Source organism: Lolium perenne, chromosome 6 (assembly GCF_019359855.2).
Source record: "Lolium perenne isolate Kyuss_39 chromosome 6, Kyuss_2.0, whole genome shotgun sequence".
Classification (NCBI taxonomy): domain Eukaryota; kingdom Viridiplantae; phylum Streptophyta; class Magnoliopsida; order Poales; family Poaceae; genus Lolium; species Lolium perenne.
This window is the reverse complement of record NC_067249.2, coordinates 67,414,924-67,485,557: the sequence shown is the minus strand read 5'-3', so window position 1 is coordinate 67,485,557 and position 70,634 is coordinate 67,414,924. Positions and strand designations below refer to the sequence as shown.

Genomic DNA, 70,634 nt, shown 5'->3' with positions numbered 1-70,634 from the left:
GCGCAATGGGGGATTTTTGCAGAGGAGAGCAGAGGTGCGGCGCAAGCGAAAGGATGAACGGAGGAAGAAGATGACCTTATATAGAGAATTGGCGAAACGACGCACCGTTGGATGGAATAATTGTGAGATGGATGCTCTACACGTGGCTAAGGGGTAAAAGTGTATTTTGACTATGAAAGAACGGAACAGGCGCTACAGTGCGTGCGCCAGGAAAAGCGGAGGACGTGTGTCCCCCACTTGCACGACGTGTCAAATTGATGAGGGTTTTGGGCCTGCAAGACAGAGAGAGAGCAGTGCTCGCGTCTTCCCGATACAATGATCGTGGCTATCGTCAGTAATGATGTCACCTTGCCAAGAGAAAATCTCGGTTGTGAAGAGTAATGAAATTGGCGGCAGTAAAAGACTACTGATTATCTCGAGAGCCTTTGATCAAATACAAAGTTTTTGATCAAATCCTCGGGAGCTACTTTGGAAAAAAGAAAAACTCGAGTATGACAAAATAGAAATGGCGAGAGCCTATGATCAAAAGCAAGCATTTGTTCATAGCCTCGGGGGCTACTCCCATCGGGAGCGCTGGTCGCGCACCCGATAGATATGAAAAGTTCGAGAAAGAATGACAATATAGCGACATAAGGCGTTAAAGTATTGAGCCTACAACCAAGCACAAGTCCTTGGCTGTAGCCTCGGGGGCTACTCCCATCGGGAACGTTGTTCACGTGCCCGATGAATTTATAAAAAGAAGTGAGCATATTTCGAGTTATACAAATAACTCTACATATACTCCCATCGGGAAGGCAAGATAAGTCATCCGTTGACTCAATAAAATGTGCTATTCCAACAGCCGAAAAAGCACTCGACAATATATTCTCAGAGCGCCAAAGTTGCGAATAATCTCTGAATGTCGTAAAACTTTGCGAAGGTAAGACCCCAGATCCGTTCTGAGCGGTGTGGCACCGTCTCTGACGTCGGTTTGCTACTTTTTTCCGTATCAACAGATACGAAGAAAAATCCTAACGGACGCATTAGGTACCCGATAAAACATGACTGGGACTCGATAGATGGTAAGACCTTAAGCGGCACCTGTCGAGTTAACACCAGTATCCCGAGATCATGTCCAGGGACGTGATCTTGAAGTAGGTTTTTGCGGATTGCCACTAGAGCAGTTAACTAGTACCTGATCCGTCAGATGAACTAGCCCCAACTACCATTATCCATGTACAATATATAATTGCATATCCAAAGATATGTGATAAGCTTGGCAAAGTTATTGAATGATTATAAAGTTGGAGATTTTCTCTGATTCTTCGATTCAAGCAAAATCTCGGGGGCTACTGACATAGGCATCCCCAATGGGCCTGCCAAAGATGGTACCCGGGGTTTACTGAAGGCCCACGACTCGATTAATATGAAGTTTGGAAGCCCAAGTTAGTACTAAGGAAAGCTAGAGTTGTATTAGGAAATACATACTTGTAATATTACGGGACAGGTTAGAAACCCTCCCGGACTCTGTAACTTGTGTATTACGAATCCCTCGGCTCCGCCTCCTATATAAGGGGGAGTCGAGGGACAAAGAAGGCATCGATTCATTGTTTCACGCAACCCTAGTTTTTATAATCGTCGAGTACTTTTCGGCTGAAACCTTCGAGATCTACTTGCCCTCTACTTCCGACTAAAACCCTAGTCTACAATCTGTACGCATTGATAAGTTAATACCTTGTCAGTTTGTTGCCGGGGCACCACATAGTGGATCCTGGCACCTTGCATGGTGTGAGGGAACAAGGATAATAAGGTGAGCATTTGTACTTCGGTGAGTGGTGTGCCCCCACATCTGGAGGTGATGTCTTCGTGTCGCTTGGTGCGGATTGTGCAACCACACCTCAAGGTGAGACCATTGTGGCGTTTTCAGAGAACCCGGTGATCAGGGGGATACGTGAGCACCCCCTAACTACTCGACACATGTCTAACGACATCCAATAATCCTTTAACACCCTCCAAAACGAATGAAGACAGGGCGTGCTGAGCGTGTCCACCTGGGTCCACCACTCATACATCAAAAAGACCACGAGACCACTTTGCTTTGACCAACATTAACCCGCAAGGAAATCCCCTCCTTCGCTTAACTTGGTTAGAGCAGAGTGGTAGATTAGTTGGTGTCGGCGCAACTCCACCGCTGGTGAGCAACCTCCGCCTCTGGATGCAGCAGATGCATGCAGCCCCGCCGGCCAAGGCTAGCGGCAGCGCCATCTACATGCATCCCCGCGTGTCCGTCTTTTCGCCCTCCTACATCGCTGCCCGTCGTACGTCAATCAGAGGACAAGGGATCTCGTCCGCCGCACCTTGTCGACGGCCTTCGACCACGAGTTGTGTTCGTCGCCACGGAATCAGAAATGCGCGACAAGGCGTCCGTGATTTGAGAACAATTGGGATTAATTTTACCAGTTCTCCAGCTTCTACACTGCTGCGTTGCCGCCGTCCCCTAGGCCGACACCAGCAAAATGACGGGGAGGAGTTGGCCGTGGCTCTGCAGGGGGGATGAGCGGGGCGGAGCGGCCAGATGCGGCAGACGGAATGGGCGCTGCTGCTTGGCGACGAGCCCCTGCGGTTGCTGCTATCCAACCAACAAGCAGAGCCGGATTAAGCGAGGTCGGACGCGGTGGTACTGGTCCAAGACATGGACGATGATGCGGACGATGGCGGGAAGCGCAGCAAGTCGCCTTCCCCGCAGCCGCACACGCCCGACATCACCGAGGGCAACGGCTCCAGCCACCACGTCTCCTCCGGTGACCACCAGCAGCAGGGCTTCGAGAGCAATCTCATCGGCGAGATTGGCCGGGACCTCTCCATGAACTGCCTCCTCGGCCTCTCCAGGTCCGACTACAGCAGGGCTCCGGGGTCGCCCCCTCGCCCGCACTCGATGCAGGAGGAGCAGAGGCGTGATACATCTCCAACGTATCTATAATTTCTTATGTTCCATGCTAGTTTTATGCCAATTGCTACATGTTTTATATACAATTTATATCATTTTTATGCATTTTCCGGCACTAACCTATTAACAAGATATTCTCGGAAAAGCTAGTTTTTGTTTTCTGCTATTTCTGGTTTCAGAAAAGCTAGTTTACAAATATTCTCGGAATTGCGAGAAACAAAAGGCCACGTCCCTATTTTCCAGGAGCTTCACGGAGTCCGAAGGAGAGACGAAGGGGGGCCACGAGCTGGCCACACCATAGGGGGACGCGGCCCCACCCCTGGCCGCGCCGCCATAAGGGGTGGGCCCCTCGGGACTCCACCGACATCCGCCCTTCGCCTATACATTCTCCCAGAATCGAAACCCTAGAGGAGTCGACGATATTCCACGAAGAGTTCCGTAGCCGCCGCCATCGCGAAGACAAGTTTCGGGGGACAAAATCTCTGTTCCGGCACGCCGCCAGGACGGGGAATTGCCCCCGGAGGCATCTCCATCGACTCCATCGCCATCTTCATCGCCGTTGCTGTCTCCCATGATGAGGAGGGAGTAGTTCTCCCCCGAGGCTGAGGGCTCTACCGGTAGCTATGTGGTTCATCTCTCTCTCCCATGGTGTGATCTTTATGTGATCATGAGCTTTGTATCACTATTAATCTATGTGCTACTCTAGTGATGTTATTAAAGTAGTTTATTCCTCCTCCATGATGTAAAGTTGACAGTGTGTGCATCATGTAGTACTTGGCGTAGGTTATGATTGTAATCTCTTGTAGATTATGAAGTTAACTATTACTATGATAGTATCGATGTGATCTATTCCCCCTTTCATAGCTATTGGTGACAGTGTGTATGCTATGTTAGTACTCGGTCTAAATTGCAACAGTCTATTATGCACTCTAGAGGTTACTTTAATATGAACTCCGGATTCACTCTCAACGGTGTGATGGTGACAGTGTGCGCATCGTGTGTGATTCCTTTATGACGTTGTGGAGCTTGTTTACTCCGGCTTGAGGTGTGCTTTTGTAGCCCTACACAATGAATGGTGTTTTTTATCCAACAAGAGAGTGTTAGAGAGTAGCATTTATTTATTCAGTTATGTGATCATTGTTGAGAATGTCCACTAGTGAAAGTATGATCCCTAGGCCTTGTTTCTAAGCATTGAAACACCGTTTCCAACAAGTTCTGCTACATATTTGCTTGCTGCCATTTTTATTTCAGATCGCAATTACTACTTATAATCATTCATATTACTTGTATTTCACTATCTCTTCGCCGAACTAGTGCACCTATACATCTGACAAGTGTATTAGGTGTGTTGGGGACACAAGAGACTTCTTGTATCTTAATTGCAGGGTTGCTTGAGAGGGATATCTTTGACCTCTACCTCCCTGAGTTCGATAAACCTTGGGTGATTCATTTGAGGGAAACTTGCTGCTGTTCTACAAACCTCTGCTCTTGGAGGCCCAACACTGTCTACATGAATAGAAGCGTGCGTAGACATCAAGCTATTTTTTGGCGCCGTTGCCGGGGAGGTAAGGTAAAAGGTATTCACATCCTCCGACTACTAAGCTATTTCCTAGCATTGTTACCGGTGTGTGAGTGCTCGAAGTTATTTCCTTTAGATTCTGCAATTGCATCTTTTTGTTTCTTGTTTTTAGTTTCACTAGTTAGGCTTAATGGAAAACAACAAAAAATAGAGATCTTTATGAAATTTATATTGAATTAGGACATGATGTGTTTGAAGAGAGAATTAAAAAACCCATGGAACTTTGTTTGCAAAATAGTTGTAGCAATGTTATTAGCATGAACTCTTTGAACACTATTATTGCTAATGCTATGGAAGAATTTAAGCTTGGGGAAGCTGGTTGTGATATTTTTAGTCCCCCAAGTTTTGAGGAGAAAGTTTTCTTTGATGATACTTTGCCTCCCATTTATGATGATTAGTGGTATTTTGGTGCCACCTACTATGGAGGATAAAGTTTATTATGATTATACCATGCCTGCAATTTATGATGATTACAATCATGGTTGTGATAGTTTTACTCCCACTATTACTAATAAAATTGATTATGCTTATGTGGAGAGTAATGATACTTTTATGCATGTGAATGAGAATGCTTTATGTGATAGTTATATTGTTGAGTTTGTTCATGATGCTATTGGAAATTATTATGAGAGAGGAAAATATGGTTGTAGAAATTTTCATGGTACTAAAACACCTCTCTACATGCTGAAAATTTTGAAGTTACTCGTGTTTTATCTTCCTGTGCTTGTCACTTTGTTCTTCATGAATTTATTTTTGTACAAGATTCCTATGCATATGAAGCGGGTTAGGCTTAAATTTGTTTTGAATTTGCTTTTTGATGCTCTCTTTTGCTTCAACTCTTATTTCTTGCGAGAGCATCATTAAAATTACTGAGCCCATCTTAATGGCTATAAAGAAAGCACTTCTTGGGAGATGACCCATGTTTTTTATTTTGCTACTGTTTTGTTGTGTCTTGGAAGTTGTTACTACTGTATCAACCTCTCCTTATCATGTTTATTTCGTTGTTGTGCCAAGTAAAGTCTTTGATAGTAAGGTTGATACTAGATTTGGATTTCTGCGCAGAAACAGATTTCTAGCTGTCACGAATTTGAGTAGATCTCTCTGTAGGAAACTCTAAAAATCTGCGAAAATTTATGAGTAATCCTCAGATATGTACGCAACTTTCATTCAATTTGAGCTTTTTCATCTGAGCATGTTAAGTGCCTCGAAAAAATTCGTCTTTACGGACTGTTCTGTTTTGACAGATTCTTCCTTTTATTTCGCATTGCCTCTTTTACTGTGTTTGAGTGGATTTCTTTGCTCCATTAAATTTCAGTAACCTTGGGGAATGTCCAGAAGTGTTGGGAATGATTGTGTCCTTGCTGAACATGTGAATTTTTAATTATGCACTAACCCTCTAATGAGATTGCTTTGAGTCTGGTGTGAAGGAAGTTTTCAAGGATCAAGAGAGGAGGATGATATAATAAGATCAAGAAGAGTGAAAAGTCTAAGCTTGGGGATGCCCCCGTGGTTCATACCTGCATATTTCAAGAAGACTCAAGCATCTAAGCTTGGGGATGCCAAAGGCATCCCCTTCTTCATCAACAACCTATCAAGTCACCTCTAGTGAAACTATATTTATATTCCGTCACATCTTATGTGCTTTACTTGGAGCGTCTGTGTGTTTTATTTTCGTTTTGTTATTTTCATTCTCTGAATAAATTCAGATCCTAGCAATCCATGTGTGGGAGAGAGACACGCTTCGCTTTTTCATTTGAACACTTGTGTTCTTCGTTTTACTTTTAATGTTCATGGCAAAAGTTAAAAGCTACTGCATTTATTGCTATTTGGTTGGAAACAGAAAATGCTTCATGTGGTAATTGGTATATTGTCTTGAATAATTTGATACTTGGCAATTGTTTTGACCTCTCAAGTAGATCATGTTTAAGCTCTTGCATCATGTAGTTTAAACCTATTAGTGGAGAACCACCGTAGAGCTTGTTGAAATTTGGTTTGCATGATTGGTCTCTCTAAGGTCTAGATATTTTTCTGGTAAAAGTGTTTGAGAAACAAGGAAGACAGTGTAGAGTCTTATAATGCTTGCAGTATGTTCTTATGTAAGTTTTGCTGTACCGGTTCATACTTGTGTTTGCTTCAAACAACCTTGCTAGCCAAAGCCTTGTACTGAGAGCGAATGCTTCTCGTGCATCCAAAACCTTGAGCCAAAACCTATGCCATGTGTGTCCACCATAACTACCTACTATGTGGTATTTTTCTGCCATTCCAAGTAAATACTTCATGTGCTACCTTTAAACAATTCAAAAGTTATTATCTCTTATTTGTGTCAAAGTTTTATAGCTCATGAGGAAGTATGTGGTGTTTTATCTTTCAATCTTGTTGGGCACACTTTCACCAATGGACTAGTGGCTTCATCCGCTTATCCAATAATTTTGCAAAAAGAGCTAGCAACGGGGTTCCCAGCCCCAATTAATTAACTTTCATTAATAATTCTCTTCACATGTTTTGCCCTGATTCATCAGTAAGCAACTTAATTTTGCAAATAGACACTTGATACGTCTCCGACGTATCGATAATTTCTTATGTTCCATGCCACATTATTGATGATATCTACATGTTTTATGCATATTTTATGTCATATTTATGCGTTTTCCGGAACTAACCTATTGACGGGATGCCGAAGGGCCAGTTGCTGTTTTCTGCTATTTTTGGTTTCAGAAATCCTAGTAAGGAAATATTCTCGGAATCGGACGAAATCAACACCCAGCATCTTAGAAATACATGAAGCTTCCAGAACACCCGGGAAGGACCAGAGGTGGGCCACAGGGGCCCCAGGAGGGTGGCTGGCGCGGCCCAAGCCCTGGCCGCGCCGCCATACCCCCTCACCGCCTCGTCGCCCCTCCGACTCCGCCTCTTCGCCTATATAAAGGTCCTCGACCTAAAACCTCGATACGAAAAAGCCACAGTACGAGAAACCATCCAGAGCCGCCGCCATCGCGAAGCCAAGATCTGGGGGACAGGAGTCGCTGTTCCGGCACGCCGCCGGGACGGGGAAGTGCCCCCGGAAGGCTTCTCCATCGACACCGCTGCCATCTCCACCGCCATCTTCATCACCGCTGTTGTCTCCCATGAGGAGGGAGTAGTTCTCCATCGAGGCTCGGGGCTGTACCGGTAGCTATGTGGTTAATCTCTTCCCTATGTACTTCAATACAATAATCTCATGAGCTGCCTTACATGATTGAGATTCATATGATGATGCTTGTAATCTAGATGTCATTATGCTAGTCAAGTGGATTTTACTTATGTGATCTCCGGAGACTCCTTGTCCCACGTGTGTAAAGGTGACAGTGTGTGCACCGTGTGGGTCTCTTAGGCTATATTTCACAGAATACTTATTCGCTGTTATGAATGGCATAGTGAAGTGCTTATTTATATCTCTTTATGATTGCAATGTGTTTTGTATCACAATTTATCTGTGTGCTACTCTAGTGATGTTATTAAAGTAGTTTATTGCTCCTGCACGGTGTAATGGTGACAGTGTGTGCATCGTGTTAGTACTTGGCGTAGGCTATGATTGTGATCTCTTGTAGATTATGAAGTTAACTATTGCTATGATAGTATTGATGTGATCTATGCCTCCTTTCGTAGCGTGAAGGTGACAATGTGCATGCTATGTTAGTACTTGGTATGGTTATGTTGATCTGTCATGCACTCTAAGGTTATTTAAATATGAACATCGAATATTGTGGAGCTTGTTAACTCCGGCATTGAGGGTTCGTGTAATCCTACACAGTTAGTGGTGTTCATCATCCAACAAGAGGGTGTAGAGTCTAGCATCTATCTATTTATTTATGTGATCAATGTTGAGAGTGTCCACTAGTGAAAGTATGATCCCTAGGCCTTGTTCCTTGTGACGCCCCAAAACCGGTACCATGAGGATCCCAGCGAATCCGCCGAAATCCGCACGATATCGATTTTAGGAGACGCACCACCAAGCGCCTCGTACACGCCGAAGCATGCACGCGATGCGGGTGGAATCAATCACGAGCGGTAACATTACAACATGATTACAATAGAGCCGACAAGAAACATATATATTACAACAACGACTCCAACGAGTCAAGATACAATATACAATACAAAGATCCAAATCATATAGAAGATCAAATACATCCGAGTACGGACAAGATACAAATTGGACTAAGAGTCCTGAAGATAACCAGTGGCGTCCATAACCCTGCCCAGGCCAAGCCGGAAGGGTAACCTTGCTAGCGTCGTCTTCATCGTACCGATCTTCATACCTGCCCGGTTATATCCCGTAGAAGCAGCAATAAGTACGGGTTCGTACTTAACAAGACTTCAAGACGTATAAGCATTCGTCAACCAGTCGTCCTTTGTACTTGAGGCACGCAGGGGACTTAGAGGACGCAAGAGGAACGTCATAGGCAATATGGTGGGGTTAAGCGGCAGCGCGCAAGCACTAAAAACCTATAGAGACACTTTACAACATTCGTCTAAACAGAAAAGGTGAGAGAGCGCGTAAACTAACAGTTCTATACTCTGCAAACATAACACAGCCGATGCGTTCCCCCCTCGCAAGGAGGTACTTACAAGGGCACTCACACGGTTGACAAGTTTTACCCAGGTTTTATTGAAGTGATGCTGACTTACTACGCAAGTTATTAGTATTGAAACAACAGGTGTAAGTTGTCTATGGTCGAGTCATACAGCTCCAAGTCGTCCATAACCGCGGACGCGGCTTATCGATAAGATTTAACCCTGCAGGGGTGCCCAAATGTGCCCACACGCACGATCAACCCACTTGCGACAGGTGGATATAACGACTCGCACTCTCCTTCACGACAACAATGTCCAGGAAGCCACCTAACCAAGTTGAACCCGTATCGAAGTCCGGCCGTATCTCCGAAACAGACCTAGCTATTGCGTGCACGGCTTCCGAGGGTCAAAACACACACAGGGGCGAATGACCCGCTTCAGCATGCGATAAACGCTCAGGCCGCAAACCTATACGTGCATACCAGAAACAAGGGATACAAGGCTCACTGGGCTTCCCAAAATAAATAAGTAACATGCTGGCATGCACGCAAACAACAAATGGTAAAACATTACGAAACTAGTTGTGGCCACTGGACAAAGCTGTAAATTCCGGCAGTGGTCGAGGGGAGACCCAGAAGCATACCCACGTGTGGTTAGAGCGCTCAGTCTCGGAACAGATAACAGGAACTCGGGGTCCTAAGATATTTAGGAAACACAAGTGAGCCGTCACAAAACGATCAGCTGACCCACCGATGCCTCCGCTTAACAATTATTAACAAGTAACCATGATACCCTCAACAGATATATCCATAAACCATGTGTCATGAACTTCCAACAAATAACCCGATAAGATAACGGTAACGAGATAAGACAGCACTAGCATGCACTACGACTCGCAAGGCAGACCCGATACCAAACAATAGCCGTAGGTGGTTGGTGGAGGCAATATAGGCTGCTTGAGGTAACAAGTGGAAGGGACACGTGACAAGAACGCAACTTAAGGATGGCATGAGGGAGAAGGCAAAATAAAATAGGTAAGCGACTTCTGCAGGGGCAGGAGTATAAGGGAAATGCTTGCCTGTTATAGCTTGCCGAGGGACATCCGGAGAACTTGTCGTATCTCACAACACCACTTCGTGATCCTATCCGGGAAGAAGCAAAGCGCTACAACAACCAACGGATGCACATCTTACTACTACGGCAAAAGAATCAGCATGATCATGATGATATGCATGGCATGGCAATCATGATGCGATGCAACTTATCCAATTTAAGCGGGATCGGAAACCCCGGACAAACAATTATTAGGTTCGCGTTATTTTTCTACCGGCAATATTAAATGTTGATTAGCATGGCAAGACATGACATGGGTGCGCTACTTCAAAATTAAACGGAGAGGGGAAAACCTAGTCGGTGTTCCGAAATACTCCGCATATATGTAAGGTGAATATGCATAACTATCAACGCGTGACATGATGCGAGATGCAAACAGGCATACGAATGGCATATTCATTATCCTTGCATTTTTCTGATCAAAATTCATATACAACACTTTTAATTTCGAGTTACCAATTAAAAGTTATTAACAGGATAGTTTTTATTAGTTAAAATAGAGAAACAGGATTTATTTTAATTAGAAAAGGACCCGAAAACAAAATCCGGCCAGAGGAGGACCCCGGGTTGGTTTGTTTAAGGGCCAGGGGGTTTTCAAGAAAAGAATCAGGGGGAGGGCTGCGGGTTGAGAGAGGAAAAGAAGCAGGGGGCCGGATGCAAAGATGGTTTGGATCTGGATCTGGTGGGGATTCTCACCGGGTGGTTACCTAGCCGCAGAGGATGACGCGTGGGGCCCGAGCGATGACTGGGACGCTGAGCTGGCGAAGCATCCAAGCACGCCCACGAAGTGCTCGACGCGGGCGGTGCCGTGCGCGTTCCGAGGGAGGCGGTGACCGCGGCGAAGAGCGCAGCGCGGCGTCTGGGGGCGTTCCAGGAAGCGAAGAAGGGGGCGCCGGGTTCGCCTCGACGGCGCGGGTCAGGGGGAGGCGACGCCGGGGGAGGTCGTCGGAAGGCGGCCGTCGTCGGACATCTGCGGGCGAGCGGCGTCGGTACAAGGTGAGGAGTAGAAAACAGGAAGCAAAGGGGCCAACGACGGTGTCCAGGTGATGCGCCTGGTTACCTGGGAGCTCGACGTGTGGTCACCGGCGCCGGAGGAGGTCGAGGGCGGCCGGAATTGAAGAAGAAAAGCGACGTCCGGCTCGTGAGAAACGGCGAATTGGCGAAGATTGAAGGCCTCCCGGATCGATTCCTTGGACGAGGTGGAAGAGGAGAACAAGGCGGAGCCGCCGGTGGTCGTAGATCGACGAGGGGCAGCCCGTAGCGGCGGCGCCATGGCGGGGAGGAGGTGTACTGTGGGGTTTTCTCCCCTGTGTTGCTCACAGAGAGAAGAGGGAAGATGAGGAAAAGAGGAGGGAGTGGCGGCGGCCAGATGGAGGAAGAGGAGAGACGAGCTAGGGTTTTGGGAGGGATTAAAAGGCGAGGAGGAGTGGTTGAGGTGCGGTGGTGGGGAGGACCACGGCATCCTCCTCACGCCATCTGCGTGCTCACCTTTGGAGATGACGACAACGAGGAAAAAAGGTGAGGGGTCGAAGGGGTATGCGGGCCGGGTTGGGCTAAGGAAAGAGGGAAGATGGGCTACGGGGAAGGAAGGAGAGGCAGGCCGCCAGGGTGGAGCTAGGTGGGCTGCAAAGAGGGGAAAGGGAGAGAAAAGGCCCTGGTGGGTTTTCTTATTTTAAAATCTTTTCTCTTTTCAAACTGTTTTTGCAATTGATTTGAAATCACTTCAAATAACTTTGAATTTGAAACAGAGAGGGGAGAAAAGACAATTCAAAATAATTAGTTTTATAAAATAATTTTTATTTGTTAAAAACATGGATGTGATGATGCAGGATGCATGATGATGCACAAAAGAAAAACAACAAACAAATCTAATAGGGGTGCTACCCGGGGCCGTTACAATCGACACCACTAACAAGGAACCTCGCCCCGAGGTTCCACGTCAAGCCAAGGGGGAGTTGGTTAAACTATCGATTCTTCATGCACCGTGTAGATCGTCGCGACACCACTAACAAGGGTTCTTGCTCCATGTTGTTCAGGTCGACACCACTAACAAGAAGTCGTTGTCCCGCTGTCGATGATGCGCTTCTGTCGGGATCTTCTGAAGATCGGACCTAATAGGTTAAGGCAAAGATCGTCCAACCCACGTTGAGACCTAAGACTCGGAAAACTCAGATAAGAGAGAAGACTCAAAACTCGCATAGGTAAGATGAGAAAGAATATAGGTAAGGAGAAAAATCAGAGCTAATCAGATCTATCCAACGACTTTTAGAAAATAGTTTGGACTCTCTAAACTCAACGATCGTTGGCAAGGTTATCCTACAGGCTGGACTAGTGGGGTACCGTAAACCTGATGCTCTGATACCAACTTGTGACGCCCCAAAACCGGTACCATGAGGATCCCAGCGAATCCGCCGAAATCCGCACGATATCGATTTTAGGAGACGCACCACCAAGCGCCTCGTACACGCCGAAGCATGCACGCGATGCGGGTGGAATCAATCACGAGCGGTAACATTACAACATGATTACAATAGAGCCGACAAGAAACATATATATTACAACAACGACTCCAACGAGTCAAGATACAATATACAATACAAAGATCCAAATCATATAGAAGATCAAATACATCCGAGTACGGACAAGATACAAATTGGACTAGGAGTCCTGAAGATAACCAGTGGCGTCCATAACCCTGCCCAGGCCAAGCCGGAAGGGTAACCTTGCTAGCGTCGTCTTCATCGTACCGATCTTCATACCTGCCCGGTTATATCCCGTAGAAGCAGCAATAAGTACGGGTTCGTACTTAACAAGACTTCAAGACGTATAAGCATTCGTCAACCAGTCGTCCTTTGTACTTGAGGCACGCAGGGGACTTAGAGGACGCAAGAGGAACGTCATAGGCAATATGGTGGGGTTAAGCGGCAGCGCGCAAGCACTAAAAACCTATAGAGACACTTTACAACATTCGTCTAAACAGAAAAGGTGAGAGAGCGCGTAAACTAACAGTTCTATACTCTGCAAACATAACACAGCCGATGCGTTCCCCCCTCGCAAGGAGGTACTTACAAGGGCACTCACACGGTTGACAAGTTTTACCCAGGTTTTATTGAAGTGATGCTGACTTACCACGCAAGTTATTAGTATTGAAACAACAGGTGTAAGTTGTCTATGGTCGAGTCATACAGCTCCAAGTCGTCCATAACCGCGGACGCGGCTTATCGATAAGATTTAACCCTGCAGGGGTGCCCAATTGTGCCCACACGCACGATCAACCCACTTGCGACAGGTGGATATAACGACTCGCACTCTCCTTCACGACAACAATGTCCAGGAAGCCACCTAACCAAGTTGAACCCGTATCGAAGTCCGGCCGTATCTCCGAAACAGACCTAGCTATTGCGTGCACGGCTTCCGAGGGTCAAAACACACACAGGGGCGAATGACCCGCTTCAGCATGCGATAAACGCTCAGGCCGCAAACCTATACGTGCATACCAGAAACAAGGGATACAAGGCTCACTGGGCTTCCCAAAATAAATAAGTAACATGCTGGCATGCACGCAAACAACAAATGGTAAAACATTACGAAACTAGTTGTGGCCACTGGACAAAGCTGTAGATTCCGGCAGTGGTCGAGGGGAGACCCAGAAGCATACCCACGTGTGGTTAGAGCGCTCAGTCTCGGAACAGATAACAGGAACTCGGGGTCCTAAGATATTTAGGAAACACAAGTGAGCCGTCACAAAACGATCAGCTGACCCACCGATGCCTCCGCTTAACAATTATTAACAAGTAACCATGATACCCTCAACAGATATATCCATAAACCATGTGTCATGAACTTCCAACAAATAACCCGATAAGATAACGGTAACGAGATAAGACAGCACTAGCATGCACTACGACTCGCAAGGCAGACCCGATACCAAACAATAGCCGTAGGTGGTTGGTGGAGGCAATATAGGCTGCTTGAGGTAACAAGTGGAAGGGACACGTGACAAGAACGCAACTTAAGGATAGCATGAGGGAGAAGGCAAAATAAAATAGGTAAGCGACTTCTGCAGGGGCAGGAGTATAAGGGAAATGCTTGCCTGTTATAGCTTGCCGAGGGACATCCGGAGAACTTGTCGTATCTCACAACACCACTTCGTGATCCTATCCGGGAAGAAGCAAAGCGCTACAACAACCAACGGATGCACATCTTACTACTACGGCAAAAGAATCAGCATGATCATGATGATATGCATGGCATGGCAATCATGATGCGATGCAACTTATCCAATTTAAGCGGGATCGGAAACCCCGGACAAACAATTATTAGGTTCGCGTTATTTTTCTACCGGCAATATTAAATGTTGATTAGCATGGCAAGACATGACATGGGTGCGCTACTTCAAAATTAAACGGAGAGGGGAAAACCTAGTCGGTGTTCCGAAATACTCCGCATATATGTAAGGTGAATATGCATAACTATCAACGCGTGACATGATGCGAGATGCAAACAGGCATACGAATGGCATATTCATTATCCTTGCATTTTTCTGATCAAAATTCATATACAACACTTTTAATTTCGAGTTACCAATTAAAAGTTATTAACAGGATAGTTTTTATTAGTTAAAATAGAGAAACAGGATTTATTTTAATTAGAAAAGGACCCGAAAACAAAATCCGGCCAGAGGAGGACCCCGGGTTGGTTTGTTTAAGGGCCAGGGGGTTTTCAAGAAAAGAATCAGGGGGAGGGCTGCGGGTTGAGAGAGGAAAAGAAGCAGGGGGCCGGATGCAAAGATGGTTTGGATCTGGATCTGGTGGGGATTCTCACCGGGTGGTTACCTAGCCGCAGAGGATGACGCGTGGGGCCCGAGCGATGACTGGGACGCTGAGCTGGCGAAGCATCCAAGCACGCCCACGAAGTGCTCGACGCGGGGCGGTGCCGTGCGCGTTCCAGGGAGGCGGTGACCGCGGCGAGGCGAGCGCAGCGCGGCGTCTGGGGGCGTTCCAGGAAGCGAAGAAGGGGGCGCCGGGTTCGCCTCGACGGCGCGGGTCAGGGGGAGGCGACGCCGGGGGAGGTCGTCGGAAGGCGGCCGTCGTCGGACATCTGCGGGCGAGCGGCGTCGGTACAAGGTGAGGAGTAGAAAACATGAAGCAAAGGGGCCAACGACGGTGTCCAGGTGATGCGCCTGGTTACCTGGGAGCTCGACGTGTGGTCACCGGCGCCGGAGGAGGTCGAGGGCGGCCGGAATTGAAGAAGAAAAGCGACGTCCGGCTCGTGAGAAACGGCGAATTGGCGAAGATTGAAGGCCTCCCGGATCGATTCCTTGGACGAGGTGGAAGAGGAGAACAAGGCGGAGCCGCCGGTGGTCGTAGATCGACGAGGGGCAGCCCGTAGCGGCGGCGCCATGGCGGGGAGGAGGTGTACTGTGGGGTTTTCTCCCCTGTGTTGCTCACAGAGAGAAGAGGGAAGATGAGGAAAAGAGGAGGGAGTGGCGGCGGCCAGATGGAGGAAGAGGAGAGACGAGCTAGGGTTTTGGGAGGGATTAAAAGGCGAGGAGGAGTGGTTGAGGTGCGGTGGTGGGGAGGACCACGGCATCCTCCTCACGCCATCTGCGTGCTCACCTTTGGAGATGACGACAACGAGGAAAAAAGGTGAGGGGTCGAAGGGGTATGCGGGCCGGGTTGGGCTAAGGAAAGAGGGAAGATGGGCTACGGGGAAGGAAGGAGAGGCAGGCCGCCAGGGTGGAGCTAGGTGGGCTGCAAAGAGGGGAAAGGGAGAGAAAAGGCCCTGGTGGGTTTTCTTATTTTAAAATCTTTTCTCTTTTCAAACTGTTTTTGCAATTGATTTGAAATCACTTCAAATAACTTTGAATTTGAAACAGAGAGGGGAGAAAAGACAATTCAAAATAATTAGTTTTATAAAATAATTTTTATTTGTTAAAAACATGGATGTGATGATGCAGGATGCATGATGATGCACAAAAGAAAAACAACAAACAAATCTAATAGGGGTGCTACCCGGGGCCGTTACATTCCTAAATACTGCTATCGCTGCTTGTTTACTGTTCTACTGCATCTGTACTGTCCGCAATATTACCACCATCAACTACACGCCAGCAAGCACTTTTCTGGCGCCGTTACTACTGCTCATACTTATTCATACCACCTGTATTTTACTATCTCTTCGCCGAACTAGTGCACCTATTAGGTGTGTTGGGGACACAAGAGACTTCTTGCTTTGTGGTTGCAAGGTTGCTTGAGAGGGATATCTTTGACCTCTTCCTCCCTGAGATCGATAAACCTTGGGTGATCCACTTAAGGGAAACTTGCTGCTGTTCTACAAACCTCTGCTCTTGGAGGCCCAACACTGTCTACAAGAATAGAAGCTCCCGTAGACATCAACACTCCTGTATGGTATGTGAAATGTTGGAAGGCACCCGAGGATTCGGTTAGCCATGGCTTGTGAAAGCAAAAGGTTGGGAGGAGTGTCATCTCTAAATAAAACTAAAGTACATGTGTAAACAAAAGAGAAGAGGGATGATCTACCTTGCTGGTAGAGATAACGTCCTTCATGGGAGCCGCTCTTTGAAAGTCTGTTTGACGAGGGGGTTAGAGTGCCCACTACCATTCGTTGACAACAACAAACACCTCTCAAAACTTTACTTTTATGCTCTCTATATGATTTCAAAACTTGAAAAGCTCTAGCACATGATTTAATCCCTGCTTACCTCTGCGAAGGGCCTTTCTTTTACTTTATGTTGAGTCTGTTTACCTACTTCCTTCTATCTTATAAGCAAACACTTGTGTCAACTGTGTGCATTGATTCTTACATACTTTCTTATTTGCACTCATCATATTACTTTGTGTTGACAATTATCCATGAGATATACTGTTGCGGTCAGAAACCCACCGGCGAGCAGCGACGGGCAACACAGTAGAGCCGGGAGGCTCCCAGGACTGCGGCTGGCCCTGGTCCCTCTGAGCGACGGCCCGCAAAGACTCGGCACGCACGTCCGATGCTGGTGCAAGGGCGTGCCACCTGACCTATACCTGGTCAGGAAAGTGATGGAGATGCCTCGCTTAGTTTCCTGCATGGAATACACGTAAACATTAAATACGAGCCTCGATCGGCTCTCAGGTTGTCCTGTGAATCGGCTCAAAGAGCCGATCCACCCATGATTCGCACGAGGTGTACGAATATATGGTGGTCCTGCTTGATCAATATAAAGCTAAAACGATCTACTACGATTTAGGGTTTTCACCACATAATCGGAACATCCTACTCGTGATTGAGCCTGGCGGCCACGCACGGTGATCGTAAACCGTCCCTAGACAAGGCCTAAAAACCAACACGAGGTTGATCCCCGGAACATCCTGTCTAGGGCTAGCAAACTACACCCTACGCGCCACTGGATCCTTCAATCCGTTTGTAAGGCCTAACTATGCAGATATTAAACTAATCCTTGAAGAACAAGGGGCAACCATAACGGATCGGATCTACTAAATAAAGATCAAGCGGGGTGCCGCCCCTACACCTAAGATAGGTGTAAGGGCGGCTAGATGTCTCAGGGTTGCACGACGACAACATATGATACGATGAACAATGCTAACCCTAACACATCTAAGATAACTACGTTGCTCGCCATCAAAAAGGCTTCAGTACGAGCAACGCATGAACAACGAATAAACTTGTACTGCCTAGATCGCAAGATGCGATCTAGGCAGCATGATGCTTACCCGGAAGAAACCCTCGAGACAAGGGAGTTGGCGATGCGCCTAGATTGGTTTGTGGTGAACGTGATTGTTGTTTATTTCATAAACCCTAGATACATATTTATAGTCCGTAGACTTTCTAACATGGGAATAATCCCAACCGTGCACGAGCCAAACTCTAACTAACCGACACGTATCCTACTATATTACAGATACACGGGCAAACTAGCCCAAACTTTGCATATAAGGCCGATTCACGTATATTCTTCCATGTATATTCTTCAAGCCCATCTTGATCGCGGCCCACCTCTGATTCGGTCAAATTCTGGTGATAACACATGCCCCCCTGGTTTTGGAATTGATAATTCCAAAATCACTCTGCCTTTTCTTCGTCGGGTCATGTCGTGGCAAAACCGTCGCAGTATTCTTCATCATGATGCCTTGCCTTCTCAACTTCTCTGCAAGATTTGATAGCTTTAGCATTACTTCCTCGGAAAACTGCAATGGCATTAAATCTCCACTAGGCTCCCCCTTATTTAACTGTGCCGACCGATTCGCCGCTTCATCCCCCTCCTCTGTTCTAGCTATCGGCACCGAAAAACCCTCTTTCCCTGTAGCAATGTCTTCTTCTTCCTCCGTCTCCTCCGGCCTCTCTTTCCAATCTTCTTCCTCGAGCGAGCCGATGTCAGAGCCAGAGTGGGACTTTGACTTCATGTCAGGTGGCCCACCAGAAGCCCTCGTCAGATCAGATGGCCACCTGCCCCCGACTGATGGGGAGGTCGACCTCCAGTTCCTCATTGAAGGGGAACTGGAGAGCGAGAGCGAGGATGACCTCCACTCCTGGAGGAACCCCACTTCCTCCGATAAGGAGGAGGAAGAGGAAGACGAGGAAGAAGAGGAGGAACAGGAAGAAGAGGAGGAAGACGACTCCTCCTCCTTCGCTGGGTACCCGCTGGCGAAGCGCTTCCGCGCTTGGGCGGACAGTGAAGATGATGATGATGACGAAGAGGAAGAAGCTCCGGCCGAGGGCTGGGGCAGCAGCGACGAGGAGTTCTCCGGAAGCAGCGCCGGCGGCAGCTACGATGCCGACGACGAGGGCAGCGAGGATTAGTAGAGTAGGATCAGTAGTACTCGAGCAATCGGCTCTTTTTTTGTTCCCCCTTTCTTGAGCAATCGGCTCTTTATTGTAAAAAACCCTCCTTTTATTAATGAAGAAGTATTTCCAATCAACTTTTTGCCGATAGTCAAAGTCAAACGATCTCCCAAAAAAGCCGATGGCATCGCACCGGTCTCTACCATAAAAACACGAGTAAGGCCGACCCAGCTGCCCCTCCAAACGGTAACCTGCGACCTCCGTCTGAGAAAGCAAACTCAGATCCCCAAATCGCCGCCTGAGCAGTTCCAACTCACGGCCACCCGCATCCCAGATCTCGACCGCGCCGCCCCAACTCTACAGCGCATCCAATGGCGGAATCATCCAATACCAACGCCATGGTCTCCGGTCTGAAGGTAATCCTTAACCTCCTCTCGCCATTCGAATCGATGTTAGGATTAATAGCAAACACCTGAATTAATGTTCTGTTCCGTTATCAATTTTAGGTTTCAGACATCCTACTGCCACATCCTTCTCTCGCAAATTCTATGTGCCTCGGTCCCCGTTCTTCCGAGAGTTCCGCCCTCTTAATTTCATGCGAGGCTAACAGAATCCCCTTCGTGAACCAGAACTTAGATCTGTCTTCCTGGGCCGACTGCCTGCGAGCCTGGCCTAATCCTCCTGAGGGTTGGGTGGCATGGTACAATAGAGTATCCAAAACCCACTATGCCACCTGGGAAGCCATAGGGATAGCCGATGCCTTGTCATTATCATTGTCTCCCCTTGAAAAGAATGAAAATATTCTGAAAACCATCGGCTACTTCTGGTCTGATGCACTGAACTGCTTCATGTTTGGCCATGGCCCTATGACACCAACTCTGCTGGATGTGGCCATGATCACAGGCCTAGACATTGCATCCCCAAGCCCTTCTGCATTCAAACTGCCGAAAGTTCCTTTCACCCTTTCCTCTAAAAAAGAGTGTACCAGCTGGGGTGCCTACCTCAATCGTTATATGAAAACCAAAGGCCCTGTGATAGAGAGAGAACACACAGCCTTCCCGAACTTCTGGTTGGAGCACTTCATATTCTGTGGCCCATCACTCGCCCCTACCAAGAATTACCTTTCCCTGGCCTATGAACTTGCCAAAGGCACCCAACTTGGCCTCGGCAAACTGTTTCTTGGAGAGGTCTATCGATCTCTTCAACTGATGTCTGTCAAACTGTTCTCTCAAAAGACGATTAAAACTGGCGGCCCCTGGTGGTTTATTCAGTTATGGGCTCAGCTGTACTTTCAGAACCAGATCCCAGACTTCCCACCTTTGGCCACCTGCTCCTTCCCGGATGCTAATGGAAAGGAGATCCGATGCACCAGCTATGGCCAAGCTTTGTATGGTCTCCCAGGCAGCAGGCTGATCCCTAAGGAAGCAGCAGGGTGATTCAAGATTTTCTTCCAAGGTTTGGACAACCCCCTGTTCTTTCCTTATACTGAATCGGAGAACTTTGAGAACCCAGTCTCCTTCCGATTGGATAACTTTGCCGATGACGCTAGTACCCGGCATCTGTACTCTATCATGATTCGTCCTTGCTTTCTTCCAGTTGGCATGAGTAACTCAAACCGGATCATCAAGCCCGGTTATGAGTCTTACCAACCGGTAGTAGTAGCCCGACAGCTTGGTCTCGGGCAGGTGCCTCCACACTTCTTCCTACACCACCTGACAGCCAGCAGAGCTGAACTGCCTGACATCCTCACTGGCCAAAGGTGCTATACCTTCTTTGATGCTTTGGCCGTTCCAATTCCCCACAACCTCCGTTTCACCTTCACTACCGATGGTTTCGAGACTTGGTGGTCCATGTGGAAGACCCATGCCTTCAGAAGAGCTCTAGGACTGCTGCTGAGACAACTTGATGCTGAGTATGACGTTCCTGCAGACCAGGTACCATTACTTATAAATTTCTTGCAATGGCTTATGGTGATTGTCTGTAACCTGACTCCATCTCCTGGCAGCAACAAGATGGCCCGGTTCCCACGCAAGCCGATGGCTCCCCCTTCGAATTCCTTCCTCCGGCCCCAGTGGTTCTCTTCTGCCAGAGCTTGCCACCCCTGAAGAAAAGTCATAATGCAGAGTCAGCCGATTTTACCGAAATCGGCTCCCAAGAGTAAAGCATCTTCGGGGCCGGATGCTCCCCGAGCCTCAACTCAGGCGAGGACGGCAGTGAGGAAGGTGGCTGCCAAAAAGACCCTGAAGCGCAAAGCTCCTGCCCAAGAAAGCTTGCACGTAAGTTGACTTGTGCCCTGTCCACTTTTATCTGCTTCCCAGTCTTTTGCAATATGCTTGTACTTCTTTCTACAGACTTCCACCGAAGAGAACTCCAGTGGGGACGCAGGGTCCAGCTAGAGGGATTCGAGCTCGGGCAACTCCGAGAGGTCCACCACACAGAGCCAGACGGCCTCGCCAGCGCCGGCTTCTAAGAAAAGGTCGATTCCCGAGCCTCCTGCTCCCCAAGCCCCGATCAAATCAAGGTCACGCGTGAAGCGTCGATGCGTCAAAAGGGCTCGCAAAGACCCACGAGCTTCTCCATCAAGCCAGGAGGTCTCAAATGTAATTATCTCCCTGGTTTATATTTCATGCTAACCCATTGCCACTTGGATCGGCTAATTACTTCCTTTTGCAGACCAATGATACCTCTAGCGGAGACGTCGAGGAGGTACTGATGCCGTCCGTCACGCTAGACCTAGCCACCTCGACGATCGTGGCTGACCAAGTGGCTCACCTAGCCAAGTCCACGGAAAAGCCGATTATCACGACATCGGCTGCTCCTCCTACCTTGGGAGAGGTACACCCCACTTCCTTGGCTCTATCACTTTCTTCGTTGTATACTAACACCACTTTTGTTCGTCTTGTCAGGGTTGTGATCTCTCAAGCTTGCTGACGTTCGATCCTGAATCCATCGAACCAACTACTTCCAAGGCAAGCGAAGAGCCCAGTCCTAGCACGGTCCATGGTCCACTCCAGCGTCTCAAGGATTTGCTCTCTTCCTCAATTGAGTCCCTGGTTGAAAATTCCGAGGAAGTCAAAGGCATCCTCGAAGATATCCAGCCCCATCTCCCTATGACACTGCAAGTGAAGCTTTGGCCAGCTGTGACTCTGTCGGTCTTCAAGTCAAGGGTGCAGTCGGCTCGCCAAAGGATTAATCTTCGCCACACCCAGCTTCCATTGAGAGCCGATATTGCAGACAAGTGTCAACGGCTCAACGAGAAGAAGGCTGCTTTAGACACCAAAACTGACACTTCTGCCAATAGTGCCGAACTCGAGACCCTGCGTAAGGAACTGGAGAACCTTGATGAGAGGGTCAGGGTGACCAAGCAGCTTATCCAAGACAAGGAAGCCCTTATTGCCCACTCTCAAGAGGAAGCAAAGGGCCTCACAGCCGATCTGAAGACCGATCTGGCTGAAATTCGTACCCTGAGCAGTCAGTTGGTGACGGGCAAAGACGAGGATGACGAGGCTGAGATCGCCGAGGTGGATCGCATCCGTGCTGACGCCCTCCACGCCCTCAGCGCGTTTCTTCAGTAGAGCCTTTCTGTATAAAACTGTCAAATGTTTTGCTGAACTTGTACCTCTAGAATCGATGACTGTGCATCGGCTCCTTACCTTCTGAAGCCGATGTCTCTGCGTCGGCTGTACTTGTTACATTTTTTTTACTGGCCGATTTTCCTATCGGCCCCTAATATTTTATTGCCCATGTATCGCACATGTTCATAGCATCTGTCTATCTGCTTATGTGCCCCCCGAGCCGAATCTGTCAGGTTACTGCAGATATCGGCTCTGCAGTTATCCACAGAACTATACCTGAACATCGGCTCTGCAGACATGACCAATGCCGATTTCCTCGAGCTCACAAGCCGATGTAAACCCATACCCTAGATTTTCGTCACCTGTTAGATCGACACTAAATTCAGGGAGAACGTGTGGTAAGGATAATACGGGCCGATTGCTGGAATCGGCCTTCATCTTGATTGTAACTGGGACTTTTTGGAATTGTCGGGGCCGATCGCGTGGAACGGCTTCCTCCTTGTCCTCGCTATGAGAGCAGCTGCCCTCGTCTCTGTCCTTATCAGGGTGGCGCCCAAGTCCTACCATGTTGATGTTGAACGAGAATCTTGGCTGGCACCTCCCAGGGTACGTGCATTCCACCATGTCAACGGCGTATGCCGGTAAATTCGGCACTTCTGATGCTGCCAACGCGAATGGCAGCGGTGGACGGGACTGGAGTGGCATCTCTCCTTGGTAAGTCCCGAGAGCTGGTCCTGACGGAGAGTACTGATGCCTCATGATTTCCTGGATCACCCGAAGAGCGACACGCTCCAAAGTGTTCACCAGGCTCTCAGAATGGCGGTGTAGCGAATGAGCTACCATGAAGTTAACCTCCTGACGCAGGGACCTGGTGCGTTCTTCTGACGGGGCGGACAGGTCCACTCCATCGAGCGCGCCTTCAGGTGAGAACCCTTTCCACCTGATGCCATGTGAGCGGGTTCTGTGAAAAGAGCCGATGAGGTCGGCTTCGAGGATCGCTTTGACCTCGTCATACTTCTTCTTGAGCTCCTCGGTCAGATCCTCGTACGTGACTGGAGTGTCGTCCGCCATCTCAAATGTAGATGGCGATGTGGTTGATGTCGAAGATTGTCCCACCTGGCGTGCCAGAATGTGTTGCGGTCAGAAACCCACCGGCGAGCAGCGACGGGCAACACAGTAGAGCCGGGAGGCTCCCAGGACTGCGGCTGGCCCTGGTCCCTCTGAGCGACGGCCCGCAAAGACTCGGCACGCACGTCCGATGCTGGTGCAAGGGCGTGCCACCTGACCTATACCTGGTCAGGAAGGTGATGGAGATGCCTCGCTTAGTTTCCTGCATGGCATACACGTAAACATTAAATACGAGCCTCGATCGGCTCTCAGGTTGTCCTGTGAATCGGCTCAAAGAGCCGATCCACCCATGATTCGCACGAGGTGTACGAATATATGGTGGTCCTGCTTGATCAATATAAAGCTAAAACGATCTACTACGATTTAGGGTTTTCACCACATAATCGGAACATCCTACTCGTGATTGAGCCTGGCGGCCACGCACGGTGATCGTAAACCGTCCCTAGACAAGGCCTAAAAACCAACACGAGGTTGATCCCCGGAACATCCTGTCTAGGGCTAGCAAACTACACCCTACGCGCCACTGGATCCTTCAATCCGTTTGTAAGGCCTAACTATGCAGATATTAAACTAATCCTTGAAGAACAAGGGGCAACCATAACGGATCGGATCTACTAAATAAAGATCAAGCGGGGTGCCGCCCCTACACCTAAGATAGGTGTAAGGGCGGCTAGATGTCTCAGGGTTGCACGACGACAGCATATGATACGATGAACAATGCTAACCCTAACACATCTAAGATAACTACGTTGCTCGCCATCAAAAAGGCTTCAGTACGAGCAACACATGAACAGCGAATAAACTTGTACTGCCTAGATCGTAAGATGCGATCTAGGCAGCATGATGCTTACCCGGAAGAAACCCTCGAGACAAGGGAGTTGGCGATGCGCCTAGATTGGTTTGTGGTGAACGTGATTGTTGTTTATTTCATAAACCCTAGATATATATTTATAGTCCGTAGACTTTCTAACGTGGGAATAATCCCAACCGTGCACGAGCCAAACTCTAACTAACCGACACGTATCCTACTATATTACAGATACACGGGCAAACTAGCCCAAACTTTGCATATAAGGCCGATTCACGTATATTCTTCCATGTATATTCTTCAAGCCCATCTTGATCGCGGCCCACCTCTGATTCGGTCAAATTCTGGTGATAACATATACATGTTGAAAGTTGAAAGCAACTGCTGAAACTTAAATCTTCCTTTGTGTTGTTTCAAAACCTTCTATTAAGAATCTATTGCTTTATGAGTTAACTCCTATGCAAGACTTTTTGATGCTTGTCTTGAAAGTACTATTCATGAAAAGTTTTTGCTATATGATTCAGTTGTTTAGCCATTATCTATTTGTTAACAAACTATAGACCATTGCTTTGAGTCACTTCATTCATCTCATATGCTCTACAATAGTATTGATCAAGATTATGATAGTAGCATGTCACTTCAGAAATTATCCTTGTTATCGTTTACCTACTCGAGGGCGAGTAGGAACTAAGCTTGGGGATGCTTGATACGTCTCCAACGTATCTATAATTTCTGATGTTCCATGCTAGTTTTTTGACAATACCTACATGTTTTATATACACTTTATATCATTTTTATGCATTTTCCGGGACTAACCTATTAACAAGATGCCGAAGCGCCAGTTCCTGTTTTCTGCTGTTTTTGGTTTCAGAAATCCTACACAGGAAATATTCTCGGAATTGGACGAAACAAAAGCCCACGGTCTTATTTTCCACGGAGGCTTCCAGAACACCAAAGAGGAGACGAAGAGGGGCCACGAGGCGGCCACACCATAGGGGGGCACGGCCCCACCCCTGGCCGCGCTGCCATATGGGGTGGGCCCCTCGGGACTCCACCGACATCGCCCCTTTGCCTATATATTCTCCCAGAATCGAAAACCCTAGAGGAGTCGACGATATTCCACGAAGAGTTCCGTAGCCGCCGCCATCGCGAAGACAAGTTTCGGGGGACAGAATCTCTGTTCCGGCACGCCGCCGGGACGGGGAATTTCCCCCGGAGCCATCTCCATCGACTCCATCACCATCTTCATCGCAGTTGCTGTCTCCCATGATGAGGAGGGAGTAGTTCTCCCCCGAGGCTGAGGGCTCTACCGGTAGCTATGTGGTTCATCTCTCTCTCCCATGGTGTGATCTTTATGTGATCATGAGCTTTGTATCACTATTAATCTATGTGCTACTCTAGTGATGTTATTAAAGTAGTCTATTCCTCCTCCATGATGTAAAGTTGACAGTGTATGCATCATGTAGTACTTGGCGTAGGTTATGATTGTAATCTCTTGTAGATTATGAAGTTAACTATTACTATGATAGTATTGATGTGATCTATTCCCCCTTTCATAGCTATTGGTGACAGTGTGTATTCTATGTTAGTACTCGGTCTAAATTGCAACGGTCTATTATGCACTCTAAAGGTTACTTTAATATGAACTCCGGATTCACTCTCCAAGGTGTGATGGTGACAATGTGCGCATCGTGTGTGATTCCTTTATGAAGTTGTGGAGCTTGTTTACTCCGGCTTGAAGTGTGCTTTTGTAGCCCTACACAATGAATGGTGTTTGTTATCCAACAAGAGAGTGTTAGAGAGTAGCATTTATTTATTCAGTTATGTGATCATTGTTGAGAGTGTCCACTAGTGAAAGTATGATCCCTAGGCATTGTTTATAAGCATTGAAACACCGTTTCCAACAAGTTCTGCTACATTTTTGCTTGCTGCCATTTTTATTTCAGATTGCAATTACTACCTATAATCATCCATATTACTTGTATTTCACTATCTCTTCGCCGAACTAGTGCACCTACACATCTGACAAGTGTATTAGGTGTGTTGGGGACACAAGAGACTTCTTGTATCTTAATTGCAGGGTTGCTTGAGAGGGATATCTTTGACCTCTACCTCCCTGAGTTCGATAAACCTTGGGTGATTCACTTGAGGGAAACTTGCTGCTGTTCTACAAACTTCTGCTCTTGGAGGCTGATACGTCTCCGACGTATCAATAATTTCTTATGTTCCATGCCACATTATTGATGATATCTACATGTTTTATGCACACTTTATGTCATATTCGTGCATTTTCTGGAACTAACCTATTAACAAGATGCCGAAGTGCCAGTTCCTGTTTTCTGCTGTTTCTGGTTTCAGAAATCCTAGTAACGAAATATTCTCGGAATTGGACGAAATCAACGCCCAGGTTCCTATTTTGCCCGGAAGCATCCAGAACACCCGAGAGCCACCAGCGAGGGGGCACAGGCCCACCAAACCCTAGGCCGGCGCGGCCAGGGGGGGCCCGCGCCACCCTATGGTGTGGGCACCCCTTCGACCCTCTGGCGCCGCCTCTTCGCCTATTTAAAGCCTCCGTCGCGAAAACCCTGATACGATTGACGAAACCCACAGAAACCTTCCAGAGCCGCCGCCATCGCGAAGCCAAAATCTGGGGGACAGGAGTCTCTGTTCCGGCACGCCGCCGGAACGGGGAAGTGCCCCCGGAAGGCTTCTCCATCGACACCGCTGCCAGCTCCACCGCCAACTTCAGCACCGCAGCTCCCATGAGGAGGGAGTAGTTCTCCATCGAGGCTCGGGGCTGTACCGGTAGCTATGTGGTTCATCTCTCTCCTATGTACTTCAATACAATAATCTCATGAGCTGCCTTACATGATTGAGATTCATATGATGATGCTTGTAATCTAGATGTCGTTATGCTAGTCAAGTGAATTTTACTTATGTGATCTCCGGAGACTCCTTGTCCCACGTGTGTAAAGGTGACAGTGTGTGCACCGTGTGGGTCTCTTAGGCTATATTTCACAGAATACTTATTCATTGATGAATGGCATAGTGAGGTGCTTATTTATATCTCTTTATGATTGCAATGTATTTTGTATCACAATTTATCTATGTGCTACTCTAGCAATGTTATTAAAGTAGTTTTATTCCTCCTACACGGTGTAATGGTGACAGTGTGTGCATCCGTGTTAGTACTTGGTTTATGCTATGATCATGATCTCTTGTAGATTGCGAAGTTAACTATTGCTATGATAGTATCGATGTGTTCTATGCCCCCTTTCTTAGCATGAAGGTGACAGTGTGCATGCTACGTTAGTACTTGGTTTAGTCGTATTGATCTATCTTACACTCTAAGGTTATTTAAATATGAACATTGAATTGTGGAGCTTGTTAACTCCGGCATTGAGGGTTCGTGTAATCCTACGCAATGTGTTCATCATCCAACAAGAGTGTAGAGTATGCATTTATCTATTCTGTTATGTGATCAATGTTGAGAGTGTCCACTAGTGAAAGTCTAATCCCTAGGCCTTGTTCCTAAATACTGCTGCGTTACTACTGCTTGTTTCATTGTTTCACCGTGTTACTACTTTGCAATACTACCACCATCAACTACACGCCAGCAAGCTATTTTCTGGCACCGTTGCTACTGCTCATATATATTCATACCACCTGTATTTCACTATCTCTTCGCCGAACTAGTGCACCTATTAGGTGTGTTGGGGACACAAGAGACTTCTTGCTTTGTGGTTGCAGGGTTGCATGAGAGGGATGTCTTTGACCTCTTCCTCCCTGAGTTCGATAAACCTTGGGTGATCCACTTAAGGGAAAACTTGCTGCTGTTCTACAAACCTCTGCTCTTGGAGGCCCAACACTGTCTACAGGAAAAGGAGGGGGAAGTAGACATCAGAGGCCCAACACTGTCTACAGGAATAGAAGCGTTCGTAGACATCAGCCGCCGGGACGGGGAATTGCCCCCGGAATCCATCTCCATCGACTCCATCGCCATCTTCATCGCCGTTGTTGTCTCCCATGATGAGGAGGGAGTAGTTCTCCCCCGAGGCTGAGGGCTCTACCAGTAGCTATGTGGTTCATCTCTCTCTCCCATGTTGTGATCTTTATGTGATCATGAGCTTTGTAATCTAGTTGAATATGTAGATAATGCTCTTGTTTATTATGCACTCTAGAGGCGGAAATTCAATTCGGCTCCCGGGTGCATATGCTCCCTATACCGAAAAATTATATTTTGAGTTGTCGAAAAATTTTGACAAAAAATTCTACATGTACATCTCCATAATATATGTGCATTCGTCAAGTTTCACGAAAAATCAATATTTTTTGTGGTCTATGTAAAAAAGAGAAAATTTATCTTGTAAAATACATTATTTTTAGCACTGAGTTTTGTCTTTTTTACACACGTCACATAACAAGTCCATTTTTTAGAAACAACTTTGTGAGCGCGTAGCACGTGAAGAGGTACGTGCAAATTTTTCGTTTCAATTTTTTTGAAATTCAAAATATGTGTAAGATGAATTTCAAAATAGAGGGAGCATATGCTCCCATGTTCCAAAACACCACTCCCCTCTAGAGGTTACTTTAATATGAATTCCGGAGTTACTCTCCACGGTGTGATGGTGACAGTGTGCGCATCGTGTGTGATTCCTTTATGACGTTGTGGAGCTTGTTCACTCCGGCTTGAGGTGTGCTTTTGCAGCCCTAGACAATGAATGGTGTTTATTATCCAACAAGAGAGTGTTTGAGAGTAGTATTTATTTATTCAGTTATGAGATCATTGTTGAGAGTGTCCACTAGTGAAAGTATGATCCCTAGGCCTTGTTTCTAAGCATTGAAACACCGTTTCCAACAAGTTCTGCTACATGTTCGCTTGCTGCCATCTTTATTTCAGATTGCAATTACTACTTATAATCATCCATATTACTTGTATTTCACTATCTCTTCGCCGAACTAGTGCACCTATACAACTGACAAGTGTATTAGGTGTGTTGGGGACACAAGAGACTTCTTGTATCTTAATTGCAGGGTTGCTTGAGAGGGATATCTTTGACCTCTACCTCCCTGAGTTCGATAAACCTTGGGTGATTCACTTAAGGGAAACTTGCTGCTGTTCTACAAACCCCTGCTCTTGGAGGCCCAACACTGTCTACAGGAATAGAAGCGTGCGTAGACACCAAGGCGCCACGCGGGCAGGTGAAGCAGCGGGAGCAGGCGCACCGTGGTCGCCCCCTCTCCCGCGCTCGATGTAGGAGGAGCAGGGGCGCCGCGCGGGCCTCTCGTCGGTGAGCGAGGAGCAGGGGTAGCGCGCGGCCTCCCGTCTCGGCAGGAGGAGCAGGGGAGGCGCGCGTCTCGTCGGTGAGGGAGGAGCGGGGTGGGCGCGGCGGCCTCGCGCCGATGGAGGGTGTCCCACGAGGAGTTGGGGATGGGGATGGGAACAAGAGGAGAGGAGAATGTCGAGATGGGGATTGGGATTTCACGGCCGTTTGATCTCCGTGAGCATTTACTCGTGGAGAGCGAATCTAAAAGTAAATTCAACGGTGTCTAGGGGGTGCTCACATATCCCCCTGATGTCTTCGTGTCGCTTGGTGCGGATTGTGCAACCACACCTCAAGGTGAGACCATTGTGGCGTTTGCATAGAATTACACATCAGAACCTCCCCAGATATTAGCTTCCTTTGAGAAGTGAACTTAGGGATACATCTCCGTCTCCGCGTACCTCCGTTATCTCTTCTCACATAATTGAGCCTACCATAAGTTTTGTGTGGATTAATTAAACATTATTCAGTTCATTTCCATATTTACTCAAGCCAAAGCCATAATTATTTGAAATCGCCAATTCACCCACTCTAGACGACACCCTAGGTCCTTTGAGGGGTAATGTGTCAAGGGTAAATGCGCCTCTTAGTAGGTAATTTACCATCACCCCCTACTACCTATAGTGGTCATGCCGCAAAACCACGGCAAGTAGGTGCGGCCAATACTCAACTTTGATAGGACCCGAAGAAGATAGGACCAATTGATGGCATGAAAAGCTTTGGTGATGTCTATCTTGAACATCACCTATTTATCTTCGCTATGTGGAGCTTCCTTGCCGTTTGAGTACGAAGTTGTCGTGCATGCATCTGCCTTTAAGGATGGCGTTGTGATGCTTATCTATTATTCCCGGCAAATCCGAGTTCAATTGGGTTGTCATGACCTTGGCCAAGAGCTTAGGCAGTCTATGGATCGGAGTAAGCAGTTAGAAGCGAAAAGCATCAAATGGATAACGGTTTTCCGCCGAACAAAATACAAGTCAATGGCACCACTAACCCGAAACATGCTGTTCTTATGTTAGGATTGTATACTCAACCGAAAGTTGCTTCCTGATGGGATGAGCACCTCCTTTTCGGGAAAAAAATTCTTGCTCATAACACGGCATTCTTCCCTCACACTTGCTAAAAGGACAGAGCTAGTAATCCTCCGGAGGCCACAACCAACCGAACCTCCGGCTTCCCTGCATGCCACGTGTTCAATTTTAGCTAAAATTTAGACTTTGCTTCGTCGCAGCAAAAAAAGGCCCGCTTTTGCTTCATTGAAGCAGAAAACGGTTCGCCTAGAAAAAAAATAAAAAGACTCATCAGAAGGCAGAAATTCAGGCATTGCTTCGTTGTAGCAAAAAAAAGCCCGCTTTTGCTTCATTGAAGCAAAAAACAGTTCGCTTAGAAATAAAAAGAAAAAAATTGTTGGAGGTAGATCTCGCCGGAGACATCGCCGGAGCTTTGGTAGCAACAATTTTATACTAAAGTAGCAAACCAGCAAAACGTTTGAAGCAATAAGTTTATACTATCGTAGCATCGTCCACTACTCGCCGGAGACCTGACGGAGACCTCGCCGGATACCTCGCAGCATAATTTTATACTAAAGTAGCAACAACGCAGAACAATTGAAGCAAAGAAGATATACTATTGTAGCATCACAATTTTTTTACGAGATCTCCGGTGAGGTCCTCGCAGCAACGGCGGCAGCACCAACCTATTCCATGGTAGCCCAGTAACATTGCTTTGCAACATCGACGACACCCGTTCATAGCTCCGGTCACTATCTATTATAACATCGAGCATCCGACGGCTAGCTTTGTAGCTCTATCCAAAAGCCTTTGCAGCTCCACCCGGTGGCCTTTGTAGCAAAATTATCGGCGGTTTTGTATACTTGCATTTCATAGCACCAATAACATCGACGCAGCTCCACCGGAAGCATTTGCAGCTCTGCACGGAGGCCTATGTAGCAACAAAGTCAATCGTTTGTAGCAACATGACTCTGCAGCTCCACCAATATGGCTGGTAGCACCGCCGGACATGGCCGGTAGCACCACCATAGCCCACAAAGCAGCAACGACAAACACCATATGAATCTTCGCCGCACACCGGTCACGCCATCACCACCTGAGCCTCGCAGCACCGCCATGCGCATGATCCTCTTGCAGCAACACCACCGTGAGGAACGGCCATGGACGCACTCGGTGCCGCCCGGAGCTCCGACGAGCTACGACCGCCGCCGGTGACGAAGACCCTTGCAGCAGCGCTGTTGCCCTTCCTTGCAGCATCACCACCTGCCCCTAGCAGCAGCGTCGCACAACTCTTGTAGCTCCCGTTCTCATCGCTTGAAGCACCCGATTCCGGCTGTCGACGAGCTTCGTCTAGCTACGACCGCCGCCGGCGAGGATGTTTTTGCAGCTCCTTGCAGCACCACCACCTGCCCCTAAAAGCAGCGCCGCACAACGCTCATAACCCTGCAGCCCATCGCTCGAAGCACCCAACTCCAGCTGCCGGCGAGCTCCGTCCAGCCATGGCCGCACCCTGCAATGACCACCACCTGCTCCTAGCAGCAGCGCCGCACAACGCTCGTCGCTCCACCGACCGCATCCGCCGGAAGCACCATCGCCCGACCTTTGCAGCTCCGGCGACGGGAGGTTGCAGCAGCGGCGGCCGACCTTTGCAGCTCCGGCGACAGGAGGTTGCAGCAGGGGCGGTCGGCCTTTGCAGCTCCGGCGACAGGAGGTTGCAGCAGGGGCGGCCGGCCTTTGCAGCTCCGCCGACACGAGGTTGCAGCACCGGCGGCCGACCTTTGCATCTCCGGCGACGGGGGTTGGTAGCGGCCCCGATGGTCGACATGGCTGCGGGATAACGGCGTGACAGCGGTGCTCCGACGAGAGAGGCACTGCGGCGGCGAGCGCGGGCGGAGGAGCAGCTCGGGGGGTGGGGCGTGCCCGTGGAGTAGTGGCTCGGGGCGCGACGCGCTGGACTTTGGTGGACGAGCAGCTCGGGAGCAGGGCGCGGCGGACTGGCGGAGGAGGAGCGCCCGGAGAGGAGAAGGCCGGCGGAGGAGCACACGAGGAGGGGGAGGCCGGCGAAGGAGCAAGCTGGGGGCAGGCTCGTCGGGGATGGCCGGCGGCGGCGCGTCCATGGAGGCTCTGCTTCTCGATTCGTCGGAGGATAACGATGCGTACAAGAGGAAAAGGGAGGTAGGGCCCAGCAATCAAGTCCACGGGATGGTTGCATCTGACGGCCAGGAACCCGGAGGCTAGAAACCCGTGAGCCTCCGACGGATAATAAGCATTTTCCTTGCTAAAAGCTAAAAAAACAATAACAAAACAGATTCCACAAAAACTCAGAAAAGAAGGAAACGCAACAAACGACAGCACCGCGATGGAACAAGAGCAAGTATCCATTTCACACCATAAAGATGAGAAAGCGACGCGATCCTTCTTCTTCCCCAACAAGAAAGAAAAGCCCACCTTTAGCAGCCGCCCATTTCCCAGGGACCCATTCGCGAAAACCGCACCCACCGCGATCCCAGCCGCCCACCCGCCAGCTCCACCCAGATCCGACGGCGCAGATCCCGCCACGCAGGCGCAACGCACGCAGCGAGGAGGGGCAAACCGGTACTTTCCCATGGGCGCCTCCTCTTTTATCTCTCTCTCCCCCACCTCCCGGTCCTCTCCCCCTGGTGACGCCTCCAATCGAGCCGAGCTCCTCGCGATTCCCAATCCCCGCACGCCTCCTCCTCCGCCGGCCCCGCCGCCGCCGCCGCCGCCGCGCCACAGGGTTAGGGTTCGCTCGCTCCCTCTGTTCCTTTCTTGCCTGGTTTGATCTGTTCGGTTCGGGGCTCGATTCGCCGTCGCGCGGTCGATCCGCCTGGGTTTTGTCCTCGGGAACGGAGTTCCGGGCGGTCCGTCCGTCCGGCGACCATTTCTTCACCCCCCTGTGCAGGGATCGACGGTGTCTCGTGGCTCGGTTTGGTGGTTGGTCCGTGTCGGGTAGAAAGTCTTTGCGTGTTGCTTTTCCCTTTGTTCTTGGCGAAATGATTAGATTTACCTTTTTTTTCAAATCGTAATTGTCGGGATTAGTTGAATCACGCGGCCGATTTGGGGCGTGCCGTGTTCGATTTACCATCTCGCGATATTTTTTTTTTGTGTTCTCGAGATTTGAATTCGGTGCCCCCCTGTTCTTCGCGTAGACTGTCGGCGAAATGAAAATAGTAAGTGAGTATGATTGGTACCGGTTGTTAGGAAGAGGGCGCGTTTGGCGTAGCGATTTCCTTCAAATCAGGATCTTGTTTCAGAAAGTGGTGAGCTCCTTCCCCGTGGCAGCGGCGACGACGACGATTGTCGGTATCTGAAAGCTGTTACAATTCCTAGCATGGTTGTAGGATGTAACTGTAACCACCTGACGCCTGTTAGTCCACCGTGCGGCTCGATTTGGTTTTGAGCCTGTTGTTGGAAAGATTGCAAATCGTTTCTTCCGTGTTTCGGCGCTGATGTTTGCGCTGTTTGTTTCGTGTGCAGCTTACAGTTAGTCCAGATGGAGCACAAGGAGGCAGGTTGCCAGCAGCCGGAGGGCCCAATCCTATGTGTCAATAACTGCGGCTTCTTCGGCAGCGCGGCGACCATGAACATGTGCTCCAAGTGCCACAAGGAGATGGTCATGAAGGAGGACCAGGCCAAGCTGGCCGCCTCCTCCTTCGATAGCATCGTCAACGGCGGCGACGGTGGGAAAGGACCTGTTGTAGCTGCTGTTGCTGCAAGCGTGGAGGTGGCGGTTGCTCAGGTGGACGCCAAGGAGCTCGTTGTGCAGCCTCAGCCTGCCGATGCCGCGGGCACCAGTGAGGCTGTTGCTGTGAGCCCCAAGAGGAAGGAGGGCCCGAATCGGTGCTCTACTTGCAGGAAGAGGGTTGGGCTCACGGGATTCAACTGCCGGTGCGGTAACATGTTCTGTTCGCTGCACCGCTATTCCGACAAGCATGACTGCCAGTTCGACTACCGGACTGCAGCTAGGGATGCCATCGCCAAGGCCAATCCAGTGGTGAAGGCGGAGAAGCTCGACAAGATCTAAAGTGGCCCGCTGGGGAAGAATTGGTTGCCATCTGCCAACTTTCATCATCCATCTCCCGCAGCGCCGTCCTTGTACTTGTCTTGTTGGCTGCTACGTTTCTTAAATTGCTCAGCATTCTGATGCACACTGCATCTTGGCAGCAGCAAGAACTCATCCTCTCTCAGTCGTTCCGATTGGTTTGCGTCTTGTGTAACTTTATTCATGGTGGTTTCTCGGTCAGTATTGTGGCTTCCCAATTAGCTAGCTCTGTAACGTACTATTGTCGCATGCGTGTTAAATTCCAATCAGTAATAGTAATCAGCAATGGTTCATCATATTGTGTACGAATTCATTTATGGTTGTATAGTTCTGTGTTATTGTTTCCTCGTCCACAGAAGTTTGCACAAGTTTTAACTTTGATAGCTCTATACTCAACTGGACATCGAATCGGAGAGGAATGGTTAACATGGCAAAAGTTCTCATGTCATCACTCTACCCTCCTTTTCTATTGAACCTTTTTTTTTAATGCTGAGTGGATTATAATTGAAGCAAATGCACCTGCATGTTTGACATGCCAAACTATTGAAACTAAGAATCTTGTGCCTGATCACCAGTTTGTGAAGTTCTGTAGTTTGCATCAGGATTCAGGTTGTCTACTTGTATGCTGATCGATTCTGCTACATTGCTGTGCAAATGTATACATCTCACAAATTGAGCTGTCATAGTGCCAATCTTGTGTTCCCTAATATCTGTACACAAATACAACAATTGGGTTGAAATCTGCATGAGCTGTTTTGGCATGATTGTCTCTTGGAAAGATAGCCAATTAGCAGTGCCAAACTATTCTTTCCAGGAGATGAATTTTCTTTTGCTTGATTTGTGGTTAGGCCCCTTTAGACATGATGTGCACATTGATCAACTCTTTTGCCGGATGTTGAGCAGAGATGTGTTAAATAATGCAGGCACTGACTTGATCAGTTGAGATTCTTCTGCATTGTTTATGAGAATGGATAGGATCCCAGACTTTGCCTTCCTCCTCCAAGTAGCTGGTGGTGTATTTTAATTGGGAAGATTAGGTGTTGCTACTTGCTCTGACTGTTTATCCATTACCAGGATAAACAGCAGCACCTATTGCAGCATATATGCTGCAGGTTGCAGTAAACAATTTAGCAGCATCTTCAGTTGCCAACATACAAAAGGTTAAAAATTAGATATATCATGTCCTCAACAGCTCATGGTTCCTTCACCTTCGAACAGTCATATTTCGCACAATCAGGAGTAACTGACTCGCCAAAGAAATGACTGTTGCACTCAAATGTAATTTCATAAGATTTCACAAGAAACAACTCATTTTCGCCTGCTGTAAATACAGTATGTATGAGAAGAAAGAGGGCATGTGTTATTCTGGACTGTTTGTACTAATTCTGCAGTGTCAGGCCCCAAGGTTGAAGTAAACCGTGTAGAATTCGTCTCTCAAGCTGTACAATGGCTCCAGGAGGAAGTTCCTCCTTAACCCCTTCGCGACGAAGCTTATCGGATGGTACTGCCTCAGCGGAGTAGCCTGCACAAAGCTCGCTGCCTGCTCGAATATTCCGCCGATGCTCTGGAGAGAACTCTTGCAGCTGACCTGGATCTTCGTCCCAGCAGAGTAATCTGTCCCAGACACCAAGAAGCATCCTGGTTTGGTCCCGAGCTCGAGGGAAACTGAGTTCGGCTTTCCATCGAGCCCAGGTACTATGTTGAAGAAGGAATCAGAGCTCTTTTGTGCAGACAAGGTAAGGTTGGTGGTGATCACCGTTCCTGGCAGGTCGAATGGTTCGATCTGCACAGAGGTGCCTTTCAGGGTTGTGCTGTGGGTGTCCTGCAGCTTAGTTGAGTCATGAGGGTGCACCCTGAACGTCGCATGGATGGCGGTGTCTGTGCCGTCAACAGCAGGTCGTTCTTGCATTGTCAGAGAGCCATTTGAGGTTGACAGAATGAACGTCTTCCCACTTGATTCTTGAGTGAAGGACATCAGCTGTGAGTTGTATGATGGAGGTACTGCAGTGATCCATTCGGAAACTGCACTGCTGGCTTTCGCATCCCAATCACCTGAGGAAAGACCCGCGAGAACGAATGGCCCAAATAGAATTGCTTGAAGAGATGCATACTCCGGCCGATCATCTGAGGCATAGTTAGCGATTAATAACTGAGTGGATATTCTAGCTAATAATCACAGTAGGATAGGGACAGGTCGAAAAAAATCATGTGCACTGTTAGTTTGTATATTTTTATTTTATAATCATTGGTTGACATGACGAATTATTGTGTCTTCACTGTGAAGTAAGTAAATTAGCTGCTACTTCAATCTTAAATATGTGGATGCATATATTTCAATTTCATAAATTATCAACCTTTTATTGCTTCGGTCCTTAGGACGATGGGCAATTGCAGCGATAAGTGATCTCCTGAGTTCCACTGTTTGGTGACTGACAGCAAAGACCCTGCCATAAGATCAAATAGAACACTTGTTTCTAAGTTGGCTGGTGATAATTGAAATGGTATTTTTGAGATTCACACGTTCAAATGGTTATACCTGGAGTTACTAATCCCAAATCTTTGTTGTTTAAAGTAGCTTTTGCACCAGTGGCAGATGACCATGATGGTATTCTCACATTCAATGTGGCAGACTGACCATTCGTCTGCACAAACAGAGTACAAGGAAGCTCTCGCTCAAAAAAAAAAAAAAGAGTACAAGGAAGCTAAGTTACCATGACCATATAATTTTAGGCAAGACAAGTTGAGAAGAATTACCTTTGCGGAAATGGATACAGAAACTTGTAGATGCAGGTCTAAAGAGCTGAGGGGTTCGAGTTGTTGAATAACAGTAAGCCCAGCTGTTTTCCAGTTGAATGTGCTTGGAATGTACTGAATGATGCTGAGTGCTGGTGTACCTCCTTTCTCCTCAAAGTAAATGGAATCACCAAGTTTCGAAAATGATTCTATCCCTGCAAGTGCAAAAATAGAAAATTCACAAGAACTCTGTAAGTTTGAATTACAAATTAAACAACTTAACATAAAGCAAAAAGGAGATAAACCATAGTAGTCAAAATAAGGCAAGTGCTGCAATTGCTTGATTCACCCATGAAGGCACTAATGTCGCATAGTAAACAGTAGTCAGCAGTTTGTCATGTTACCTGTCCCATAACAGCACCAGAATGAATCGTACTTTGTTCCCCAACCATGATAGCTCACCGCTTTAGAATGTCCAGGAGCCTGCGGTAGCATGTAAATCATCACACCGGGATCCGTCCCTCTCTGGATGCTTAGCACACCATTTATCAGCGCCCTTTCATAATAATCCGCATATGCTGTTTCCTTGGTCCATCTGAATAGGCTGCGGGAAACCTGCAAACCGCTTGCATATGACACATTCCGGAAAGAGAGTAAATGTTCTGGAGAATTATTTGGTAATTATAAACCTTGAGCATGTTGTAGGTAGTGCAGGATTCCGCATTCTCAGTACTCAGAGTTGCGGCTAAGCGCTTTGGATCAGACCTGAAAACAGAACAAGGGTATAAGCTCATATGCAGTCTAGTATCGAAAGCGCATACACCTAGTGCATCCAATTTACATGATTAATTGTATTACCAGAATTCGCCGGCTGATGTCCCTCCAGTTGCATAGCTGTGAGAAGAATTTATGATGTCCATAAAGGATGTCGCAATTTGCTATTTCAAGAATTAGGATATTGTTAGCTTTGAGGGAGCTTCACTTGATGGAGTCAAAATGAGAAAACAAGAACTCAGATGGTATAACATCAGTTACCACCACAAACTTGACATGACCCCTATACAAAAAATGACTAGAAGAAGTAAAGAAAGCACCATAGTTCCCAAAGATTCAACACTCACGCTTTAGCATCCACCAACCCAAAAAATGATACCAAGAGAACACAGTTTAGCATATATCAATATCTTTATCAAACCAGATTAAGCTATCCTTCCCAATATATAGACCCATTTGGATATCAACAACATTGGGCAACAAGACTGCATACACTAGAAGTGAAGTAAGCCTATTTTTTTCTTTTTCGAAGGAGTAACCAAAATACAACATCACCTGAAAAAAAACTCTCTACCAACGAATGTGGAGTAGTTGAACTTTGAAGAAAGCAAGGTTTGAATTCCTTTACCTTGTAAAGAACATCACCGGTAACTTCATATCTCATTTGCGCACCAATGACAACTGGAATGTGTGTATTGGAATGAAAGCCTGAAATGCTGTCAGCCTGAAATATAAACAAATACACAAAGTAATCACTACCAAGAGGGTCCTGCGATAGGGCCATCATATTTGTATTCCTGCCAAGTTCTATTTTCAAGTCGATATGCATTTTATACGCTGTGAGTTCACTATATGGTATGTACTGCAATGCACTCTTAATTGCATTAGTGATATAATTTATATTAGTTTTGTATGTAGACACAAATTAAATTAAACTGAACAGAAACACGTCCTTATATTCGACAACAATAAGAGCATGTAAAATGGACACACTAGTTGTAAACAATAAAAATGGATGGCGGTTTCATTTGAATAATTTTCAATTAACTAACACACATTCTGAACTATCAGAAGAGACACAGCTAGGAAAGCGAATTAGCAGACCTGAACCGCAAGCAACCCCAGAAAGCATGGCTTGTCGAAGAGGTGAGCCAGTGTCAAATGCTTCAAATCACCCTGCCCAAGTTAGAGAATAATCAACTCTGAACTGCATTTAGAACATCCTTCTAAAGCAGATGACAAACTAAGCATAACCGTAGAATCACCGTTATCGTGTAGAGCTGGTAGAGCACATCATTCATCCCCCCGGTCTCCTCGTTGAGCGATGCCCAGTGCCTCTCAATGCTGTACTTTTGTATGACATTCTTCACACGAGCACTGAAGTAATCAGCCATCCCAACCACCATCCCCAGGGCCTTGGAGTTTCCAGCCACTGTATACTGATCGAGAAGCCCTTGCATAATCTTCAAACGCAGGAAGACAATTCGTCAGGAAATCCAAAGGGGCAATGGAACAAAATGCAAAGAATGGATTCCAGACACGAATGCAGACCACAACTGAACACAATGATTTGCATCTCAATCAAAGTCCGTATACCTTGTGGATGGTGTAGTAAGGAGCCCAAACAGTCGTGAGGGACTCGGCGCGGTCGAAGAACTCCGTTGGGAAGGCCGACAGGTACCCTGTGCCCATCTTCTTCTGGCAGTCATAGAGCGTGTCGACGATGGACGACATCTTGGCATGGAGGGTGTCATTGTGTGTGCTCGCCCACATCTTGGCGGTGGCGCTCAGGTAGTGCCCTGCAATGCAGAGAACGGCGTCAGGCCCGGAGAAATTCAGCCGAGACGAGCAACTGCTATGTGCAAATGGGCAGGGCAAAGATCGCGGGGCGGCGCACCGACGAAGTGTCCCCGGAGCTCGACGGAGGGCCCCTCCCACCCGCCGTAGGCCGTCCCGGTGGCCTGCAGCCCGGCCTGCGTGCGGAAGCTCCAGACGAGGCTGTCGGAGTCCAGGAGGAGCAGGTACTCCAGGTTGGTCTGCTGGGCCTGCCAGTACACGGTGCCCGGCTGCAGCCGCACGTCGTGCAGCGACGCCTCCGAGAGGAACGGCCCCGCGGGGCCGTCCACGGCCGGACCGGCACCGCCGCCCCGGAGCTTGCGGTAGAGCATCAGCCAGTCGAACTCCTCGCGCGGCGAGGCGCTGCCGCTGCCGCCGCCGGCGAGGAGCCTCCGCGGCATGAGCGCCATCCAGGCGGACTCGTCGGTCGGGGTGAGGTGCTGCTCGTGCCCGTGCCCGTGGGCATGGTCGGCGAGCCCGCCGGGCAGCCGCAGCACGTCTGGCTCCGACGACGCGGACCGCAGCTTCTCCGCCGCGCGCTCCGTGTGCGACGCCACCGCCGCCGACGACGGGAACGTGTTGGTGCAGACCTTCGCCGCTGCGCCAGGGACCGAGGCGGCCAGGAGCACCGCCACGAGCCCCAACGCCGCTACCGCTACCGCCACCGACACGGCTCGCGTCGCCATCCACCTCTCGCCAGGAAATCAGTCACTCCTCTGTCCTCACTGGGCTACCGCCGCACGCATAGGGGAATGAAAGGCTTCCAAGAATCCCCCAACCCTTTTAATCTTGGCCGGCCACGGCGTGAAGATTAATCACCAAGCGACGGCGACGGCGCGTCGGAGACGGGGGGTAATCGCCGTGATTGCCAAGATCGATTAGCCGGAATTGCACGGGAAGCAAGCCCGATTTGAGGATCAAAGGAAGGAAAAAGAACAGATTATCTCCCCCCTCGCGGCCTCACAGGTCAGGTCACTCCTCCGAGACCCCGGGGACGGAGACAACCAGTCCAGTAGCGTGGCTACAGAGTGAGGGAGTGATGATTCTGCTGGGGAAGAACAAGAAATGAACTTGGTACTATTTTTCTGTTTGCTTCGGTCAGTGCGAGGCGTGCGCGTGGACGCAAGAAATGCGCATCGGGGAGGCAGGACAGGAGAGCGACGGTTCATGGGAGAGAGGCGCCGAAGAGCTGCAACGATCGGCAGCGCCGCTTGCTTACACGTCGGAGCGTCTCGTTGGAGAACGGTGCCTACCTGATGACGCCATGGCCGGCCAACGGCAGCGATCGGGGCATCGGCGTCAGAGGAACGAACCTGGCGCCACACTAGGATCGATCGCACGAGGGATGGCGTCTTGGCCGGCATCCCCTGCTAATTATGTTCCTGGGTTTCCAAACTGAACCGAACCGTCCGGAGCTATATGTTCAGACTTCAGAGTGGAGCCTGCCTGTGTGTACTCCACTGGTGTTTACCATTTTTGAACGAGAATTATGTAAGTACGGAGTACAACACTTTGAGCATCGGTGACCTTATCGCTGTTAGATGTATATATCTGTCTATTGTAGTTTTTCCATTTGTTAGGGGACTTTCTGCATATGTGCACCTGTACATGTACTATATATTGTGGCCTTTGGCCCTCTGATAATACAACAAGCATATTTTCTAACATGGTATCAGAGCAAAATTGATCCTCTCCGGTTGCTTGTTCGTCTCTATTCCGCCCCGTCGTCTTCGATTTATTCCCCAAGGCCGCCGGTTTCTTCTTCGATTCCCCAAGGCCGTCGTCTTCGATTCCCCAAGAGTCCCGAAGGCCGCCGGCTTCGTCCCAGGACCAGGATCTCCGCGCGCCAGGACTCGCTAAGGATCTGCGCGCCCGCCCTCGCACCAGGCCCCGCCGATCCGCGCGCCAGGACCTGCCGATCCGCGCGCTGCTGCAGGCCCGGCCCGCTCTGGCCCGCCCTTCTCTCTCCCCGCCTGCCCTTTTCTCCGATTTCTTGATTTCGTGCCGCTGACTCCCCGACCTGCGTCGCCGGCTCTCCGTTGACTTTGATCTGAGGTAAAAAAAAAAAAGAAAAAGAAAGAAAGAACTATGTCTTCCTCGGGCTATGTTGCGATCCCTCGCTGCCCGGTGATCTTCGATGGCGCGAATTACCCTGATTTCGCTGCCTTCATGCGCGTCCACATGCGTGGTCTTCGTCTTTGGGGTGTGCTTTCTGGCGAGGTCTCCTGTCCGCCGCGCCCCGTTGCTCCTACGGTGCCTGTTGCACCGCCATCTGTTGCACTTGCTGCTGATGCTACTCAGGCAGATAAGGATGCAGCCAAGAGTGCTGATGACACTGCTCTGGCTGATTATAACCAGAAGGTCCAGGACCACTCTACTGCCGTTGCGACTTACCGGTTGGATCTGACTGAGTACACTCAGTGGATTGATGAGGATGCTCGTGCTGCTGCTGTTCTCACCTCTAGTGTTCTGCCTCAGTATGTTGCTGAGTTTATGGGTCTTCCCACCGCTGCTGCTCAGTGGGCTTTTCTTCGTCAGCGCTATCAGCCGTCTGGTGATGCTCTCTACCTATCCGTGGTCCGCCAGGAGCATGCCCTTCAGCAGGGTGATTCTACTATTGATGAGTTCTACACTCAGAGTGCTGCTATTTGGCGTCAGCTTGATTCTCTCCGTACAGCTGTGTGTGCCACCTGTCCCTGCTGTTTGACTGTGCGCGCGGATCTGGAGTTTCAGCGCGTTTTTGAGTTCTTGTCGCGGCTCCGTAAGGAGTTTGAGCCGCGCCGGGCCCAGCTGCTTGCCCGTGGTCGTGTTCCGCTCTCTGAGGTCCTTGCTGAGCTTCGTGCTGAGGAGACTCGTCTTCGTGGTGCTGGTCTTCTTGAGATTCCCTCTGTTCTTGCTGCTCGTGGCCCTCCTATGCCGTCTGCTCGTGGACCTCCTATGCCGCCGGCTTCGTTGCGGCCTTCGGCACAGCCGATACTTCATACTCCTCCATTCCAGGGTCAGCGTCAGCCCCAGCAGCCTCGTGGCTCGACATCACCTCCTTGCACCTACTGTGGCAGGCCTGGCCACACTATCTCTACGTGCTGGCAGAGGGATCCCAGCTTACGCCCGCCGCATCTTACTCGTCGTCAGGCTGGTTCTTCAGGATCTTCCGCTGTTGCGCTATCTGATCAGGACATTATCCGTGGTCTTCGTGGTCTGCTCGCTGGTACAGCTCTTCCTCGACGAATGCTTGCTGGTTCTGTGTTTGGCTCTTCTGGCACCGCGCGACCACCACCTTCCACACAGTCAGGTACGTCATCCTCGTGGTATCTGGATTCTGGAGCTTCTTTTCATATGACCTCTGCGTCTTCTATTTTTTCTGCTCTTCGCTCTATTGTTTCGCCTGTTCGTGTTATCACGGCTGATGGTACCTCTCTCCCTGTTTCCAGTCGAGGCACCCTTCTACTACCTCTTTCTCTGTTCCGTATGTTTCTCATGTTCCTCGTCTTAAGATGAACATGTTTTCCGCTAGTCAACTTACTGATTCTGGTTGTCGCGTCATTCTTGACGCTGATTCTTGTGCTGTTCAGGACCGCCGTACACAGGCCCTGGTTGGAGCTGGCCCTCGCAGCCTTGAGTCCCCGGGGCTCTGGGAGTTAGACTGGCTTCGCGTTCCTTCTGCTGCCACTTCATCTGCCAGTTCTCCTGCGGTTGCTGCTTCTGTCACTGGATCTTTTCAGCAGTGGCATCATCGGCTGGGTCACCTCTGTGGCTCCCGTTTATCGTCATTAGTTCGTCGTGGTCTTCTGGGGTCTGTCTCAGGAGACGTGTCTTTGCATTCATGTCAGGGTTGTAGGCTAGGAAAACAGATTCATCTTCCCTATCCTACTAGTGCGTCTGTATCTCAACGACCTTTTGATTTAGTTCATTCAGATGTTTGGGGTCCGGCTCCCTTTCCTTCGAAAGGGGGTCATCGATACTATATTTTGTTTATTGATGATTTTTCACGATACACCTGATTGTTTCTTATGCACTCTCGCAGTGAGGTGCTTTCTATTTATCAGCGTTTTGCAGCCATGGTTCATACTCAGTATTCCACGCCCATTCGTGTGTTTCGTGCTGACTCTGCAGGAGAGTATATCTCCCAGCACCTGCGTGGTGTTCTTGCTGAGCAGGGCACCCTTGCCCAGTTCTCGTGTCCCGGCGCCCATGCTCAAAATGGTGTCGCCGAGCGTAAGCATCGTCATATTCTTGAGACTACCCGTGCTATGATGATTGCTTCCTCTCTTCCGCCGCATTTCTGGGCTGAGGCTGTCGCTACGTCGACTTACCTCATTAACATTCAGCCTTCTGCTGCCCTTCAAGGTGGCATTCCTCTCGAGCGTCTTTCTGGTTGCTCTCCAGATTACCCGACACTTCGTTTATTTGGTTGTGTTTGCTATGTTCTTCTCCCTCCTCGCGATCGCACCAAGCTGATCGCTCAGTCTGTTGAGTGTGTTTTTCTCGAATACAGTGATGAGCATAAGGGCTATCGCTGTTGGGACCCCGTTGGTCGTCGGATGCGCATCTCTCGTGATGTCACGTTTGATGAGACGCGTCCCTTCTATCCTCGTCCCACCTCGGGTACTTACCCGGTGGATGATATCTCTTTTCTTCTTTTTCCGGATGCACCCCCTGCTATCCCGTCTCCTCCCCCTCCTAGTCCTGATGTGCCCCCTTCGGCGCCATCCTCTCCTCCGTCTAGTCCACCTAGTACTCCTCGTTCTCCGGCTTCAGATCCTTCTGATGCTGTCCCTTCTTCCTCTTCCTCTGATGATTTGTCCTCCGCTGATGACCTTCCCCCTTCACGGCCTGTCCGTCAGCGTCGTGCTCCAGCTCGTTACTCTCCTAGTCAGTATGGTCTCTCTGTCGTTTCCGAGCCGACTTCTTATCGGGATGCCGAGCGTCATCCTGAATGGCAGCTTGCCATGGCTGAGGAGATCGCTGCGCTTGAGCGCACTGGCGCTTGGGATCTTGTTTCTCCCCTTCTGGTGTTCGTCCTATCACGTGTAAGTGGGTCTATAAAATTAAGACTCGCTCTGATGGATCTCTTGAGCGCTATAAAGCACGTCTTGTGGCTCGTGGCTTTCAGCAGGAGCACGACCGTGACTATGATGAGACTTTTGCCCCTGTGGCTCATATGACTACTGTGCGTACCCTTCTTGCTGTTGCTTCTGTTCGCCGCTGGTCTGTCTCCCATCTTGATGTTCAGAATGCTTTTCTTAATGGCGAGTTGAGTGAGGAGGTTTACATGCAGCCTCCTCCTGGGTATTCTGTTCCCGATGGGATGGTTTGTCGTCTTCGACGTTCTCTCTATGGTCTCAAACAGGCTCCTCGTGCCTGGTTTGAGCGCTTCGCCTCTGTGGTGACTGCTGCTGGTTTCTCTCCTAGTCTTCATGATCCAACGCTTTTCGTTCACACTTCTACTCGTGGACGTACTCTTCTTCTTCTCTATGTTGATGATATGATCATTACCGGTGATGATCCTGAGTATATTGCCTTTGTCAAGGCTCGTCTTCGTGATCAGTTTCTTATGACTGATCTTGGTCCTCTTCGCTATTTTCTTGGCATTGAGGTTTCCTCCACTTCTGATGGCTTTTCTATCTCTCAGGAAAGGTACATTCAGGATCTTCTTGCTCGTGCTGCTCTTGGGGATGAGCGCACAGTCGATACTCCTATGGAGCTTAATGTCAAGCTTCGTCCTACTGATGGTGATCCTCTTCCTGATCCCACCCGTTATCGCCATCTTGTTGGGAGTCTTGTTTATCTTGCTGTCACTCGTCCTGATATTTCTTATCATGCTCATATTCTGAGTCAGTTTGTCTCCGCTCCTACCACTGTTCACTATAGTCATCTCCTCCGTGTTCTTTGTTATCTTCGTGGCACGATCACTCGTCGCCTTTTCTTTCCCCGTTCCAGCTCTCTCCAGCTCCAGTGCTATTCGGATGCTACGTGGGCGAGTGATCCTACGGATCGTCGTTCGCTTTCTGCTTACTGTGTGTTTCTTGGTGGTTCGCTTGTTGCTTGGAAGACGAAGAAACAGGTCGCAGTTTCCCGTTCGAGTGTTGAGGCTGAGTTGCGGGCTATGGCTTTGTTGATTGCTGAGGTGACTTGGTTACGGTGGTTGCTTGCAGATTTTGGGGTCTCTGTTACGACACCTACTCCACTTTTGTCTGACAGTACATGTGCTATCAGTATTGCACGTGATCCAGTCAAGCATGAGCTCACCAAGCATATCGGTGTTGATGCTTTTTACACACGTGCACAGGTACAGGATGATGTTGTTGCGGTTCATTATGTGCCTTCAGATTTGCAGTTGGCGGATTTCTTTACGAAGGCACAGACTCGAGCGCAGCATGATTTCTTACTCTCCAAACTCAGTGTTGTGGATCCACCATGAGTTTGAGGGGGGTGTTAGATGTATATATCTGTCTATTGTAGTTTTCCCATATGTTAGGGGGCTTTCTGCATATGTGCACCTGTACATGTACTATATATTGTGGCCTTTTCCCTCTGATAATACAACAAGCATATTTCCTAACAATCGCGACAAAAACGAGTGAGAATAAAACACACAATACGAGGAAAAGGTTTATAGCCCCGACTGCTCGCGTGAAAATGCAAGTTCACCAGCGGTAAACACGATCGAGAATAAAGTGCACAACAAAGAGATGTATTGGTACGTGGAGCCATTCTAGAGACCCTAGAGAGGGTAATAGAGGCCTAGCTAAGGGGCGCGCAGATCATGACATGTGGGTTTGGCACTTTTTTGCCGTCATGACGGGATCTCACAATAACATCAATATATTATAATACTCTCCGATGTTTGCAAGACTTGCTAAAGAAACACTCTCTAGCACAACTACAAGATCAATGACCATCAAAATAACAATGCTATTACCTAACTGATGACATATATGTCGTACCTCGTTGGACGACATTTGTGAAGAGTATTCACAACCACTAAGGTAGCAAACAATCTCTCTTTGCACAACAATAAGAGAGTTGACGAATGATGTGAAGAGAGCATTTGGTGTGTGCTCCAAACTCATTGCACTATGTCCATCGACTGCTTGTGTCACATGTACAACATGATCATGAAGAGTGGGCATGATGATTATTGAGTGTAGACATGAGGGCCCTCTTGTTAAGTTAAATTTGTGAAAAAGATGTTCATCGGTAACTACAGGGTGATATAGCTGAGCACATGCGGATCATCCAAGGAAACCAATATTTTTTATGTTCGCATGTTGTAGTGGATGACTCCTACTATTTTCCAGAACTTTCCACGTTTTAATTTGAATTTAAATGTCGCATGAACTATTTTAATGTCTAAATTTTCGTTTGATTAACATGTGTCTAAAAATTATCTAGTATAAAAAATGAAAGAAGAGATGAAAATAGCCAAAATGGAGAAGGGCCGGTCTGTTGGGGTTCCCTTGGATGTACCAACCCCATCGGTCCAGACAAGGTGTCCAAACGTCCCCAAACGTACATGATTTAGGGATGCCTGGATAGAATAATGGGTGTGCACTTGGAGATGCCCGACGGATGGAAAATATACCCATGAGCACATGTAGGCTGTAGCACTCCGGTTCAACCGACGGTCCGGTACGGTTTTTAAAACTATGCATGTAGCAGGCCGGAACCTGACCCAGCTGGTCTGGGTATAGGCGTACGTATTTATTGATGTGCAATATACATATGGATATATTTCGATATTCATGTGCAATACTCATACTCTACATGTTAAGTTGTGGGCAGGGGATGAGCATTAACGTGTCTCTTGGGTATAGTCATATCCTACCCATTTTACTCCATGGCATGTGGGCCCGTGAAGCTCTCAAGGCTCATGACGACCGTGATACATACATTTTGCATCACTACTAATATATATCATATGATCTATGTTTTACAACCATATATGAATGATTATAAATTTATTTATCGAGTTTTAGATGGTTTACGAGACTTTCTTCCAAAGTCTCAATGTTTTGTTATCTAACTTTGGGAGGCAGAAACCTCTTTTTTCTTATTTTTTGTATTTGGGATCTTACGGAGCTTAATTAATTTAAGGAAAAATATTGCATCTGTTTTTATCAGAAACAAGGTTGTTAGCTTTGGAGGGATAGAAGGAGGGCCACGAGGGACAAAGTGAGTCCCACCATGTTGGTCGTGCCATGGGGACCCACTTCCCCTCGAGCACCTCCCCACCCCTTCCTTTTTACGAGAGCCTCCATGACGCAGAAAAACGCATGCCATATTTCCTAGAGATTTTTTTGGAGGCGGCAACGGAGGCAAAATTACTCTTCTTCCTTGGGAGAGGGCAGATTCAATTGCTTCGTGGTTGCTGCCGAGGGGAAATCAAAGCCATCACCAATTCCTCCTTGTCAAAGGGGGAGTCTCATCATCAATGTGCGCATCATCTCCACCATATTAACACCATCACCATCTTTGAGATCAATGTCACCCCCTCATTTTGGGTAGACCAGAACCATGGATCGTCTTTGTAATACCTAGTGCATGATTGCACTTAGTTATTTGAGATTATTTGGTGGTGAAGATATATTTTCTGATTGTGTTGTATTCATTATGCCACTGATCATGACCATGTTTAAGAGTAGTGAGTACGTAGTTTCCCATATTCCCGGGGGCATAAGATGTCCTAGCCATGATTTTTATATGATATGAGTTGAGTATTTGGTCAAATTTATTTATTTGATGTGGCTCTATGATGGTATTATGCGAAAGTCGTATGCATAGTACTTGACCTTTATGTGCTCATAGGAGATAGGCCTGCAACTTAGAGTAGGGAAAAGAGGAGAGGCTTGAAGTGGCACAAATCATGACCTAAGTCTTGAACTTGCAATATGGGGCTTATTTAACGGAGACCATAAAACTTTAAGCGACGGTTGGATATTTTTCTTAGCACATCCTTTGTTTTCTCATAAAATTAACCTTATGGTCAATCATTAGGGTGTACTTGCTCATGCATATGGTTACACCTATCTTAAGCTCCACACAATATAGATATTAAAATTGACAAAATGCTTGTTATATTCATATGATAATCATGTGCTAAATAATTCACACCGCCCTTAGGAACATTTCACTCACAACAAACTCAAGATTGTTCTTTTGCTGCATAAAGGATTAGGTTTTTTTGACAAATCTTGTTACATTTCCATGTTATTATCTGTATTTTGGTTCTTTTGTGTTTTACTTTTCAGGAAACTATACAATAAAAAATACCAAAAAACGTTTGAAACTTTATTTGTGGACTATTAACATTCCAGTGAATCATCTTCTCAACTGCTCATGGGCTCGATACTCTTACTTATCGAAAGATACTATAATTGAGTGCCCACACTTATGGCTCATCAAACAATAGCCTGGACAACAAGCAAACACAATGGTGTCCCAACTACTCCCCTCATCTTCTCGACTCCTCCCAATTGTTTTCGATTAAATTCCCTTGACAGTGACATCGAGGCACTTCCGCCCTTCCCATCACCCTCGATACTCCTTTTATTGAGTTGTGATAATTATTTTTCGCCGCATGTGCTATAAATGACCGTGAACTACCGTGTTCATTTTTTTTAGTGTTTCAGGATTATTTTCTCTAACTTGAAGACCTTATGGTCTAAGTGTAAAAGAAACCTATGGGTCCCTCTTTTGTACTTGAATATCTCAACAATGTAGAGAATTGTTTCAAAATAACAATCTGGTGGGCTTCATATCTTCTTTATCTAAAGTGGTTGTCTTCCATGAATTGAGTGAGAGATGATGTTAGGCGTAGTAACAACATGTAACAATGGCGATATCTTAGCAATGCTAGCTAATATGTTTGTTGAATTGAAATTGAGGGGAAAAAAGTTATCTTCTCTTATCTACTACCTCCATTCCATAAAATGGGTCATATAATTTTTTTAAAAAATTGAAAGCATGTTTAGTTTGACTAAGTTTAGACAATTTTGTTTGAACATTTATGTTATCAAATCTATATCAATAGATTCGTGATACGATGTATTTTCTTAGTGTATCCATCAACTCTCATAAATATCAATATTTTTGTGTATATTTTCAATAAAATTTAGTATGCTTTGACTTTTGACTAAAAGTGTACGCCTTATTTTTCGGAATTGAGGTAGTAAGAATTTTATAATATGATAAGATAAGGCATTTTCTCCATAGTACAAGGTGTCTTCTCCAAGTCACAAGTTATATTGTTTTTTTTTACAAATTCATAATTTTAGGAGGATGCAAGCAATACATTACTTTAGATACTCAGTGATTTCTCCCCGGTTCCATTACCATTCATGACATGAAATAAATAAGAAAAAAAATCTTCCTACCTACTCTCTCCGGTTCTTTTTAATTAACTCGAATTTAGTACAAAGGTATACTAAATCCGAATAAGTTAAAAGAGACCAGAGGAGGGGAGCGGTGTTTTGGAACATGGGTCCATATGCTCTCTATATTTCTAAATGCATCTTACATACATTTTAAATTTTAAAAATTGAAACTAAAAGTTCGCACGTACATCTTCACGTGCTACATGCTCACAAAGTCGTTTCATAAAAAAATGACTTATCATGTGACGTGTGTAAAAAAGACAAAATTCAGTGCTAAAAATAATGCTTTTCACAAGATAAACTTTCTCTTTTTTATATAGACCACACAATATATTGGTTTTTCGTGAAACTTGACGAACGCACGTATATTATGAAGATGTACATGTAGAATTTTTTGTCCAAATTTTTCGATATTTCGAAATATAATTTTTAGTAAAGGGAGCATACGCACCCGGGGAGCCGAATTGAATTTCCGCCAGAGGAAGTACTATTGTACATTGATGCTCTAACAACTTATTGATTTGATCATCAGTTAAAAGAAATGCTTATGAACTTGATCGATACTCCAGAATAAGCTACATTACTAGTGGAGTTAAAATGTCGCTTTTGTTATGTAATAATCAACCAAAAAAGTTATTTTATGATCAGATCAAAATCAGCGGGCCCACCTTATCGTAATCCACAGCCTCTGCAGAGTGGGGCCCACTTTTCCGTCTGCGCCAGCCGCAAAGCGTTCATATCCAAAACCACGTGCCACGGCGGCAAGGGCCCGCCCGGGCCGGGACAGAACTACACGCCGCGTCCGTCCCCCACTGCTTCTCTCTCACGACAACGCGACCAACTCCCCTCTCAATCTCCAGCCCACCACAGCCAAATCACGCCCGCCGTCTTCCTCGCGGCGCCGCGGATTCAACGAGGTAAAATTCTCGCCGCGGGTCTCCTCCATTCCCCCTCCTTCCCCGCGCGCTCCTCTCGCGGTCCTACTCCGCTCCGCCCCTCTCTCGCCGTCCGCGGATCCCGGTCCGGATTGTGCCGATTCCTGCCGCAGGCGGAGCGGATTCACCCCCGCTTGTCTGCTCCGCCGCGGATTAGGCAGCGGGCTGTCCGAGCCGCCCGTGGTGCTACGGTGGTTTCGTAAGAGGTTCGGTGTGTTCTGCGTAGGATGTGCTTCTAAAGGGGGATTCCAGGTCTGCGTAGTTTACACGTGATGCGGTAGAGCGCGTACGGCGTAGTACCTGCATTGGGCCTCGGCGAGGCGGCGGCTGTCCAAGAGCTCGAGCGGTTCTCTTCCAGATCTGCCTCGATTAGGTGCGTCTCCTTTGGCAGAGATGCTGTTTTTTTTTTCAGTTGCTGTGGCTGTGTTCCTTGAATATGACTGAACATCTGATGCCACGATGGTGCATTGCTCTGGGGAATTCTCGTCTCCTAGTTCGCAGGCCAGCGCTAGAATCTTCATGACCTCCTGGAAGTCCTAGCTCTGTTGCCATGTTAGGTTCAAGGATAAGGTCCACTTTAATTCGTCTTTAATTTGCGGTGGTTAGTCCACTTTCGCAATTCACAAGTCTTATTTCACTGTTCTGCACATGGTTTTTCTGACTATACCGTGCCGAACTAGTGGCTGTTGAAAACTAATTGATGGTACTTCTCTGGGCATTGCTGTGCGGTTACTTGTAACCCAGGTGAATGCCATCTTCACACATCAACTACGCCCTTGGCAGTTAGCCCAAACTTTAGAAGTGCTGTTTTCGTGGTTTGTGTGTTGTGTATCTGGCAAATGATGTTTCTATCTTATTTCTATTGCATCATCTAGAAGTTCTAATTGTCACGATTGGTTCGTTTTAATCTTTGTTTGAGTCATTATAAGCTGAAAGCCATTCGTTTGCCACTTATATTTAAATGTTCTTCAAACGTTTTATTTCTAAGAATATGCTGACTTGGACTATTGCCAAATCTTTTTGGTGCAGGCATTTATTAGAAGACTGAGTAATCAACATTAACAAGAAAATCTGTGAATATGGTAACAGTGAATGTTGGGATGGTGCATTATGTACTGGACCACATATATGGGACGCTCCTCCATCGCACGAAAATAGGAACACCGTTTTTCTCAAAAGGATGGGGAGGTACCAAACTTGTGTTGCTAGAGAGGATGGTGAAGCAGATTTTTCCTGAAGCTCCTCACCAGAACTGGCCACCAACTGCTGTGCAGCCCATATGGAAAACAGTTTGGGAGACCAAGAACTCTGTTATGCGAGAGGGTGTTTTCAGGACGACATGCGATGAGCGCCTAATTCATGCGTTGCCTCCGGAGAGTCACAGTGCAAGAGTTGCCTTTCTTACACCCAAGTCTGCCTCACCAGAGAAGATGTCGTGCGTGGTCCATCTGGCAGGTAAAAAGTTTGTATCGTTATCCTAACCTGTCTCAGTGTACCGCTTTCATCTAGCTAGATAAATCTTCTTAGACTTTGAATAAGAACTTGTAGTTTGTTATACCTTGCACATTCAGATGTTGCAGCTTAAACTTGATTTACCGATTAATGGTAATTGATGCCTATAGTTCTGCGAGTTTAGCGCCCTCACCTCATTTAAAAAAGATTACTATACTCTTAAATGAAGTAAATACAACTTTTCCATCTTCTGACTACCTAAGTTAAATGATGGGTAACCTTTCTGGTTCTAGAATTCATGTTTTCACAATGTGATACTCAGGCTGATCATATTATCTGGGTTTTTCCTGGAGTTCTTCACTCTGCTTTTCCTAATACCTGTCATAATCCCCACTTCCAAAGAAATCTGATCAACGAAGGCTTCTATCAATAATTTTAGGCACTGGTGATCACTCATTCGAGAGAAGGCTCCGGCTTGGTGGACCACTTGTGAAGGACAACATTGCAACTATGGTTCTTGAGAGGTGAGGTTTGTATAGTCACGTTATCTTGTATTTTTCTTTGATTCAAATCTTCCCGAATAACTGTCAGGAACTGATATCTTTTTGAATGCAGCCCCTATTATGGGCAACGACGTCCAAGCATGCAGCATGGGGCAAAGCTTCAATGCGTCAGTGACTTGCTACTCTTAGGAAAAGCCACCATTGATGAAGCTCGCAGCCTCTTGTACTGGTTGCAGGCTGAGGCTGGTTATGGCAAGTTGGGCATATGTGGGCTCAGCATGGGTATGTAGTATAGCTCTCTAAAGAACCAAGGACCTGCTGTGGTCCATTCATCAAAATCATCCCATTCTAACCTGGTTCTCAAGATTCCTATGTTTTTATCTTTATTCCTTACAAGTGGTGCTAATAAATAAATATGAGTTTTTTTCAAACGTATCTAATTGATCTTCTTCACTATGTTGTCTTAGTTCCATTAGAAAAATTGTATATGATACTGAGTGTCCCGTTTATTTTCAGAACTTTATTCTGACCTTTTAGAAGGTCTATTTATGAAATGTTTTTAATTTTTTTTTCATGAGCCTTATTTGTTATTAACAGGTGGCGTACATGCTGCAATGGTTGGATCCTTGCATCCTACACCAATTGCCACACTACCGTTTCTTGCCCCACATTCTGCTGTGGTGCCTTTCTGTGAAGGGCTTTACAGACATGCCACAGCTTGGGAAGCATTGAGAGAAGATGCAGCAGCATTAGCTCAAGATGCAACGTCTTTGGCAGAGGATGCGGCACAGGAATCTGGAATCACTATTGAGCAAGTAAAGGACAGGTTACGATCCGTGCTCTCTCTGACTGACGTCACTCGGTTTCCACTACCGAAGAATCCACAGGCTGTCATATTTGTTGGTGCAACGGTTAGTGCTACTCTAGCTGTTATTTAGCACGTATATATAGTCGATATCCAAATATGAATGAAGCCACCTGAGTCTTGTACTTTCAGCGTGCCAGGTAGCTTTGTTACAGCAACTCACCATCAGGTTTCATTACTAGTGTATGTGCTTTACTACGTAGTATTATTTTAACAACAGACCCTATTTGTGTACTTGAAAAGTGAAAATAGATGTGTTTTCTGCACCATATGTCTCGCATCATCATTGTAGCTGATCTATTCAAGTATCATTTAAACCTCTGGCTGTTCGCTAGCTTGCTTCAGTAATATGTAGTGTTCCGAAGTTGAAACCTTTCACTAATATCAGATTCAGTATGTCTATTATTGAAGCCTGGTTCTAGTCTAAAACAATGTTCTCCCTGTTTCAGGACGACGGTTACATCCCCAAACACTCAATCATGCAGCTCCAGAAGGCATGGCCAGGCTCAGAAGTCCGTTGGGTTACAGGAGGCCACGTGTCCTCCTTTTTACTCCACAACGACTCGTTTCGCAAGGCAATCGTTGACGCCCTCGACAGATTATAGCACTGGAGGGTGCTCGCATCCTTGTTTCTGCGTTATTCTTGTGTACACAGGGATATGACACCAATTGAACTCCGCAAGCTCATGATAGATACATTTCTTCATATTAAAAAAAGAGAGCCAAAAAATGGCATATTTGGTTGTTGTAACTTAAATTCATATGATTCCCTGTTGGGATAATGGTTGTAGCTCGCATTTGTAACTTGTAACACCAATACAATGACCTGTTGATTGTTTAACTGAATCTGAATGCTGAGAAGCAGAGCCAGTCTAGTGTAGAAAACACACACATTACATTGTCAATTTCTTATTTTTATGTTGCCTATTTCCACCTGTGTATGTATATTATTAAAATCTACTCCTTTTATATACACAATTACAAACACATCAACATCTTACCGAAGAAGCTGATCATCTCTATCTGAATCTAATTACCCATCTCTGTACACCTTGCAACATAGGTGGCTAGGTGAAGGATGAATTTATGGATGGAACTGGCCACCGGCACCGGACGGGTTGGGTTGATCCTGGCGATGCGGCTGGGCAAGCCAGAGGGAGCTTAGTGCGCGGAGGCGATGGGAGTAGTCGGCGATGGCGAGGAAGCACCGCACCGCTTGCCGCGATGTTAGGATCTGCGGCAGCCTGTGCAGCACCTGCAGCCTCAAAGCGTCTGCCTGCAGCATCATACCAAACGGGACATGGTCGTCATGCAAAATGGGTGTCACATTCGATACTGATATTAGCGGCACAACTCTGTCTCCGAAGAGAACGTAGGCATGCTTACCTGCCTGACGAAGGCTTCGAGCGAGGAGAGGTTGGCGATGGCGAGTGACATGTGGGCCATGTAGGCGGCCATGTCAGGGTATGGGGAGAGCAGCGCGTCGGAGCAGACGGTGTCGGAGAGGGAGCGGTACGTGGCCTGGAGCTCTTGGTCAAGCGCCTCTTCGCGTTCCCGCGACCACCGCTGCACATCGCACACGCCCGCCACCTGTTGCTCTGTCAGCGGCTCCACATGTCGCGCTACAATCTGTTTTACTTGTTACTAACTTACTACATAATATATAACATATAATTTCACACCTAGTTACACTAATTTGTTTGAATATGACCGTGTCTATATAACAAAATTGCATGTTGTTTCACATATAAATTGATCAAGTTGCACAATGTTAGGTATGGAGTTGCACAAAATATTGCAAGGAGTTTAGTTGTACAAATGTGCAACTAGTCAGTTGTACGCTTGTACAATAAAGTCACATAAGATTTTGAAATATCTGATATATTCATTGGACAGAGAAACAAAGGATGAGATGAAAAAGTTAGAGAAAATATGAAAAAATGTAAGTTGAATTCAAATAGACACTCCTATTTTACGGGACATGTATGGAGTGTGACCTTACCATACTTGAAACGCGTGGATTACTCAAACTTCGAATGAAATCACCTCTAATCTCCAAAAATTCATCGGGTGTCTCAAGTTCCATCAAGTCATGCAGAACCGAAGTTCTTTAAGTGTATTTTCTAAGTTCTTGCCCGGTTTATTGTTGTACGCTTGCATTTAGGTAATATTTATATATACTTGGTTTTAACACTCAATCATGATTATATCTGAAAATGTTGGCATTCTTTGTTCTATGGTTGTTTGTAAAATAAGCAAAAGCTTTGCCTTTTTATATCGATATAGGAGAAGCAAACAGGAGCGGCAAGAGCCAAGTGAACCAAAAATAAATAAATAGCAATGCCTTGGATCCTGAGGTTTTTTTTTTTTTTTGCACCTGCTAGCATCAATTCTTTTCCTTCATCTTTAATCTTCTAAAAGAGTGCCTACATCATCGAGGATTGTTGTTTAAATCCTTGCATTCCGATCCCTCGAAATTTCCCACATGATGAAAATGACCACGGATTTGAAACCCTCCGGGGAGTTGCAAGAAGCATTGGTAATGGCGTGCTAGTATTGCAGGATAAATAGCCAGTCGGGTAGACTCTGCAGCAAGGATGGGCATGTAAGCCAACGAGCACTCATAGCAAGACGGTCAGATGCCCAGAGCTTGTTTTGGAGCACGAGCCCAACGAAGAATCGGCATTTCGGAGGAGCCCAAGTCTCCGTGACGATTTTCTTGAAGGTTCTAAGGTTAGTTGCCCCCATTCCATCTAGAAGCTAGGCGTATCTTTTTCATCCCCATCGACATCCCATATCTAACTTCTCCTTCACCAACTTTCTTGCACATCACAATGTACGTACGCTTTCTTCCAACACAGAAGACAACAAACATAAGAATCTGTACTAATCAATATTAGTTAGAAAACTTGCAAAGGCCTAACTGTTCCATCAACTACTTGGACCTCTCACCTACTTAAGATTAGCTAGTTAGATAGGCGATAGCTAGCTAATCCATCATATACGTCTCTCTCTACCTACTGGCTGCTAGTTGGGGGAGTATTATTTTTTAGAACTGTCTGCTCCCTTAACCTCAATTAATTAAAGACCAAACAGCACTATATATACTAGTATTTCCATATGTCATTAATTAATTCATGTAAATATGTACCTATGCCTATATTGCATATGTGTATTTTTTTGTCTTTGTGTCCCAAACTCCCCCAGTACATATCGTTTCAGAATCAGGTTAAGTGGAACATTACTTATAAGTTTTTGTCATCTACACCAGAAAAATCCTAGTCACTTGGTCAGCATCTATAAACATCAAACCGACAGCATTATATCCATCATGACATATACTCACAAGTCACAAGTTGTATTATTGTATACTTTTGGGGAAACAATATTCAAAAGAAACTGATGACATTGTGGACGACGTTACGAGAAAAGGCAAATGAATAACTAGAGGCAATGCACACAGTATTGACGGATATTTGCTAGCTAGGCTCGAGGCGATGCATTAGCTATAGTACAGAAGTAATAGTCAGATAAGATACCTTGATGAGATCCGAAGGGCGGGAGCCGCCAATCCAGAGAAAGCAGCGCTCGGCGGCGGGCAGCCACGTCCCGGAGACGAGGTGGAACACATCGGCCCTAGCCAGGGCGGCCTTCATCTCCGCCAGCATCACGTGGTGCGCTGCCGCCGCGTCGACGAGCTGCCGCAGCAGCTGCTCACCGTCCGTAGCCGTAGCCGCCGCCGCCGCGTCCTGGTTCTCCACCGCCGCCCGGAGGTGCCGCATCATCCTGTCGTGCTCGTCCACCCACCTCGCGTACTCCCCGTCGAACCACGCCGCCTCTGCTAATTCGTTTTTACCATGCACGTAAGTTAGAGGAAGTTTAATTTGTTAGCGACGGTATTGAATAAGTTAGGGTTCCATGCATGCCTGGACTTAGTCCTCCAATGCCAGCACCACCGCCCAGGATTGCACCCTTTGTTGTGAATGAAATAACTTAATTAGCTAGCCAGTGATATAAAAAATTTCGATAAAGGCCAGTGATATAAATGTAAGTGATTCTCCCTTACGTCTCTAAAAATGTAATAATCCTAAACAATGCAACCAGAATTGAATTCTCTTTTGATTTTTCTTTTTCCAAAATTGCAAACTTAGCACAATTTTAATAACATCAAAAAGTAATACAAGAATCTCAGTATCTTATCGTAACATTTGGTGGAGTAATGTAAGCAATTATAGCATGATAACAAAATAAAGAGGGTTGTGCAAGGTAACTGTATGGTGTTATAAAGGAAAGATGTGCAACTAGGCCATAACTAATTACTAGTCATTAGATTAGACTAGATGGATAACCCTAACTCATACTGTTGTTATTGATAAGGGTGTGCCTATGTCTCAGTTGACTGAGATTAAATCTCAGTCACCTCAAAAAAGTGCAACTGCAGTTAAAAAAAATGTGCAACTCGGATCAGTTGCACTTTTCTAGTAGAAAAGTGCAATTGCACTTTTTTGACAGAAAAGTGCAACTCAAGTTCATTTTTGTGACTGAGACTTAAGGAATTCATAACAAAACCGTATTGATAATACATACTCCCTACGTTCACTAATATAACATATCTTAGCTTTTACTGGATTCATCTACTTTGATATGTATCTAGCCTACTCTTAGTGTGTAGATTCACTTATTATGATGTGTATCGCTTTGAAATGTCTAAAATATCTCATATTTATAAACAGAGGGAGTATATATTAAGATACTAGAGAACAATTATGCATGTTTCGGCGGAAACCCCATAAATATCTCCTACGTATTCATATGGCTTCACTTCCCACATAGCTGCCGCACACACCTCTCTTACTGCCATTGGATCATTGCACCTACTTGCTTTACCATTGATACCTACCCTTAGCTTGCATGCTTCACATCAAATTAAACCACATGTTCCAACAATTGCGTGGGCTTTACCACTATCACCTACCCTTAGCTTGCAGGCTTCACATCAAATTAAACCTCATGTTCCAACACTTGTGTGGGCCCTCTCCATTTTTTTTGAGGAATTAACCTCGTCACTTTCTTTGAGTTTCATTCTTGGGAACATTCTCCCTTGGCGATTTTTAACATATTGCATGGGTCAAATCGCAAAGCACCTAGCATCCATCATTTATGGCTATGGCACGTCTAGGTGGCATCCATGGAGTTACGGAAGTGAAAAAGAAGACCGTTGGGCTAGAGAAGACTCCCTCAATCATTCTACTAGGGGATGCTTCTTACTCTACCTTACAATTCCTTTGCCTTTCTTATTCTGATCAATACGATGGTTCGGACTAGGATGCATTCTGAACCATATGGAACGATACATATATACACATGGATGTAAATTCAGTAATCATGATAATACTAATATAATGTTTAACAAGTTTTTTCCCTAGAAAGTTGGCAAAGTCCCGTAATTTAGTGCTTTGAGATAGAAGCTCAATACCGACACCTTTCTACCCCTCCCAATTCTCGATGCCTTTCACCTCCACATATTGCCCACACTCATCCCCACCAATGTCAACCATATATCCACCATCCTAGCAGTGCTAGCAATGCCCTGTCGACGAACTTTTGTCGCCACCACCTACCGAATGAAACTTACATTGCCCTTACATTGCCACGATGGTTCACTTTGTTCTTCACAAATGAACTCCTCTGCACCACCACATAATTTCCTATCTCTCTAATAGTTCATTGCCAATATATCCTACATGGCAACCATCCCATATCACCGAACCTAACACCCACAATTGGTACCACCTATAGACTACATGCAGTGTCTTGCTTTACTCATGTGCCAAGTATTCTTATATGCGTCACAGATTGAAGGTCGACGTTCCGGACTTCCGGTGAGCCCCCAGAATATATCCGGTGAAACTTAGCCCTTACATCACTAGAGAATAGGACGTCACCAACCGGAAATATTTGGTGAACCCCTGGAATATCTTTGAATGACAACTTGGATGGATTATGGTTGTGTGCACCCGAGAATGCAGAGGTCGGGAAGTTTGCCTTCCTTGTTGGAGAAAATTACGTGGATGAACAGAAATGTTGGGATTTAGACCACTTGTGGTAGGTAATTTCATATGGGTGATTCATACCAAGACCTATTTTATATATGTCCCCTAAGGCACATATCTGTATTTATACCTTTATCAGGGAATATATGGATACCTGATTGCTGCTTCTTTGCATCTCCTGCTCCATCTGTGACAGCCTGACCCTGCTCGTCTCCAAATTTTGAATGTAAGCCTACACATGCACATCGCCATAGAAGGCCAATCGAGAATCAATCATCATATATGCACCAAAGTCTACAAGAAGTGTACTTGTCGTACAGAAACGTGAAAACCATTGGGCATAGTTAGACAGTATTATATATATTGCACATATTCAACTTTTAGGTGGTGCAGTAGCTAGCAGGTTAACCTCACCAGCCCAATCCTACACTTGGGACTTGTTGAAGGCCAGTAATTAATCAAGTTAATCGAGCAGTATAGTCAGTAACTAATAATTTTGCCGCTCATATTTAGACGTACCTTCTTCCTAAGCCTGCTCTTCCTCGCGGCCTCCCTGTTCTGCGCAAGTCTCCTCAATGTCTTGGCGTCCGGCGTTCGGGGTCCCTCATGCTCCGAAGTCGACGGCGTGCCCTCGCCGCCGCGTCCGCCTCCTTCTCTCTGTTATATCAGCGATATCACAATCCACAACACAAAAATGTCGCAAGAAGTGCATGTACTATATAGGGTGCAGCTAGTACTGACCTTGACGGCTGGCTTGCTGTCCGGTGCCGGAGCGAGCATCGCCAGCTGCTTGGATGGCGGCCGCTGCTGCTGCTTCGAAGAACCGGCCGCGGTGGCAGTGTTTGGAGAAGGTTCGACGGCGTGCATCGGCCGAGAAGGGAAGATGTTGAGAGTCTCTGCATGCACACGTGAAGGATAAGTCTCACGCGACCATTCCAGAATTCTACAGCAGTGCGTGTGTATAATTGTATATCGCACATTCACACTGGTGCAACCGCATGCACTCGGCTCGGCTGGCGATGTTTAATTCACAAACAGAATATACAGTTTTACACCCATATTGAGGAAATGGCATGTATCTGCTCTGGCAAAATAAGATGATCATCTTTGGCAAGAACACACATCAGCAGGTGTTTGCTACACGCCACTCTCTCTCCCCTTCGCTCCAACTAGAGAATTCCTCTTTTGGGAAATAATCTACATGTCAGAAAATGGAAGCTTTGCTCGGAAAGAAGGAAAAGGACCATAAGATTTCATCATCACTGTCGCCCATCTTATGTCGAAACTCGACCAGGCATGCCAAATTCTAGTAGATGGCATGTTTTCTATATGTGTGCAAATTATGGAACTTAGTTCCAATAAAGTATGTATGTTAGGGAAACAATTTATTGCCTCTAACCATCAAAGCTATGCATCAATTCAGTATGACAGTTTATGAAATATTCTGAAGTTTCTATGAGTTGAGAAATAGCTGATTAAGCATGTCTTACGCGGTTGTTCTTGAACTGATGTTTGATCCTGGCTGTTGAGGTAGAGAAAGAGGGCTTGATCAAGTTCACCCATGTCTTCATATCCGCCAGGGTCCTTTCTGCTGCAATAGCACAAATTAATAGATAGAGCATTACAAAATGGTTATCATGACCATCATTGTTAGCTGGCGAGCATATATATGTTTCAAAGTTTCAGTGAGAGAGAAGCATCACTCCGAGAAAGAGGATAAAATACGGAAGGAATGTTGCAAAAATTAAGCTTCGAGATTCGTAATTAACAAATCCATGAGAAGTGGTCTCTTGAAAGCCGCATAAGAAATGACACTTTCAAACGCATTTCTCAACTTAAAAGGCAACAGGAAACTGAAGGGACAACTGAAATGTTGAGATAGAGATCCATCAAGGAGATGAAAGTTTCTTATGGTAGCAAGTCTAGCTAATTAGTTGCACCATCGCCTTCTTTAGAATTGGACCAAACGACATCAACATAAGTCAATATATACAATAGTACACGAACTCTGAGACATCATCTTCAAACTAAGATGCTTACTTCATCCTTAAGCCTCCAGATAAGTTATTTATGTTGGGACAGACCAATTCATGCCTGAATATAACTTCCAAGGCTCAAAGTTAAAAAATAATAACCAGAGAACAAAAATATCATGAAGGGGAGGAAACATCAGAAAAGGAGATTTACTTCTTTGTCGGAAAGAAAAGGAAATCCACTTTCATGGTGTTAGGGTTTACATTGTGCTTCCATGGATGGAGGAGGTAGCGGTAGCAGAAGTTTGTTGGATCATCCCGGTGTGTGCTGAACAAGATGCCTGTTCATGTGGCTGCTGCCATGGCCTATCCCCCATCAAACTCCTGCTCAGTATCAACTCCACAAGCTTACTATATCTTCTCAATCGGCTCAATTACCTAGCAAAATCTATCCAAGAACCAGCTCCTGCTCTTCACATATGAACTCTGCTTGATCCAGCTGATTGAGATAACTAATCCTCGATTATCCTGCCTCGCCGCAATTCAATCCTTTTCCGTAGCTTCTCCCCTTGTTCCTAGCTATGGATGGATTCGTTAGCTTCTTCTGACCGGAAGCTGGCAGAAGGTAGGAGAGGACTTGTATAGCCTGAGGTGGAGTGCGTGTACAAGAAATATAAGGGGAGTGGTTGCAAACCTTGGAAAAAGGTAGACAATAATTAGACTTTTATAAAAAGGCCGGGTAGAATACGATGTGTGATTGGATTGAGCGCCGAGTTGGTACGGATATATGACTGTTTTTTTATGTGCCTTCTATATATGTCAAATGTTTGGAATAGACTGGTAGTGGATTACTATATAAAGGGCGATCGTTTTTTTTTCGGTAACGTGATCAAAGATTTAGGTTGGGGATTAATTGGGGTTTCGAACATAATAAATTAGGTTTTGTGCATCCCGGCATACGATTATATTTGCACTATGAAGATGTACTAAATTGGTTTGTTTGCATGTTTAATTGGAGAGGCCCAACGTATGTTCTCTTCTAAAGTATTGTATAAGAAAAGAAATGTAAAACATGATTATTTTGCAAATAATCAATAGAGATCCCAAGGTCATTGCAGCTCGGTTTTTTTTTTTAAATGAAACTTCATTAAAAAGGTCACACAAGTACATATACATGTCCAGTATGTACATATTAGTTTTAACTTAAATGTATTTAATCTATGATCTACACTTAAAAATTTGAGAAAAATCCAAGTTTCTTTTGGTCATTTTTACATAGCCCAAAATGTAATGTATTAATTAATGAAAATTTATCGACATTTAGTTAACATCTGTATGTATCCGCATAAGTTCAGATTTTTTTTAGAACTTTGAATTATCATTTTATTATTATTTTCGAAAATCCAGGCTGATTGGAGCCCTGGAGTACAAAGGCCGCACTCGATTATTAATTCTGTCCCTCTCAGGAGTATTTTATATGCTCTACATAATATATGGTGTGTTACTGATCAATGTTTTAACCAAAAAAGTTGACACCCGTCAGTATAAAGCATAAATTCTGTACAATTTCTTGATTTAGAAGCAAGTTCAGGCATCATTTTTCATTGCGACACCTTTCCGAATGCTTGTGTTATTTTCCTTCCGAACATAGTAGGTATTGTTCAAAATATCTGAACATAGTGGTATCTTTTTTCCGGATTCGCAAAAAAGAACCTTTTCTTAGTAAATGATACCCACCTTCCATGTAAAATTAGAGTTCAGCGCATCACAGTTTAGCAACCGTAATTGTTCTAATATCCACTTAATAAATGGAAACAGATGCCTGGAAGGACCTTACACAAAGGGGGCATGCCTAACTATACATGTCCATTGATATGCATGAAAAAACTAGGATATAGACAGACATGTCACTCCCTCCTTTTCAAATTAGCATGCATTTTAGATATAGTCAAAGTGAAACTTTGTCAAATTTGACCAAGTATGTAGAAAAAATATCAACATATACGCTACCAAATGCAAACAATATGAAATTATATATCATGATTGTTCTTTAAAACATTGATAGATTTTCTATATATTTGGTAAAATTTACAAATTTGACTTTAACCAGATGAAAAGTAGGGTAATTTGCAAATGAGGGTGTATATTCCAGTCTGCCGGACACTTGTGAACACTATGTCTGTTGTATAACATGTTGAGGATCGGAAACCAACTGTAGCCAAACGTAATTGACGCATTATTGGCTTATTGCCATGCGCGCGCGCATATAGTTTTTTAACCTCGATTCCGCGTGTGGTTAGAGTCAAATTCAATAAACATGTGCATATGTCTATTGTCTGCCAGTTGACCTCAGATGATGCATTGCATCTACGCACACTCTTTCCATCTTCGGTTCTTCACCAACCCCTAAACAACTTGAGAGAAAGAACTGATAGACCCTTTGGATTAATTATCGTTAATATCCCAAACAGTGCACATATTCTACTTTCAAGTGTGCATCACCCGATGAAGAGACCAGGAACGCTTCGTCTTTTCTGAAAGAAATTACTTACAAGTATTACTAACCAAAGTGATATTCCCTAGCTAGCTAGCTTCATGCATGCCAGGGGACAACAAGTTAAGTCCCTCAGTGAATTGGTCGGTGCAGGAAAAACTAGAGAAGATATTTTGCCAAATAAAAATATCAGTGGAGGAGAGGGCTTTCTCGTGGGCGGGTATAACGGAAGTCGCCGAAGGTAAATGCAAGTTAAATTTGAAAGCATATGTGCATGGATTTTAATTGATTTGTATAATAGTATCAGGGTCGTCCACCTTTAATTGGTATGTAACCACTTATGTTCAACACCATTAGTATATTCATGTTTTGATTTTTGAGAACACCTTTGTTACATGTGTAAGGAAGAGCACGACAACACATTTTTCTGTAGGCACGTTGACATTTTTTATATAGATTTCCTCCCTATTTATAAATACATAAACTAATCAAATTTACGATAATTAATATTGTCGTTTTCCAATCTCGATATGACCCAAAATCTACTTACCTGTTGTACTATGAAATCACATCTACAACTCTATTTCGTGTCCACCAAGAAATAGTTGTTTGCCCCTACATATAGTTCCACGTAATCATAGAATAGGCGAGAGAGAGAGATACAACATATTGATAGGGTCTATCCTCTCATGTATTGTAATATTCCTCCTATTATAATGCGAGCGCCGCCGTGCGTTTCATGGTTTTTCCCGTTTGAGTTTTTCACGTAAAAATATGTTATCTTGTTCTTCGTTTGATCTACTTTTATTGTGTGGTTTTGTAACAAGTGGTATCAGAGCATCAGGCTTCAAGATCGATCCGCTGCCCTGGGAGACTACCCGCTGCGCTCCTAGGGCAGCACCGCACAACATTGTTTTGATCAACTGTTGCGCTGGTTTCCATTTGAGATGTATCTAAAGTTCTCTGGCATGTATCTCTCATCTTAAATGATCATATCATGCAAAATGATGCAACATGTCATTATCTGACATAGGGTCTTTGGTTGAAATAATGATTGGATCATGGCCCTCAGCTCTATTCCGGTTTATACACACACGACCGAATTGTGATCCTTGCCTCGGCCTCCTCCAATCCCTGTTCAAAATCAGTATTAAAGCCATCTCTAAATCTTTGTCGTCGTCTTCTTCCTCCTCATACGAAGTTGTCGAAGATCATCTCTCTCAACCTCTTCATTTGTAGCCGAAGGTGCTCTCAGTCAAGCCGGTTGCTACGAATAAAAGACAATTCATATAATCATCCGGTCAAATACCTTGAGTGCACTGGAGGTGGAGTCCGCGGCCGGTACCATCGATGCAAGAAAAAGGGCTGAGGCCTCTGCCGGGGCTGCGCGACGAGCGGGATACCATGTAGTGGTCGTGATAATCCCGCCACCGGGCCAACGCGGTGACCAGAGGTCGATGAAGATCGAAGCCGCCGTCGGGCGTAAAGCTCGTCGGGCCGAGGGATACGGTGGTTATTTTCAGCCAATTTTGGTCTGCGGAGGTCGGTCTACGCCTCTCCATGCTCCGGCGACTCTTTTCCGGAAAGAATCGACCTCGCCGCTGCCAGAATCGACATTAAATTGATGGAAGGATCCAGATCGATGCGGTGGCTCTCGGGACCGATTCCGGCGACGGCTAGCACTGACGAGTGGGTCAAACAGAGGGGAAAATGGCGGCGGGTGTTTTGGCCCATTGGCCGAGGCGACTGGTGGTCGGCGGTGTGAACGCCGACGAGAATATGGTGGTGGGGCGGCGAGGCTGTGGCAGCGAGGTGGATTTAGTCCAACGACCACATGGGACAATATTTGGAAGCTGCGGAGGCCGAGGACAAACATTATTCTCCACTAAGACAGCTTGACGTTCGGCTAGAAACGGTTTCTGATCGTTAGTGGTGTATTTTTGGTCTTGTAAAACCTTTTAGGGACTGGATAGAGATGTTGCGAAGATGACCCTTTTATGACGCTTTCAGGGCGAAGGCAGAGGAGCATGCGCATCGAGGCAGAGCGAGGGGGAGTGAACGCTGGTAGGAAATATGTGGTTGCATCAATGACTTTGACCGCGAGGGTGCTAGGCAAACCTAGCGGTACCACAAGCGGCGAGCAAAGGGGAAATGGAACATGACATGCCTTGGAGCCTCAAGCGTTGCAGTGGAGATAGAGCACCAACACCCAGCATCGCATTCTTTTCGGAGAAAGTTGGAGCGGCCTAGGATGCGCCTCAGGTCATTTTTTAGATTGGGTAAAGGAGCCATTTGATCACCATTGCAGCGAACCATTTCGCTCCGCGTCGCTCCCCGCGGGCGAGCGGGGCGAACCCTAGCCTCACCTCGCGCCCCGCCCTCCCTCCTCCTCTCCTCCCCGCCGCCGCCGGCGAGCGCCGCCGGGCAAAGCCCGCGTGGTGCCGGCGGCGGCGGGCTCTTCCTCACCCGCGGGGCTCTGCGCGGGGCAGTTGCAGCCGGCGGCGGTGCGCTTCGGGGCATCCGGGATTCGGTCCGGCGACGACGGCAAGGCATGGCGGCGGCGGCTCATGGCGAAGGAGGTGGCGGCGCAGCGCGAGCTACGGCAGGCGGCGCAGCGCGGCGACGGAGGGGGCAGCCTGGCGACGCGGCGCAGGACGGGGCAGCTGGGCCCCGATCTGGGCCTGGTGGTCACTGACCATGGCCAGGCGGGCCTGGGCAGGGCCACCGCCGGCGGGGCACCCTCCGGGCTGCACTGCGGCCGGATCTAGGTCTGGGCCAGGCGGGTCCAGATCTGGCGGCCCGGGCAGCTCTGCGTTCGTCCCCGATCTTGCTCGGGCGAGGCGTCGGATGTTCTTGCTGGCGTTCAAAGGCGAGTTCTTGGATGCCGCCAAAGTGACGGGCTTGATCGGCGGCGTGGTGGCGTCGGTTACGGTGCAACTATGTCCCCGGGCGTTGCGGCGGGGGTGCTCCTTTGCGGCGGTGTGCGGCCTCGGTCGGGGCCGTCTTGCGAGGAGTGAGGTCGCGGTGACGCCGCTCTTGGCATCTGCCTAACGCATGGTGGTCTGCCGGTGGCGGCATGGGTAGGCTCGACACAGAGCTGCAGTTGGATGGCATCGGCGACGTGGGCATAGCAGCGCGGTAGCACGTCTAATGGGGCCTGTTCCGGGCCTGGCAGGCGGTCGGGCCTGATCTAGGCCTAATTGGTAGTGCTACCACGTCCGGACGGTGGGCACCTTGTGTGCCGGAGGGCGGATCCCCTCCCCTAACTAGCGCTGGCCCTGATGACTGTTAGCTGTGGTGTTGGCCTACCCTGTCCAATCCGTCGGCGTTGCCGCGTGGTGGCTAGGTCATGGGCTCGAGCTCGTGGGATGCCGGGGCGGCGGTCCCGGAAGGCGGACTGCACGGTTGGCTCTACGGCGGGCAACGTTGCGGTGGTGGTGGTCCCACTCTTCGGTCATGCGGATGGCGTGGAGCGGACGATGGGTGTTCCTGGGGTTTACGGCGCTTCGGCTTTGGTAGCTCCCAGATCTTGTTTCGGAAACCTACCTCGGTGGCTACGGGCGGCTAAGTTCTCCGGACGTGGTGTGAGGATGCTTTCGGGCGAAAGCTCAGCGCCTCGGCGCCAGCGACGGCGATGCCTGCGGGTGTCGCAACCCTCTTGGGGGCGTCGTTGTGGGCATCCTCCCTGCGGGATGGCTCCGGGTGAAAACCTAGACCTTGCGGTCTCGACGGCGGCGGCGTAATGCGTCGTTACCCTCTTGGGGGCGTTGTTGTGGAGCTCCGTTGCAACTCGGGCCGGTCTCAATGTCGCCGCAAGTTTTGGTTTTCGTGTTCTTTTTTGTTTATTCTTGATCTGCTTTGTAAGAGGTTCTCCTCACCACCTTGTATCGGTTCGGCCGTTGCGGCTTTATTTATAAAGCGGGGCGAAAGCCTATTTCGAGGAGGAGGTAAAGGAGCCATTTCTTCGTGGGCATATCTTGATCCCAGAGATACTATGCAGAATTTAGCTGAAGGTAGATGATCCGAGGGAACAAGGCCTCCCAATCCCACGCCCCTTTGATCGTCGGGTGTCTACTAAAACATCTTAAACGTATCTATTTTTCCAAGTACTTTGCTCGATGATTTGCTCTAGAATCTCACCATATTTGGGTAAAACTGCCGAATCTGACGTTATTTTTAGAAAAAAATCTTATTTCTATCTGTTTTCGCAGGAAATAAAATCGAGAAAAAATACCACAAAGTTTTTCATCAAAAAAGGGCATGGAGCTTTGGAATCACACGAGAGGATCCACGAAGCCCAAATGAGCACATGTGGTGCGATGATGGCTGTGAAATACGCCATATTTTCTCACGTTTAAACCCTTAGCTATGTCAAGAAATTGACTAAGTTTACTTCTTAACTTGTCACTAATGCATAATCAATGCAAGATGTGCAATCTCTTCTATTTTTGGATGTTGTGCAGGATATCACGTTATAATGGCAAATGGACCCGCAATTACTGAAGAAATTCGTGTCACGAGCATGGCAAGGTTGAATATGCTCAGAAAGGCGGTTCCAGGAGCTTTAACGGGCATCGCTACAGGCAAGACCCGCCTGTACCGTCCGCCCGTACCACCTGCGGCTGCGTTCTCGAGGTCAAACACTATAAAAGTTGTGAAGGGACTGACGCTGAAAGGAGAGCCATTCGTCGCCAAACAGAGCTATCATCCAGTAGATTCAACTACAACACACCGAAAAAGATCCATCACCATAGTTCATTCATTCCATCTCCCATCTCCTCCATAGCCATAGCCATCACCATTGTAATAGAGATCTCCTTGAGAATTGACAACCATTGTAAGAATATTGTGATTTCAATCTAAGTATTTTGCACAATGATTTCTATCTTTGTATTTGATCTTGATATTATGTGTGAGTAGTCCTCACGAGCTGCGGATTGTGGTGAATCCTCGCAGTGTTCATGGGCATCTAATCTTATGTTATGTGTAAGGATTGAATAGGAGTTTTGCGATCTTGTATCTTTGTCTAGCTCTTTGCCTCGTCTTGATGATTTGCAGGTACCCATATCATTCAAGTCGATCAAGGGAAGAGGTGGGATGAGTGGAGAACGACGTGCTACCAAGAAACCTTAGTGACAGAAAGGGGAAAGTAACGGCACATGTTTAGTGATTCATTCGGAGTCATAGCACAATCATCTAGCTTAAGACTTTGGTCTATATTTACTAAAAACCCGTTGTTGCTTGCGGCTGTGAGGACAATGGTTGGACCATTAGGCTCTTGTCACCTCTCGCTTTAGGGGCAAGGGTATTTACGGATGTGCTACTCATGAATCTCTTATCTCTATTTTATTTGCTACACATATGCGCTTCATTTATATATGTATGCATAACTGCAGGTGAAACCTTAACCCTGCCTATTTCCATCATTGAACACAACCCCCTTAAAAGTAAACTAGATAGGTCCGGTAAACTGAAGATAAAGTACACTAGCAAGTCTTGTAGACGTTTCCTTCACAACCATTTAGCAGTGCTTCCCAAGGTTCGATTAAACCTAGGTTTTCTAGGGAAAAGCTTATCATACTACAATCCGTAATCCAGATCGAAGGTATCAACCCTTTTTCTGGCGCCGTTGTCGCGGAAGCAATTTCGCTTTTCCGGTAAGGTTACTAGAGACCTTGTTAGTATTTTATTTTTAGTTTTAAGTTTTTATTTACTGTTATTAGTTTACTATTTTATTCTTTACTTGAAAACCCAAAAA

General features: G+C 46.9%; 4 protein-coding genes across 10 annotated transcripts; 2 read left to right on the top strand and 2 right to left on the bottom strand.

Annotated features, from left to right (window-relative positions):
- The first annotated feature begins 33,443 nt into the window (after nt 1–33,443).
- On the top strand, nt 33,444–35,178 carry LOC127307579 (zinc finger A20 and AN1 domain-containing stress-associated protein 4). 2 transcript variants are annotated; one of them, XM_051338311.2, is made up of 2 exons: nt 33,444–33,577; nt 34,318–35,178. In XM_051338311.2, exon 2 carries the CDS (start codon nt 34,334–34,336, stop codon nt 34,862–34,864), a length of 531 nt encoding a protein of 176 aa, XP_051194271.1. In that variant the 5' UTR covers nt 33,444–33,577; nt 34,318–34,333; the 3' UTR covers nt 34,865–35,178. The 2 variants fall into 2 exon arrangements, with proteins under 2 accessions (XP_051194271.1, XP_051194272.1); XM_051338312.2 differs by having other exon boundaries at nt 33,502–33,583.
- A 948-nt stretch (nt 35,179–36,126) lies between these two features.
- LOC127307578 (uncharacterized) lies at nt 36,127–41,600 on the bottom strand. Its single transcript, XM_051338310.1, has 12 exons — nt 40,287–41,600; nt 39,986–40,188; nt 39,655–39,852; nt 39,494–39,565; nt 39,018–39,113; nt 38,474–38,553; nt 38,305–38,380; nt 38,020–38,230; nt 37,637–37,830; nt 37,419–37,524; nt 37,237–37,326; nt 36,127–37,006 (listed from the first exon to the last, which is right to left on the bottom strand). The coding sequence occupies exons 1-12, from the start codon at nt 40,909–40,911 to the stop codon at nt 36,276–36,278; spliced, it is 2,682 nt and encodes an 893-aa protein (XP_051194270.1). The 5' UTR covers nt 40,912–41,600; the 3' UTR covers nt 36,127–36,275.
- Nucleotides 41,601–51,362: 9,762 nt separating this feature from the next.
- Nucleotides 51,363–55,197, top strand: LOC127307577 (uncharacterized). 2 transcript variants are annotated; one of them, XM_051338308.2, is made up of 6 exons: nt 51,363–51,518; nt 52,566–52,991; nt 53,428–53,512; nt 53,604–53,773; nt 54,089–54,402; nt 54,806–55,197. In XM_051338308.2, the coding sequence occupies exons 2-6, from the start codon at nt 52,616–52,618 to the stop codon at nt 54,959–54,961; spliced, it is 1,101 nt and encodes a 366-aa protein (XP_051194268.1). In that variant the 5' UTR covers nt 51,363–51,518; nt 52,566–52,615; the 3' UTR covers nt 54,962–55,197. The 2 variants fall into 2 exon arrangements, with proteins under 2 accessions (XP_051194268.1, XP_051194269.1); XM_051338309.2 differs by lacking the exon at nt 51,363–51,518 and adding an exon at nt 51,769–51,909.
- A 35-nt stretch (nt 55,198–55,232) lies between these two features.
- Nucleotides 55,233–63,059, bottom strand: LOC127307575 (transcription factor TGAL9). 5 transcript variants are annotated; one of them, XM_051338306.2, is made up of 10 exons: nt 62,821–63,059; nt 62,647–62,748; nt 61,900–61,997; nt 61,151–61,305; nt 60,929–61,066; nt 60,564–60,641; nt 58,283–58,328; nt 57,896–58,194; nt 55,743–55,985; nt 55,233–55,632 (listed from the first exon to the last, which is right to left on the bottom strand). In XM_051338306.2, exons 2-10 carry the CDS (start codon nt 62,697–62,699, stop codon nt 55,441–55,443), a joined length of 1,302 nt encoding a protein of 433 aa, XP_051194266.1. In that variant the 5' UTR covers nt 62,700–62,748; nt 62,821–63,059; the 3' UTR covers nt 55,233–55,440. The 5 variants fall into 5 exon arrangements, with proteins under 5 accessions (XP_051194266.1, XP_051194265.1, XP_071677946.1 ...); XM_051338305.2 differs by having other exon boundaries at nt 61,900–62,000; nt 62,821–63,058; XM_071821845.1 differs by having other exon boundaries at nt 55,743–55,946; nt 61,900–62,000; nt 62,647–63,059.
- Nucleotides 63,060–70,634: the final 7,575 nt, after the last annotated feature.

Bases quoted from the DNA above. Each gene is read 5' to 3' on its own strand.
- LOC127307579 (XM_051338311.2), top strand. From the start codon at position 34,334: ATGGAGCACAAGGAGGCAGGTTGCCAGCAGCCGGAGGGCCCAATCCTA.
- LOC127307578 (XM_051338310.1), bottom strand. From the start codon at position 40,911: ATGGCGACGCGAGCCGTGTCGGTGGCGGTAGCGGTAGCGGCGTTGGGG. The intron at 38,554-39,017 runs GTAAAGGAATTC...TTCTTGAAATAG, and splicing joins CCGGTGATGTTCTTTACAAG to CAAATTGCGACATCCTTTAT. The intron at 37,327-37,418 runs GTATAACCATTT...ATCTTATGGCAG, and splicing joins TTTGGGATTAGTAACTCCAG to GGTCTTTGCTGTCAGTCACC.
- LOC127307577 (XM_051338308.2), top strand. From the start codon at position 52,616: ATGGTAACAGTGAATGTTGGGATGGTGCATTATGTACTGGACCACATA. The intron at 53,774-54,088 runs GTATGTAGTATA...TGTTATTAACAG, and splicing joins CATATGTGGGCTCAGCATGG to GTGGCGTACATGCTGCAATG. The intron at 54,403-54,805 runs GTTAGTGCTACT...TCCCTGTTTCAG, and splicing joins TCATATTTGTTGGTGCAACG to GACGACGGTTACATCCCCAA.
- LOC127307575 (XM_051338303.2), bottom strand. From the start codon at position 62,759: ATGGGGGATAGGCCATGGCAGCAGCCACATGAACAGGCATCTTGTTCA. The intron at 61,067-61,150 runs GTCAGTACTAGC...CTGATATAACAG, and splicing joins ACAGCAAGCCAGCCGTCAAG to AGAGAAGGAGGCGGACGCGG. The intron at 58,329-60,563 runs GTATCCATATAT...TTCACAACAAAG, and splicing joins TGCAAAGAAGCAGCAATCAG to GGTGCAATCCTGGGCGGTGG.